The following is a 72,089-nucleotide window of genomic DNA, read 5'->3' on the forward strand; positions in this document are numbered from 1 at the left end:
ACTTTGTAAGGCCTGCTACATTCTCTCTAGACACTGGTTTCTTTCCTGTAAGATTATCCTGGGTTTTACCTCTTACATTTTATGTAGATGGCCAAGTGGGTGGACGTTCCCCAGAGAAAGTCCTGGACTCCCTCCCAAGTTGAAGTTGCCCGGGCAATCCTCTGATGGGCAATGATCGTGTCATCTCCTAGCCCTCTGCCAATTCCACCTTGGCAGGTCCCATGTTTTCCTTCCTTCTTCCTTTGGGGAAGTGTACCAGATGCGTTCATGGATTGTAAAAGCCTCACGGTTCTTTTTCTTGTGCGTATTGATAAGGTGACCTCACCATTGCTACTTATTTTATGATCCCTGTCTGCAGTGTACCATGAAATCTATATTTCCTAACACTGCTAATGTGATCTGCACCCGTGATGTGAAACAGTGAGGCCCGGGGCCCAAGGGGAACGTGGGCACTTACCCGATCCACCACAGGGCCGGCCCTGAATTGTTCTTTTGGACCAACCTTTTGCCTGAACTTCGGAAGTCGTTGGCCTGTTTGGATTATTCATGAAGGTGATTACTAGTAACATCATGGACGGTAACATTTTCCCTTGGTTCATGGTTTTAGGACTGATCATGTTCTCTTGGTAGTATTCCTCTTCAACTGTTTTGAATGATCTACCTTTCTGTAGCATCAGTAAGCATTTTGAGGTGATTTTCCATCCTTGGAAGTTCTCCTTCTGTAATCTCTTCAGCCTCCAAAGCTTTATGCTGTCATTCTGGACCTCTTTTTGGATTTTTGATTTTAGGTGAGTTTATTGCCATAACCCTGCATTAGAACATCCTATATCTTTCGGATTTGCATCCTCATCTATTTAGACTTCTGTGTAGGTTACATCATCTTCAGCGGCATAAGCCTAATGGCAGGCCCTAACTGCACTCTTGTCCCTAATCATCTCTTTCACCCTCCCACACCACCGCGCTTTGTCTCTGGGAATGTCCAATCAAATGTCCCTTGTCACCTCTTGGTTACTGCTTGCTTTTTCTTCTCCTTGTAAATGAGATCCTATGGTATCTGACATTCTCCCTGGGGCTTCTTTCGCTTCCCCGAAAACCCTCACAGCTATACAGGTGATCACAAATGGCTGGATTGCATCTTTTGTTGTGGTTGAGTGGTATGCCATTGTGTGGCTATAACCCGTCTTCCATCTGCCTTCATCCCTTGCTGGGCACCAGGGCGGCTACCTAGTCTTGGATAGCGGGAGTCAGGCTAGGCTGAACCCAGCGGTGCACATGTCTTTATGTTGTAGTGTTTCCGAGTTCTTAGGATAAACAGGCCGCAGAGGAATAACTGGATCATATGTCACATCTATTCTTAAACTTCTGAGGCAGCACGACACCTCTTGGCGTAGTGGTTGCAGCGGATTACACTCCCACCAGCAGTACAGGGGGCTTCCCTTCTGCCATCTCCCCTATGACACGTACTGTTTTCCGTCTGGTTCCTTTTAACCATTCTCAGCACAGTGAGCTGCTTTGTCATTCCAGTTTGGATTTGCATGGCCTGAGATTTAATGATGGTGAACAAGTTTTCATGCACCTCCTGGCACTCTTTCGATCTTCTTGGGAGAAATCTCTGTTTCCATCTTTTGCCCAGGTTTTCATTGGCTTCTTGTTTTTTTATAGTGGAGACATGCGAGTTGATTGCATCTTTGGGGTTTCCACCCTGTGTCTGATGTGTGGTTTGCAAACATCCTCTCCCAGTTGTTGTGTTGTCTTCGCATTGAGTGGAAGGTTTCCTTGAGTGGGCAGAAGCGTGTGCATTTGATGTGGTCCCGTTTGTTTCGTGATTCCTTTGTTGCCCTTGCCCAGTCAGACATGCTTCTTCCATATAGGCGGCTCAGACTGATGGCAAAGAGCTCTCTGCCTAGGTCTTCTCCTACAAGGTTCACGGTTTCAAGTCTGCCATTCAGGGCTTTAATCTATTTCGAGGTGGTGTGTGTGCCAGGTGTAACATCATGGTCTACTCTCGTTGTGTTCCATGTGGCTGTGCAGGCTCCCCAGCACCATTTATTGTAGAGACTCTCCTCTCTCCTCTGTCTCTTCTTGGCTCCCTGCTCGAAAATGGGCTGTCCATGCACGTTTGAGTTGGGCTCTGGGTTCTCGATTCTGTTGCATGGGTCTGTGTGCGTGTTTTTGGGCCCAGACTGTGCCGTTTCATTACCTAGCGCTTCGTCCTATATGTTGAAATCAGAAAGTGTGATACGTCCTGCTTTTCGTTTTCCTGAGGATTCCTTTGCCTATTCAGGGTCTCTTGTTGTTGGCTAGAAACATTAGGATTCTCTCTTCTATCTCTGTGGCAAGTATTGCTGCAACTTTGACTGGGATTGCATGCAACCCAGAGATTCCTTTACTCAGGTATGGGCGTTTCAACTGTGTTAATTCTTGCATTCCTAGATCCTGGAATATCCTTCTTTCTCCTTGTGTCTTCTTGAATTTCTTTCCCCAAACGTTTGCTAGTTTTTGAATTAACATAGCTTTCACCTGTTTTGCTAAGGTTCTTCATAGAGATGTTATTCTTAGTACTGGCAAGCTGTATTTTTTTCTTTTTTTTATCTTGAGTTTTTCTATTCTTTGCAACTTTGAATTGGTTTTGTTTCAGCAGAAGTACAGTGCTATGCCCACATCTGCTGGCAATGCTACAGTATTTGCTGTGGAAGTCTGGCCCTGTCTAACGTCCCTTCCCATCTGCCTCTACAATACCTCGGGCTCCTGCCCTACAATGACTGAAGCAGTGGTGAGGGGGCTCACCCACATGCTTCCAACCGGCTCACCAGGTGACCCCGACCCAGAAGGTGCAGACCTCACAGCTACACCACCGGCCGGCCCCTTTCTTGTTCCGTTGGCCACCGGCAGTTGAGTGCAATGGGACTTGAATGTGCTGCTTGAGCCCAACTGTGGTTCTGTATAGATGAGCCCAGGTTGTTTATCTGGTCCACTGTGATGTCAGAGGATTTGTCATAATTGTGTCTCTGCTGTCCCAGCAAGCTCCATGGACACAGGGTTTCAGAGCCGGCTTGGAGCAGTCTCATGACTCATGCTTGCCAGTTGGCCCAGGTTTGACATTCACTGCCGTTTTTTGGCTTGTGAATTTCTCTAACTTTCAAACGTTCAAGCACAGTTTGTCTAAAGACGCACATCTTTCATTGTGGATTATTCAGGTGTGATTTCTGTTCGTCTTCCATTTTCTGGGACCTTTCTTTCTTTTCCATAGTATAATCGTCATGGTCTTTCTCAGCTATCTCCCTTAGACATGCTTATCAGTGGGTTCTCCTTCATTCCAAGTCTTTAATTTTGCATTTCTGTAGTCATCTTATGTTCTCTAGGGCGAGGTGTGAGTCCTTTCGTGATTCTTGGTTGTTGTCTTTGTATTTGCACTGGTCACTCGTAGGAATCTTTGCTATTCTAGCCTTGGTCAAACTAAGCCCGGAAACAAGTGGTCATCTGGGTTTTTTTGACATCCTGAGATCAGAAACTCCAAATTTCACGGGGGTCCTGCCAACACCCTTCATGAACATAATGTTTCCCAGACAAATTAGACAAATATGATGAATTCCTCTCTCCAGAAAAGATATTTTTCTCTCATTTTCTGGATTTGGGAAGTTTCAAACTTGACCCCTGATCCTTGAACGTTCCCCTAGATTCCGTCTAGATACGGGCTTACTTTATTTCTATAGGGAGTGAACTTTGTTTGCCTTACATCCTCAGCCCTGGCTTCTTTATTTTTCTTGAAACAGAATTGTAATGTTCTAATTTTCAGCCAACGTCCTTACATATGGTGTCAAAACACATAATCAATAATCCTTCTACAGCAAGAGGTGAAGGGAGAGAATGTCATTGGAGCCAAACTGAGGATTCCAGCCTGGGAGGACAGCCTTCACAAAAAACAAAGCCCTCTGGAAAATGCTGATTTTTAGCACCCTTGTGGAGCACTTCCAAACAAACAGACATACCCTAAGCATGACAGGGCTCCATTCCTTCAAGGCTTCCAAGACATCTCTTGGGACACATTAGCATGTACCCAGTGGGCCCACGTGACACAAGAGCTATGGAAAGTGAGACTGATCTTTGAAGCAGGCTAGGGGCCTAGGAAAGGAGGCATCAATTCTTCTCTTCAATGTCCTCAAGACATCATTCTTCACTTTGGATTATGCTTAAGGCAGAAGGACACTGTAGGTCTCAAAAGGCCCAGTCTGGCCTCTTGTTTCCAATCATGTTGCAAGCTTGAATCAGCATTGCCTCCCCATAGACTTGAATAGATGACAATGTTTTACTCTCAGAGCTTGTCCCTTTATTCTCGCTTCTTGCCAAGGATTCCTTTCTTATCCCTTGAATCAGAGTCTGTTTTCTCTGTTCCAGTTTCTGTGCCCGCTTTCTGTTTTTCAAAGCTGTTTCAGGGTATCTCTCTCTTTAATGGCCTAGCCTAGGCCAATCCTCAGACTGTAACCATGCGGCCGTCTTGGGGGACATGTGTACCATGATGTCATAAACAACATCAAAATTCTAAGTTGTCCTGACAACCTGCATGCACACAGAGTTTCAGAGCCATCTCAGACCAGTCTGACTCCTCACCCTTTCCAGGTAGGATAGTTTTCCTTTTTCTGAATTTCTTGTCAGTTTCTCACTTTCTCCTTGAACTTTGAAAGGCCTGCTACATTCTCTCTAGACACTGGTTTCTTTCCTGTAAGATTATCCTGGGTTGTATGTCTTATATCTTGTGTAGATTGCCAAGTGGGAGGACCTTCCCCAGAGAAACTCCTGGACTCCCTCCCAAGTTGAAGTTGCCCAGGCAATCCTCTGATGCGCAATGATCATGTCATCTAGCACTCTGGCAATTCCTCCTTAGCATGTCACATGTTTTCCTCCCTTCTTCCTTTGGGGAAGTGTACCAGATGCGTTCATAGATTGTAATATTCTCATGGTTCTTTTTCTGGTGTGTATTGATAACATATCCTCACAATTGTTACTTATATATGATCCCTGTCTGCACCGTACCATGAAATCTATATTTCCTAAAACTGCTCATGTGATCGGCACCCGTGATGTGAAGGAGTGAGGCCCAGGCCACACAAGCGGAACATGGGCACTTACACACTCCACCACAGGGCCGGCCATGAATTGTCCTGTTGGACCAAGCTTTTGCCTGAATGGGGGAAGACGTGGGCCTGTTTGGATTAGTCATGAAGGTGATTAGTTGTAACATCCTGGACGGTAACTTTTTCCCTTGGTTCATGGGATTAGGACTGATCATCTTCTCGTGGTAGTATTCCTCTTCATCTATTTGGAATGGTCTACCCTTCAGTAGCATCAGTAAGCATTTGGAGGTGATTTTCCATGCTTGGAAGTTCACCTTCTCCTATCTCTTTCAGTCCCCAGGGCTTTATGCCATCATTCTGGAAACGTTTTTGGATTTGTGATTTTAGGTGAATTTATTGCCGTAACACTGCATTAGAACATCCTATATCTTTCAGATTTACATCCTCATCGATTTAGACTTCTGTGTAGGTTAAATCATCTTCACCATCGTAAGCCGAATCGCAGGCCCTCACCACATACTTGTGCCTAATCATATCTTTCACCCTTCTCCACCGCACTGCTTTGCCTCTGGGAAGGCACAAATATCCCGTGCCACATGTTGGTTATTGCTTTCTTTTTCTTCTACTTGTAAGTGAGATGTTACGGTATTTGACATTGTCCCTGGAGCTTGTTTCACTTCCACTAAAACCCTCACAGCCATTCTGGTGGTCAAAAATGGCTGGTTTGCATCCTTTGCTCCGGTTGAGTGGTATGCCATTGTGTGGCTAGAGCCCATCTTCCTTCTGCATTCGTCCCTTGCTGGGCACCAGTGCGGCTTACAAGTCTTGGATAGTGGGAGTAAGGCTGTGGTGAAATCAGCCATGCACATGTCTTTATGTGGTAGTGTTTCCGAATTCTTTGGATAAACACGCCTCAGAGGAATAGCTGGATCATATGGGACATGGATTCTTAAATTTCAGAGGCAGTTACACACCACTTGACATACTGGCTGCACTGTTTTACACTCCCAGCAGGAGTGCAGGAGGCTTCCGTACTCTCCACCTCCTCTATGACACTTGTTATTTCCTGTCTGCTTCCTTATAGCCATTCTGACCACAGTGAGCTGCTATGTCCTTGCAGTTTGGATTTTCATTTTCCTGAGACTTAATGATGGTGAACAAGTTTTCATGCACCTGTTACCCCTCTTTCCATCTTCTTGGGAGAAATTTCTGTTTCCACCTTTTGACCAGGTTTTCATAGGCTTGTTGTTTTTTTTCTTGTGGAGACGTGCGAGTTCATTGTATCTTTGGGCTTTTAACCCCTTCTCCGATTTGTGGTTTGCAAACTTCCTCTCCCAGGTGTTGTGCTGTCTTTGCATTGAGTCGATGGTTTCCTTGAGTGGGCAGAAGCGTGTGCATTTGATGTGGTCCCGTTTGTTTCTTGTTTCCGTTGTTGCCCTTGCCCAGTCAGACATGCTTCTTCCAAATAGGTGGCTCAGACAGATGGAATAGAGCATTCTGCCTAGGTCTTCTGCTACAAGTTTCACAGTTTCAAGTCTACCATTAAGGGCTTCAATCCATTTCACATGGTGTGTGTGCCAGGTGTAACATCATGGTCTTCTCTCGTTGTGTTCCCTGTGGATGTGCAGGCTTCCCAGCACCGTTTATTGTACAGACTCTCCCTTCTCAACTGTCTTCTCTTGGCTCCCTGGTAGAAAATGGGCTGTCCATGTACGTTTGAGTTGGGCTCTGGGTTCTCGCTCCTGTTGCATGGGTATGTGTGCCTGTTTTTGGGCCCAGGTTATGCCGTTTTGGTACCTAGAGTTTCGCCCTCTATATTGAAATCAGAAAGTGTGCCACGTCCTGCTTTTTTCATTTCCTGAGGATTCCTTTGCCTATTCAGGGTCTGTTGTTGCTGCCTAGAAACGTTAAGATTCTCTCTTCTATCTCTGTGGCAAATATTGCTGCAACTTTGACTGGGATTGCATGGAATCCAGAGATTCCTTTCTCTGGTATGGACGTTTCAAATGTGCTAATTCTTCCTTTCCCAGATCCTGGAATCTCCTTCTTTCTCTTTGTGTCTTTTTGAACATCTTTCACCAAACGACGGCTAGTTTTCGATTAACATAGCTTCACCTGTTTTGCTAAGGTTCTTCATAGAGATCTTGTTCGCCTAACTGGCAAGCTGTTGTTTTTTCTTCCAGTTTCAGGTTTTCTATACTTTGCAAATTTTGACTGATTTTGCTTTGGCAGAAGTGCATCACTAAGCTCACATCTGCTGGCAATGTTCCTGTATTTGCTGTTTAAGTCTGGCACTGTCTAACGTGCCCTCCCATCTCCCTCTACATTACCTCTGACGTCTGCCCCAGAATAACTGAAGCAGTGGTGAGCAGGCTCACCCCCAGGATTCCACCCTGCCCAAACCCGGCCACTGACCCAAAAGGTGCGGACCTCACTGCTGCACCACCGGCCGGCCCCTTTCATGTTCCAGTGGCAACCTGCAGTTGAGTGCAGTGGGACTTGAATATGGTACTTGAGCCCATCTATGGCACTGTGTAGATGAGGCCAGGTGTTTTTTGTTTCCACTGTGATGTCAGAGGATTTGTCATAATTGTGTCTCTGCTATCCCAACAATATTCATGGACACAGGGTTCCAGAGCCTGCTTGGAGCAGTCTTATAACTCGCCCTTCCCAGTTAGCAAAGGTTTGACCTTCGCTGCTTTTTGGCTTGTGAATTACTGTGACTTTCAAACGTTCCAGCAGAGTCTGTCTAAAGACTGACATCATCTTTCATTGTGGATTATCCAGGTGTGATTTCTGTTCACCTTCCATTTTCTGGGACCTTTTTTTCTTTTCTATAATATACTCGTCATGGTCTTTCTCAGCTATGTCCCTTAGACATGCTTATCAGTTCGTTCTCCTTCATTCCAAGTGATTAATTTTATACTTCTTTAATCACCATATGTTCTCTAGTCCGAGGTGTGAGTGCTTTCGTGACTCTTGGTTGTTGTCTTTGAATTTACATTGGTCATTGTAGGAATCTTTGCTATCCTAGCCTAGGTCAAACTAAGCACTGAGAACACGTGGTCATCTGTTTTGGTTTGACATCCTGAGATCAGAAACTCCAAATTCGAGGAGGTCCTGGCAACCCCCTTCACGGACATAGTGTCCTTCTGCCTTAAGCATAATGCAAAGTCAAGAATTATCTGTTCCGAACATTGCTGAAAAGAATCGATGCCTCCTTTCCTAGGCCCCTAGCATTCTTTGAAGATAAGTCTCACTTTCCATAGCTCTGGCGTCACGGGTTCCCACTGGGTACATGCTTATGTGTCTCAAGAGATGTTTTGGAAGCCTTGAAGGAATGGATCCCTGTCACTGTGGGTATGTCTCCTTGTCTGGAAGCACTCTACAAGTGTGTTGAAAAGCACCCTTTTCCAGAGGGCTTCATTCCTTTGTGAAGGCTGACCTCCCAGGCTAGAGTGCTCACTTTGCTTCTAATGAAATTGTCTCCCCTTAACTCTTTCTGTACAAGGATTATTGATTATGTGTTTTGATACCATATGTGAGGAATTTGGCTCAAAATTAGAACATTACAAGTCTGTATCAAGAAAAATAAACATTCCAGGGCTGAGGATGTAAGGCAAAGAAATGGCACACTCTAGAGAATTAAAGTAAGCCCCTATCAAGACACATTCTAAGGGAAAGTCCAAGGATCAGGGGTCAAGTTCAAAACTTCCAAAATCCAGAAATGAGAAGAAAAAATTTCTTTCCTGAGAGAGGAATTTATCAGATTTCTCTAATTTGTCTTAGAAACAGTATGTCCCTGAATGGGGTTGCCAGGACCAGCTCGAATTTGGAGTTTCTGATCTCAGGATGTCAACCAACCCAGATGACCACGTGGTCTCAGTGCTTAGTGTGACCTAGGCTAGGTTAGCAAAGAGTCCTGGCAGTGACTGGTGCAAATTCAAAGACAACAACCAAGAATCACGAAAGCACTCACACCTCGTCCTAGAGAACATACGGTGATTAAAGATATACAAAATTAATCACTTGGACTGAAGGAGAATGGACTGATAAGCATATCTAAGGGAGATAGTTGAGAAGGACCATGACGATTATACTGTCGAAAAGAAAAAAAGGTGACAGAAAATGGAAGGCGAACAGAAGTCACACCTGAATAATTCACAATGAAGGATGTAAGGCTTTACACAGACTCTGCTTGAACGTTGTAAAGTCAGAGAAATTCATAAGCCAAAAAAGCGACAGCGAAGGTCAAACCTGGGCTAATTGGGAAGGGAGAGATATGAGACTGCTCCAAGCGGGCTCTGAAACCCTGTGTCCATGAAGATTGCCGGGACAGCAGAGACACAATTACGACAAATCCTCTGACATCACAGTGGGCCTGAATAACTTCGTGGCCTCATCTATACAGTGCCAAAGTTGGGCTCAAGTAGCACATTCAAGTTCCACTGCCCTCAACTGCAGGTTTCCAATAAACATGAAAGGGGCCGGCCGGTGGTGCAGTGGCGAGGTCAGCACCTTCAGGTTTGGTGGCCCAGGGTGGGCCGGGTGGAATGAAGTGGGTGATCGTCCTAACCACTGCTTCAGTCATTCTGGGGCAGTCGTCCGAGGTAGTGTAGAGGCAGATGGGAAGGGACGTTAGACAGGGCCAGACTTTCACAGCAAATACAGGAGCATTGCCAGCAGATGTGAGCTCAGCGATGCACTTCTGCCAGAACAAAACCGATTCAAAGTTGCAAAGAATAGAGAAACTGAAGCTGAAAAGAAAAAGTGAAAAACTGCATGCCAGTGAGAAGGATGAGATCTCTATGAAGAACCTTAGCAAAACAGGTGAAAGCCATGTCAATCGAAAACTAACAAACGTTGGGGGAAAGAATTTCAAGAAGACACAAGGAGAAAGAAGAAGATTCCAGGATCTAGGAATGGAAGCATTAACACACTTGAAACGTCCATACCAGAGAAAGGAATCTCTGGATTCCCTGCAATCCCAGTCAAAGTTGCAGCAGTATTTGCCACAGAGAAGAAGAGAGAATCCTAAAGTTTCTAGCCAGCAACAAGAGACCCTGACTAGGCAAAGGAATCCTCAGGAAAACGAACAAAGCAGCACGTGTCACAATTTCTGATTTCAACATAGAGGACGAAGCGCTAGGTACCGAAACGGCACAGTCTGGGCACAAAAACAGGCATGAAGACCCATGCAAAAGAATTGAGAGCCCAGAGCCCAACTCAAACTTACATGGACAGCCCATTTTGGACCAGGGAGCCAAGTGGAGACAGCGCAGAAAGGAGAGTCTCTACAATAAACGGTGCTGGGAAGCCTGCACAGCCACATGGAACACAACGAGAGTACACCATGCTGTTACACCTGGCACACACACCACCTGAAATGGATTAAAGCCTTGAATGGCAGACTTGAAACCGTGAACCTTGTAGCAGAAGACCTAGGCAGAGTGCTCTTTGCCATCTGTCTGAGCCGCCTATTTGGAAGAAGCATGTCTGACTGGGCAAGGGCAACAAAGGAAACAAGAAACAAACGGGACCACATCAAATGCACACACTTCTGCCAGTCAAGGAAACCATCAACTGAATACTAAGACACCACAACAATTGGGAGAGGATGTTTGCAAACCACACATCGGACAAGGGGTGAAAAGCCCAAAGATACAATCAACTCGCACGTCTCCACAAGAAAAACAACAAGCCAATGAAAACCTGGTCAAAAGATGGAAGCAGAGATTTCTCCGAAGAAGATAGAAAGAGGGCCAGTAGGTGCATGAAAACTTGTTCACCATCATTAAGTCTCAGGAAAATGCAAATCCAAACTGCAAGGACATGGCAGCTCACTGTGGTCAGAATGGCCAGAAGGAAGCAGACAGGAAATAACAAGTGTCAGAGAGGAGGTGGAGAGAAGGGAAGCCTCCTGCACTGCTGGTGGGAGTGCAACCCGGTGCAGCCACGATGCCAAAGGTGTGGAACTGCCTCAGAAATTTAAGTATCCATGTCCCATATGACCCAGCTATTAATCTGCCGCTTGTTTATCCAAAAAAGTCAGAAAGACTACCGCATAAAGACATGTGCATGGCTGTGTTCACCACAGTCTTACTCCTGATATCCAAGACTTGGAAAGCACCCTGGTGTCCAGCAAGGGATGATTGGAGAAGGAAGATGGGCTATAGCCACACAATGGCATACCACTCAGCCGGAACAAATGACGCAAGCCAGCCATTTGTGACCACCAGAATGGCTGTGAGGGTTTTAGGGGAAGTGTAACAAGCCCCAGTGAGAAATTCAAATACCATAGAATCTCACTTACAAGGAGAAGAAAAAGCAAGCACTAACCAACAGGTGGCACTGAACATTTGTATGCGGGCTCCCAGAGGCAAAGAGGGGCGGTGACGGAGGGTGAAAGAGAAGATTAGGCACAAGTGTGTGGTGAGGGCCTGTGATTAGTCTTACACTGGTGAAGATGATGTAAGCTACACAGAAGTCTAAAGCAATGAGGATGTGAATCTGGAAGTTATAGTACGTTCTAATGCAGGGTCATGGCTATAAATTCACCTAAAATCAAAAATCCAAAAAGGGGTCCAGAATGATGTCATAAAGCTTTGGGGGCGGAAAGAGTTTACAGAAGGTGAACTTCCAAGGATGGAAAATCACCTCAAAATGCTTACAGATGCTACAGATGTGTAGATGAGACCAGGTAGTTTTTCGGGTCCACTGTGATGTCAGAGGATTTGTCATAATTGTGTCTCTGCTGTGCCGGCAAGGGTCATGGACACAGGGTTTCAGAGCCCGCTTGGAGCAGTCTCATAACTCGCCCTTTCCAGTTAGCCCAGGTTTGACCTTCGCTGCCATTTTGTGGCTTGTGAATTTCTCTGACATTCAAACGTTCAAGCAGACTCTGTTTAAAGACTGACGTCTTTCATTGTGGATTATTCAGGTATGATTTCTGTTCGCCTTCCATTTTCTGGGACCTTTTTAATTTTCCATAGTATACTCGTAATGGTCTTTCTCAGCTATCTCTCTTAGATATTCTTATCGATCCGATCTCCTTCAGTCCAAGTGATTAATTTTGTATTTCTCTAATAACCGTATGTTCTCTAGGCCGAGCTGTGAGTGCTTTCGTGCCTCGTGGTTGTTGTCTATGAATTTGCACCGGTCACTTGTAGGACTCTTGGCTATCCTGGACCAGGTCAAACTAAGCACTGAGAACACGTGGTCATCTGGGTTGGTTTGACATCCTGAGATCAGAAACTCCAAATTCTAGTTGGTCCTGGCAACCCCCTTCAGGGACACAATGTTTCCGAGGCAAATTAGACAAATCGGATGAATTCCACTCTCCAGGAAAGATATTTTTGTGTCCCTTTACTGGATTTGGGAAGTTTCGAACTTGACCCCTGATTGTCTAACTTTACCCTAGATTCCGTGTAGATACGGGCTTACTTTACTTCTATAGGCTGTGCCATTTGTTTGCCTTACATCCTCAGCCCTGGCCTGTTTATTTTTCTTGAAACAGAATTGTAATGTTCTAATTTTCAGCCAACTTCCTTACATATGGTGTCAAAACACATAATCAATGATCCGTCTCCGGCAAGAGGTGGGGGAGAGAATTGCATTGGAGGCAAACTGAGCACTCTAGACTGGGAGGGCAGCCTTCACAAGGGAACCAAGCCCTGTGGAAAAGGGTGCTTTTCAGCACACTTGTAGAGCTCTTCTAAACAAGGAGACATACCCCAAGCATAACAGAGCTCCATTCCTTCAAGGCTTCAAAGACATCCCTTGGGACACATTAGCATGTACCCAGTGGGCCCCTGTGACGCCAGAGCTATGGAAAAAGAGACTGATCTTCAAAACGTGCTAGGGGCCTAGGAAAGGATGCATTGATTCTTCTATTCAATGTCCTCAAGTCATCACTCTTGACTTTGGATTATGCTTAAGGCAGAAGGACAACATAGGTCTGATAAGGCCCAAGTCCGGCCTCTTGCTTCCAATCAACTTGCAAGATTGAATCAGCATGGCCTCCCCATAGACTTGAATAGATGACAACGTTCTCCTCTCAGTGCTTGTCCCTGTATTCTCGCTTCTTGCCAAGGATTCCTTTCTTACCCCTTGAATCAGCGTCTGTTTTATCTTTTCCAGTTTCTGTGCCCGCTTTGCATCCTTTGTTCCAGTTGTGTGGTATGCCGTTGTGTGGCTATAGCATTTCTTCCTTCTGCATTCTTCCCGTGCGGGGCACCAGGGCAGCTTCCAAGTCTTGGATAGCGGGAGTAAGGCTGTGCTGAATTCCGAGGTGCACATGTCCCCATTCAGTACTGTTTCCGAGTTCTTTGGATAAACACGTCGCAGAGGAATAGCTGGATCATATCAGAAATGGTTTCTTAAATTTCTGAGACAGTTCCACATGGCTTGGCGTGGTGGCTGCACCAGTTTATGCTCCCACCAGCAGTGCAGGAGGCTTCCTTCTCTCCACCTCCTCTCTGACACTTGTTGTTTCCTCTCTGGTTCCTGAAAGCCATTCTGACCACAGTGAGCTGCCATGCAGTTTGGATTTGCATTGGCCTTAGACTGAATGATGGTGAACAAGTTTTCATGGACCTGTTGGCCCTCTTTTGATCTTCTTGGGAGCAATCTCTGTTTCCATCTTTTGCCCAGGTTTTCATTGGCTTCTTGTTTTTTTCTTGTGGAGACGTGCGAGTTGATTGTATCTTTGGGCTTTTCACCCCTTGTCCGATGTGTGGTTTGCAAACATCCTCTCCCAGTTGTTGTGCTGTCTTGGCATTGAGTCGATGGTTTCCTTGACTGGGCAGAAGTGTGTGCATTTGATGTGGTCCCGTTTGTTTCTTGTTTCCCTTGTTGCCCTTGCCCAGTCCGACATGCTTCTTCCAAATAGGCTTCTCACTCAGATGACAAAGAGCAGTGTGCCTAGGTCTTCTTCTACAAGGTTCACGGTTTCAAGTTTGCCATTCAAGGCTTTAATCCATTTCGAGGTGGTATGTGTGCCAGCTGTAACATCATGATCTTTTCTCGTTGTATTCCATGTGACTATGCAGGCTTCCCAGCACCGTTTATTGAAGAGATTCTCCTTTCTCCACTGTCTCCTCTTGTTTCCCTGGTCGAAAATGGGCTGTCTATGTACGTTTGAGTTGGGCTCTTGGCTCTCGATTCTGTTGCATGGGTTTGTGTGCCTGTTTCTGGACCAAGACTGCCGTTTCGGTACCTAGCGCTTCGTCCTCTATGTTGAAATCAGAAAGTGTGACACGTGCTGCTTTGTTCATTTCCCTGAGGATTCCTTTGTCTATTCAGTATCTCTTGTTGCTGGGTAGAAAGTTTAGGATTCTCTCTTCTATCTCTGTCGCAAATACTGCTGCAACTTTGACTGGGATTGCATGGAATCCAGAGATTCCTTTCTCCGGTATGGACGTTTCAAGTGTTTTAATTCTTCCATTCCTAGATCCTGGAATATCCTTCTTTCTCCTTGTGTCTTCTTGAATTTCTTTCCCCAAATGTTTGCTAGATTTCGATTGACACAGCTTACTAATGTTTTGCTAATGTTCTTCTTACAGATCTTATTCTTCTCACTGGAAAGCTGTACTTTTTTTTTTTAGCTGCAGTTTTTCTATTCTGTGCCACTTTTAATTGGTTCTGTTTTGGCAGAAGTGCATCGCTGAGCTCACATCTGCTGGCAATGCTCCTGTATTTGCTGTGGAAGTCTGGCCCTGTCTAACGTCCCTTCCCATCTGCCTCTACACCACCTGGGATGCCAGCCCCAGAATGACTGAAGCCGTGGAGTGCAGGATGACCCCAAGGATACCACCCGGTCCACCCTTGGGCCACTTACCCAGAAGGTGCAGAACTCACTGCTGCACCACCGGCCGGCCTCTTTCATGTTCCATTGCCAACCTGCAGTTGAGGGCAATGGGACATCAATATGCTACTTGAGCCCAACTCTGGCACTGTGTAGATGAGGCCAGGTTGTTTTTCGGGTCCACTGTGATGTCAGAGGATTTGTCATAATTGTGTCTCTGCTGTCCCAGCAAGTTTCATGGACACAGGGTTTCAGAGCCCACTTGGAGCCGTCTCATAAGTCACCCCTCCCAGTTAGCTAGGTTTGACCTTTGCTGCCGTTTTTTGGCTTGTGAATTTCTGTGACTTTCAAACGTTCAAGCAGAGTCTGTCTAAAGACTGACATCTTTCATTGTGGATTATCCAGGTGTGATTTCCGTTCATCGTCCTTTTTCTGGGACTTTTTTTCTTTTCTATAGTATAATCATAATGGTCTTTCTCAGCTATCTCCCTTAGACATGCTTATCAGTCCGTTCTCCTTCATTCCAAGTGATTAATCTTGTATTTCTTTAATAACCGTATGTTATCTACACCAAGGTGTGAGTGCTTGCGTGACTCTTGGTTGTTGTCTTTGAATTTGCACCGGTCACTTGTAGGAATCTTTGCTATCCTAGCCTAGGTCAAACTAAGCACTGAGAACACATGGTCATCTGGGTTGGTTTGACATCCTAATCAGAAACTCCAAATTCTAGTTGGTCCTGGCAACCCCCTTCACGGACACAATGTTCCCGAGACAAATTAGACAAATCTGATGAATTCCTCTCTCCAGGAAAGATAGCTTTCTGTCTCTTTTCTGGATTTGGGAAGTTTCAAACTTGACCCCTGATCCTAGAACATTCCCCTAGATTTCCTCTAGATACAGGCCTACTTTATTTCTATAGGCTGTGCCATTTGTTTGCCTTACATCCTCAGCCCTGGCCTGTTTATTTTACTTGAAACAGGATTGTAATATTCTACTTTTCAGCCAACTCCCTTACATATGGTGTCAAAACACACACTCTATAATTCTTCCACGGCACGAAGTAGGGTCAGAGAATTTCATTGGTGCAAAACTGACCACTCTAGCCTGGGAGGGCAACCTTCACAAAGGAATGAAGCTCTCTGGAAAAGGGTGATTTTCAGCACACTTGTAGAGCCCTTCCACTCAAAGAGACATACCCCAAGCGTGACAGGGCTCCATTCCTTCAAGGCTTCCAAGACATCTCTTGGGACACATTAGCATGTACACAGTGGGCCCCCATGATGCCAGAGCTATGGAAAGTGAGACTGATCTGCAAAGAATGCCAGGGGCCTAGGAAAGGAGGCATCGATTCTTCTCTTCAATGTCCTCAAGACGTCATTGTTGACTTTGCATTATGCTTAAGGCAGAAGCACACTGTAGTTCTGATGAGCCCCAAGTCTGGCCTCTTGTTTCCAATCAAGTTGCAAGCTTGAGTCAGCATGGCCTGCCCATAGACTTGAATAGATGACAATGTTCTCCTCTCGGTGCTTGTCCCTCTATTCTCGCTTCTGGCCAAGGATTCCTCTCTTATCCCTTGATTCAGACTCTGTTTTATCTCTTCCAGTTTCTGAGCCCACTTTCTGTTTTTCAAAGCTGTTTCTGGGTATCTGTCCCTTTAATAGCCTAGCCTAGGCCAATGCTCAGACTGTAACCATGCGGCCATATTGGGGGACAGGGTCACCGTGATGTCATAAACAACCTCAAAATTCTAAGTTGTCCTGACAACCTCCATGCACACAGATCTTCAGAGCCATCTCAGACCAGTCTGACTCGTCACCATTTCCAGGTAGGATAGTTGTCTTTTTTCTGGATTTCTTGTCAGTTTCTGACATTCTCCTCGAACTTCAAAAAGGCTGCTACATCCTCTCTCGACACTGTTTTCTTTCCTGTAAGATTATCCTGGATTGTATCTCTTATATCTTTTGTAGATGGCCAAGTGTGTGGACCTTCCCCAGAGAAAGTCCTGGACTCCCTCCCAAGTTGAAGTTGCCCAGGCTATCTGATGCACAATGATCGTGTCATCTCCTAGCACTCTGCCAATTCCACGTTGGTAGGTCACATGTTTTCCTTCCCACTTCCTTTGGGGAATTGTACCAGATGCCTTCATCGATTGTAATATTCTCAGCGTTCTTTTTCTGGTGCATATTATTAACGTATCCTCACAATTGCTACTTATTTATCATCCCTGTCCACACCGTACTATGAAATCTATATTTCCTAACACTGCTAATGTGATCTACACCCGTGATGTGTAACAGTGATACTCGGGCTGCCCAAGCGGAACGTGGGCACCTACCCTCCCCACCAATGACCGGACCTTAATTGTACTTTTGGATCAACCTTTTGCCTGAGCTTGGGAACACGTGGGCCTGTTTGTATTATTGTTGGAGGTGATTAGTAGTAACATCATGGACGGTAACATTTTCCCTTGGTTCATGGGTTTAGCATGCATCATGTTCTGTGGGTAGTATTCCTCTTCATCTATTTGGAATGGTCTACCTTTCTGTAGAAACAGTAAGAATTTTGAGGTGATTTTCCATCCTTGGAAATTCACCTTCTCTAAATGCTTTCAGCCCCAAAAGCATTATGCCGTCATTCTGGACCCCATTTTGGATTTTTAATTTTAGGTGAATTTATTGCCATAACCCTGCATTAGAACATCCTATATCTTTCAGATTTGCATCCTCATTGGTTTAGACTTCTGTGTAGGTTACATCATCTTCACCAGCTAAAGCTGAATCACAACCCCTCACCACACACTGGTGCCTCATCATCTCTTTTACCCTCCCCCACCACCCCGCTCTGCATCTGGGAACTCCCAATAAAATGTCCTGTGCCACCTGTTGGTTAGTGCTTGCTTTTTCTTCTCCTTGTAAGTGAGATCCTATGGTATTTGACGTTCGCCCTGGGGCTTCTTTCACTTCCCCTAAAACCCTCACAGCTATACAGGTGGTCACAAATGGCTGGATTGCATCCTTTGTTCCGGCTGAGTGGTATGCCATGGTGTGGTTATAGCCCATATTCCTTCTGCATTCATCCCTTGCTGCGCACCAGGGTGGCTACCAAGTCTTGGATAGCGAGATTAAGGCTGTGGTGAACTCAGCTGTGCACATGTCTTTATGCTGTAGTGTTTTCCAGTTCTTTGGATAAACGTGCTGCAGAGGAATAGCTGGATCGTATGGAACATGGATTCTTAAACTTCTGATGCAGCTACACACGTCTTGGCTTAGTGGATGCACCAGTTTACACTCCCACCAGCAGTACAGGAGGCTTCCCTTCTCTCCACCTCCCCTCTAACAGTTGTGGTTTCCTGTCTGCTTCCTTATAGCCATTCTGACCACAGTGAGATGCTATGTCCTTGCAGTTTGGATTTGCCATGGCCTGAGACTTAATGATGCTGAACAAGTTTTCATGCACTTGTTGGCCCTCTTTAGTTCTTCTTGGGAGAAATCTCTGTTTCCATCTTTTGCCCAGGCTTTCATTGGGTTCTTGTTTTTTTTCTTGGGGAGACGTGTGAGTTGGTTGTATCTTTGGGCTTTTCATCCCGTGTCTGATTTGTGGTTTGCAAACATCCTCTCCCAGTTGTTGTGCTATCTTTGCATTCAGTCGATGGTTTCCTTCACTGGGCAGAAGCGTCCGCATTTGATGTGGTCCCGTTTGTTTCTTGTTTCCTTTGTTGCCCTTTCCCAGTCAGACATGCTTCTTCCAAATAGGTTTCTCACTCAGATGGCAAAGAGCAGTGTGCCTATGTCTTCTCCTACAAGGTTCATAGTTTGAAGTCTGCCATTCAAGGCTATAATCCATTTTGAGGTGGTGTGTGTGCCACGTGTAAGATCATGGTGTACTCTCGTTGTGTTCCATGTGGCTGTGCAGGCTTCCCAGCACCATTTATTGTAGAGACTCTCCTTTCTTCGCTGTCTCCTCTTGGCTCCCTGGCCGAAAATGGGCTGTCCATGTACGTTTGAGTTGGGCTCTGGGCTCTCGATTCTGTTGCATGGGTCTTGTGCATGTTTTTGGGCCAAGATTGTGCCATTTCGGTAAATAGCGCTTCATCCTCTATGTTGAAATCAGAAAGTGTAACACGTCCTGCTTTGTTCGTTTTCCTGAGGATTCCTTTGCCTAGTCAGGGTCTCTTGTTGCTGCCTAGAAATTTTAGGATTCTCTCTTCGATCTCTGTGGCAAGTATGGCTGCAACTTTGACTGGGATTGCATGGAATCCAGAGATTCCTTTTTCCGGTATGGACGTTTCAAGTGTGTTAATTCTTCCATTCCTAGATCCTGGAATATCCTTCTTTCTCCTTGTGTCTTCTTGAATTTCTTTACCGAAACGTTTGCTAGTTTTCGATTGACATAGCTAACACCTGTTTTGCTACGATTCTTCATAGAGATCTTATTCTTCTAACTGGCAAGCTGGTTTTTTCTTTTTCAGAGTCAGTTTTTCTATTCTGTGCAAGTTTTAATTGGTTTTATTTTGGCAGAAGTGCATCGCTGTGCTCACATCTTCTGGCAATGCTCCTGTATTTGCTGTGGAAGTCTGGCCCTGTCTAACGTCCCTTCCCATCTGCCTCTACACTACCTCGAACGCCTGCCCCCCAGTGACTGAAGCAGTGGTGAGCAGGCTCACGCCCAGGATTCCACCCGGCCCACCCCAGGCAATCGTCGCAGTAGGTGCGGGCCTCACTTCTGCACCTCTGGCCATCCGCTTTCCTGTTCCATTGGCCACCTGCAGTTGACTGCAATGGGACTTGTATATGCTACTTGAGCCCAACTCTGGCACTGTGTAGATGAGGCCAGTTTGTTTTTCGCGTACATTGTGATGTCAGAGGATTTGTCATAATTGTGTGTCTTCTGTCCCACCAAGCTTCATGGACACAGGGTTTCAGAGCCCGCTTATAGCAGTCTCATAACTCACCCTTCCCAGTTAGCCCAGGTTTGACCTTTGCTGCCATTTTTTGGCTAGTAAATTTCTCTGACTTTCAAAGGTTCAAGCAGAGTCTGTCTAAAGAGTGACATCATTCATTGTGGATTATTCAGGTGTGATTTCTGTTCGCCTTCCATTTTATGGGAGCATTTTTTCTTTTCTATAGTATACTTGTCATGGTCATTCTCAGCTATCTCCCTTAGACATGCTTATCAGTCCATTCTCCTTCAGTCTAAGTGATTAGTTTTGTATTTCCTTAATCACTGTATGTTCTCTTGGCCGAGGTATGACTGCTTTCACGATTCTTGGTGGTTCCCTTTGAATTTTCACCAGTCACTAGTAGCCATCTTTGCTACCCTAGCATAGGTCAAACTAAGCACTGAGAACACATGGTCATCTGGGTTGGTTTGACATCCTAATCAGAAACTCCAAATTCGTGGGGGTCCTGGCAACACCCTTCACGGACACAATGTTTCCAAGACAAATTAGACAAATCTGATGAATTCATCTCTCCAGGAAAGATATTTTTCTGTCTTTTTCCGGATTTGGAAAGTTTCGAACTTGACACCTGATCCTTGAATGTTCTCCTAGATTTCCTCTAGATACAGGCTTACTTTATTTCTATAGGCTGTGCCATTTGTTTGCCTTACATCCTCAGCCCTGGCTTCTTTATTTTTCTTGAAACAGAATTGTAATGTCCAAATTTTCAGCCCACTTCCTTACATATGGTGTCAAAACACATAGTCAATAATCCTTATGTGGCAAGAGGTAGGGGGAGAGAATTTGATTGGAGCCACACTGAGCACACTAGGCTGCTAGGGCAGCCTTCATGAAGGAACGAAGCCCTCTGGAAAAGGGTGCTTCTCAGCACACTTGTAGAGCCCTTCCAAACAAAGAGACATAGCCCAAGCATGACAGGGGTCCATTCCTTCAATGCTTCCAAGACATCTCTTGGGACACATTAGCATGTACCCAATGGTCCACCGTGATGCCTGAGCTATGGAAAGTGAGACAGATCTTCAAAGAATGCTACAGGCCTGGGAAAGGAGGCATCGATTCTTCTCTTCAATGTCCTCAAGACATTCAGTCATTGTGGGGCCGGCGTCCAAGGTAGTGCAGAGGCAGAAGGGAAGGGACGTTAGACAGGGCGAGACATCTTGCCAGTGAGAAGAATTAGATCTCTACGAAGAACCTTAGCAAAACAGGTGAGAGCCATATCAATCGAAAACTAGCAAACGTTTTGGGAAAGAAATTCAAGAAGACACAAGGAAAAAGAAGGATATTCCGGGATCTAGGAATGGAAGAATTAACACACTTGAAAGGTCCATACCACAGAAAGGAATCTCTGGATTCCATGCAATCCCAGTCAAAGTTGCAGCAATATTTCCCAAAGAGATAGAAGAGAGAATCCTAAAGTTTCTAGGCAGCACCAAGAGACCCTGAATAGGCAAAGCAATCCGCAGGAAAATGAACAAAGCAGGACATGCTACACTTTCTGATTTCAACATAGAGGACGAAGCGCTAGGTACCAAAAGGGCACAGTTTGCACCCAAAAACAGGCACAGAGACCCATGCAACAGAATCGAGAGCCCAGAGCCCAACTCAAACGTACGTGGACAGCACCTTTCCAACGAGGGAGGCAATAGGAGACAGTGGAGAAAGGAGAGTCTCTACAATAAATGGTGCTGGGAAGCCTGCACAGCCACATGGAACACAACGAGAGTACACCATGATGTTACACATGGCACACACACCACCTCGAAATGGATTGAAGCCTTGAATGGCAGACTTGAAACCGTGAACCTTGTAGGAGAAGACCTACGCAGAGTGCTCTTTGCCATCTGTCTGAGCCGCCTATTTGGAAGAAGCATGTCAGACTGGGCAAGGGCAACAAAGGAAACAAGAAACAAACGGGACCACATCAAATGCACACGCTTCTGCCCAGTCAAGGAAACCATTGACTCAATGCCAAGATAGCACAACAACTGGGAGAGGATGTTTGCAAACCACACATCGGAGAAGGGGTGAAAAGCCCAAAGATACAATCAACTCGCACAGCTCCACGAGAAAAACAACAAGAAACCAATGAAAACCTGGGCAAAAGATGGAAACAGAGATTTCTCCCAAGAAGATTGAAAGAGGGCCAAAAGGTGCATGAAAACTTGTTCCCATCATCAAGTCTCAGGCCAATGCAAATGCAAACTGCAAGGACACAGCAGCTCACTGTGGTCAGAATGGCTATAAGGAAGCAGACAGGAAACAAGTGGCAGAGAGGATGTGGAGAGAAGGGAAATCTCCTGCACTGCAAGTGGGAGTGGAAACCGGTGCAGCCAATATGGCAAGCGGTGTGGAACTGCCTCAGAAATTTAACAATCCATGTCCCATATGATCCAGCTGTTCCTCTGAGGTGTGTTTGTCCAAAGAGCTCAGAAACACTACCTTATAATAAGATGTGCACCGCTGATTTCACAACAGCCTTACTCCCGCTATCCAAGACTTGAAATCTGCCCTGGTGCCCAGCAAGGGAAGAATGCATAAGGAAGATGGGCTATACCCACACAATGGCATACCACTCAGCTGAAAGTTTATCGGAAGCCTGTCGTTTAGAACCTTTGTGTCAGAACCCTTTCGTGGAATTTCTCTGAAGATGAAGCATATTTGCAAAAGAAAAAAGCATCAGAGTAAAACAACAACTACCTGGAAATGGACAAAGGACTCAAAAGGGCAATTGAGAAAGAAACTTGGCTACTTCTGTGACATATTAAACTTCCAGATAATAAGTGGACTTATGACTGATAACGAGGAGAGATCAGAATTTTAGGAATGCTATATAATTTTAAGACATCTATATTAATAACATTTACCCATCTAATAACACCTAAGAAAGTCCATCATTACTTATTTTACAATGATTCCCGTGCAATGTAATAGACCAAATAAGTCTAATTAGTTTAGTATTTTCCTCCTTTTGGAAGAGAGAGCAAATGTCTTTGAGAAGTCTCAAGGGCCCTCTGAAAAGCCTCAGATTAATTTTTCTTTTGTCTACCAGGTCAAAAGACAGCCTTCATTTAGGATTTGAATATTTTTGAGGGAGAATCTTGTGAAAACATATCAAAAGCTTTTCAAATGCTTGTTCAAATGTGAAACAACACTCACTGTGAAATATGCTCAGGTATCTATTCAAGGTGATAACAGAAAGAGTCAATAATCTTAATAGTGACCTAAGTCATTATATTCACAAAACAGGTTTGTCTCTTAGGTAGAGTTACTCGAAGTAATAGCTTTTATAACCTCTTTATCAAGAGCAGATCAAAAGTTCAAGAAAATGTATCCTTTTAGAGAAAACCAAATTTGAATTTCTGCACCTACTTATTTTTAACATTCAAACTCATTCACTTAATTGAACTTACTTTAGTCTTCTTGACCAGGCATAAAACTCCTTTCAGACTTTCTTCTTCACAAACCTTCTAAAACTTTCTTTTATGTTTTCAGAATTTCTCCCAAAGTCTTTGTTTTTTTCTTTCTAGTACATCAGGACGAATTTATCTTCCTTAACCAATCAAAAAAAATATTTCCATTATTTATACCTTTTTTACTGAAAACGTACATTTTAACTTCCTTGAATACAGAGCTCTTTTTCTTAGTAATTTCCTCTGGCTTTAATTACGTAGGTTAATTAGAACTTTTAACCCTTAACAGACCTACTAAACACTAAAAAGGAAAACAATTATGAATTGTCTTTTACATCAGTATTCTGAACACTTCATAAATTTAGAAACACGCCACTTTACAACAAAACACAAGGCATGGCTTTTAATACACCCACACGCTTTTAGCCTCTTCAAAAAGAAGCCAAAAGTAGATAACTTAGATGTGCTTATTAATAATGTTTCAGTCTTTCGTCCTATCCAGAAATGACCCAGATATTCAGATTTTTATCATTTAACTTAACTTGGCAAAACTCAAGATGGTTACCAAAAAGCATTTCGAAGCTGTTTTTCTTTCCCAAACTATACAGACCATAAAAGTTTTTGTACTCACTTTAATGAGTATTATCTATTTAAACCATTTGTTTCCATCAATTATGTTCAGATTACCTACTGAAACCTCATGAGGCCCTAGACAAAACTGGTCATCATTTAAAGCTATTACTTTGCTGACAAATTTTGCAGACAACGTGAACTTATATGACTAGTAAACCCAGGCTGAAGGCCTGCATCCCTATGCAAATACCGACATCCCTCACAACAAGACTATTTTGAATCAGACCAACAAACTTAAACAGTCTTTCATTTACCAAAGGTTAATTCATATGACATTAACTTTGAAAGGCACTGAGTTAATTTCTACTGCATTTAGCATTTATGTAAACACTTACTATAAGCCAACTAAACAGAGATCTTAATTTTGGTCATACCACCCAAGGCTGAAAATATCACATGTATAACCTACACATAGACACGCATACACAGAGACTGTACAACTACTGTTTTAAAAGCTACTGCCATGAATCAGGTACAATAATATAAAGCTCACCAGTTATGAAGGTAAACTTTGTTTTGAGCCTTTTTACAAATACTTATGGAGAAGACCCTCGAGATGCTAGACTCTTTCAATGGCACATTTATGGCCATTTCTCCTTTCCCCTCCTTTCTTTTTTTCAGTCTTAAGAGTGAGTGATGGGCTAGATAGTAGTTCCTGGAGAGGGGGGATGATAATCCTTTTCATGATAAAGGAACTAGGTGGAATCTGAACTGCCTCTAGTGCTGTCTCTCCAGTCTTGCAAGGATTTTCTAAGGACAGTTGCTCTTGATTTCTCAGAAACTGGACTGTAACTTGAAGGACGTTCTAGGTTGATCTACCTGTCCAACTGCACCATAAAGGCACAGAGAAACCTCGCAAATTTTCTCCCAGCTGGAGTCTCTGGGGCATAACCCATGCAATTGAAAGTGTTTCTAATTAGTTAGAATGACCCTGAGTGGTGAGTCTCTGGGGATGCTTATGCCATTCCCCATGGCAGTAAAGCCAGTGTGCGACTGGCAGTGGACTGGAGAAGGGTGCAGTGGCTACAAACACCTGGAACTGGCTGCAGGCCTGGGCTCCCAGTACCGGGGTTGAGAGTTAAGGTCCTTGCCAAATATTTTCAAGTTGTTCGATTTTACAGAAGGTCCATGTTCTGGTCAGGTCCAGCCAGAACTTAACCTCGACTTGGTGACAACAGATGACATGATGAGCAAAACAGAGAAAGGAAAAGAAGACACCAGACCTCACCCTCATGGTTGCTCTCACAGGGTTCTCAAGATAAGAGTCACACAACAGTTCCTGTGTTGTGGCACACTACCGTAGCATGGCAGTTCTCAGAATAAATCACAGGTCTCCTACCCTCATAGCCAACTCAGTAGGTGACTAAAATACTCAATGAGTCAACCGCCAAGAGAGGGCACCCTACTTAGGGTCGTTGGGGTGATCAGGCCCAGAAAGCCAAAGTTGGGGCTCCAGTGGTGGAGGCCTTGATCCATGAGAGATTCCTTCGTTTCCCCAGTTGCAAAGTTCAAAAGGAGATGAAAATGGCCATTGTAACTCTAACAAAGATGAAAGAGACATGTCCATTACCTTGAAGATCACCCCTGACCCTACGGCAGCATCCTACATGTGGTTCCTACTGTGGGGTTCCTATAGCAAGGGGTGATGGGCGTGGCCCCCAGCATTGCATCCCTTGTGTACCTTCCGTGGTATGTCTGGCAGTAACAGCTGCCTGGTGAACATCTTTCCTATTCTGCCTGGCAGTAATAGGAGCCTTTTGAATGGTCCCCAAGAGAAAAGGAGAAGTTTAAGAGAGAAGAGGATGGGGAAAAATAGTGTAGAATTTTCCACTGAGCTGGGGGACATTCTACCCAATTGCGTGTTGGAGCCATTCTTTGAAGAAGGGTTTCCCATATGCAACCAAAGGTTAGACTGTGGTACTTCCCTTGAACTGTAGTCCCGATTGAGACATTCACACAGTTCAGAGCATGGTCAGGTGCCATGGGAGGTATCCCAATCCAGCCTTAGGAAAAGAAACCTTCCAGGGGAGTCTTGCAGATTGCCGGCCATCCTAAGGACTTAAGTGGCTGACCCGTGCTCACCTAAAATTTGTATATTAGAGATAGAGTCAGGAAGGAATGGAGTAATTCACTCTACATCGCCCTTAGGCTTAAGGTACTGATTCTCTTCAAGCTGAATGCCATGATTTGCCCTATAGAGTAGCCATGGGCAGCAAACGTGGATTCAAGCAGCTATCCAAGAAAGTTCCTGATGGAGAGGTGAATTTAGATCCATCCTTGAAAAAGAGAGATGCACAACGAAGAAAAGGGCACTTACCAGAAGTCGAGCTCACAAACCTATGAAGCAAGTTTTTGATATGGGCCACAAGATATGATATGGGCTTGGTGAGCTGAAGAGTCAAAAGAAAGATTTCTTGGACTCTCAAATTCTGGAAGTGGTGCTCTTTTACTTATAGAATGGTACAGGACAACATGGCAACAGGACCCATGGGCAGTAAATAGTTGCTGCATGGGGACAGGACATATGGGCAGTGAAGAGCTGCTGCTGCTGCTGCATTGGGAAAGGTTCCATGGGAAGTCAGAGGTCCTGCTGCTGCCCTGAGTTGAAGGTAAGGGCTAATTTTATAATGCATTGGTACGTGACATTTTTACTGGAAAAAGAAAAGATGATGTTAAAAGTCATTAAATGATTTCAGTTCAGATGGGGTCTGGTTATTGTGTGGTCATATAGCATTAAATACCAATCTGGCCATATAGATAGGCATGTAGGTGAGCATGAAATGGGCTTCTATCACTGGGACACCTCTAATTCATACCAAAAAAAACACAAAAAAACTCACCGGGTCATGTAGTTTGGTATGTAGGCCAGGTAACCTTGGGCTTTTCGAGCTGGGGCAGCCTTAATCCACATCATTCATCATGGTCTTTCACAGCTATCTCCCATAGATATTCTTATCAGTCTTTTCTCCTCCATTCCAAGTTATGAATGTTGTATTTCCTTATTCACCATACGTTCTGTAGGGGTCCAGATTTACGGCCTAAAACTTTGGAGGCTGAAAGAGATTAGAGAAGATGAACTTTCAAGGATTGGTAAACACCTCAAAATGCTTAATGATGCTACAGAAAGGAAGACCATTACAAAGAGTTGAAGAAGATCATTACCAAGAGAACACGTTCCATGCTAAACTCAGGAGCCAAAAGAAAAGGTTACACTCCACAATGTTACTACTAATTACCGTTACAAATAACCAAAGCAGGCCAACATCATCCCTAGTTCAGGCAAAAGTTTGATCCAAAAGTCCATTTCAGTGCCGGCCCTGCGGTGTACTGGTTATGTGCCCACGTTCCGCCTGGGCGGCCAGGTCTTCATTGGTTAGCACCACGGGTGTGGATCAGATTAGTAGCTTTAGCAAATATAGATTTCACGGTATGGTGCGGACAGACATCCTAAAGAAATCGAAATTTTGAAGAGATGTTATGAGTACACACCAGAAAAAGAACCATGGGAATGTTACAATCTATGAATGCATCAGGAACACTTCCCCAAATAATGAAGGAAGGAAAACATGTGACCTGCCAAAGTGGAATTGTCAGACTGCTAGGAGATGACACGATCATTGTGCATCAGAAGATTGCCTGGGAAAAGTCATCTTGGGAGAGCCTCCGGGACTTTCTCTTGGGAAAGTCCACCCATTTGGCCTCATCCACAAAAGATAAGAGAGAAAACCCAGATTAATCCGAAAGGAAAGAAACCAGTGTCTAGAGGGAAGGTAGCAGACCTTTTCAAGTTTGAGGAAAAAGTTAGAAACCGACAAGAAATACATAAGGGCGAAAACTATCCTACCTGGAAAGGTGGAGTAATCAGACTGGGATGAGATGGTTCTGAAGAACTGTGTGCATGGAGGTCTTCAGGACTACTTTGAATTCTGAGGGTGTTTATGACATCACGGTGAATATGTCACCCAAGATGGCCACAGGTTTCCAGCCCGAGGATTGGCATAGGCTAGGATATTCAAGTGAGGGATACTCAGAAACAGCTTTTGCCCACAGAAACAGGGCACAGAAAGTTGAAGAGATCAAAGATATGCTAATTCAAGGGATAAGACAGGAATCATTGGGAAGAAGCCATAATAGAGGGACAAGCACTGAGTGGAGAACATTGCCATCTCCTCACGTCGAAGAGGCGGCTGTTCTGATTCAAGCTTCAAGCTTGATTTGAAACAAGAGGCTGGAACTATGAGACCTATGTTGTCCTGCCTCACTCATAATCCAAAGTCAAGAATGATCTCTTGAGGTCATTGTAGAGAAGAATCAAGGCTGCCGTCCTAGGCCACTAGCATTTTTTAAAGAGAAGTCTCACTTTCCATAGCTCTGGCATCATGGGTGCCCACTGGCTACATGCTAATGTGTCACAAGACACCTCTTTGAAGCCTGGAAGGAATGGACAACTGTCATGCTTGGGGTATGTCTCTTGGTTTGGAAGGACTCTAGAAGTCCCTTAAAAGCACTCTTTTGCAGAGGGGGTCATTCCTTGGTGAATGCTGCACTCCAAGGCTAGAGTCCTAAGTTGGGATCAATGAGATTCTCTCCCCCTTCTCTTGCCGTAGAAGGAGTATTGATTATGTGTTTCAACACCACATGTAACGATGTTGGCTGAAAATTAGAACATTATCATTATATTTAAAGAAAAATAAACACGCCACAGTTGAGGATGTAAATCAAACAAATAACAAACCCTGTGGAAACAAAGTAAGCCAGTATCTAGACATAATCTAGCAGAGCATTCAAGGATCAGGGGTGAAGTTCGAACTTTCCAAATCCAGAAATAGAAGGATCTCTCACCTGGAAAGAGAAATTCATCAGATTCGTCTAATTTGTTGCGGAACCATTGTGTCCGTGAAGATGGTTGCCAGGACAACCTCAAATCTGGAGTTTCTGATCTCAGAATCTCTAACCAAGGAAGATGCCCACATGTTCTCAGTGCTCAGTGTCACCTCGGCCAGGATAGCAGAGATTCCTTCAAGTGACCGATGGAAATTCAAAGACAACACCCACCAATCACAAAAGCACTCGCACAACAGCCAACAGAACATATCGTGATCAAAGAAATGCAAAATTTATAACTTGGAATGAAAAGGGAACACACTGATAAGCATATCGAAGGGAGATAGCTTAGCAATACCATGATGATTAGCCTATGGAAAAGAAAGAAAGGTCCCAGAAAATGTAAGGCAAACAGAAATCACAACTGAATAATCCACAGTGAAAGACGGCCATGTTTAGACAGATTCTGCTTAAACGTTTGAAAGTCAGAAAAGTCACAACCCCAAAACCTGCAGTGAAGGTCAAACCTGGGCTAAATGGAATGGGTGAGTTCTGAGACTGCTCCAAGCGGGCTCTGAAACCTTGTTTCCATGAAGCTTGCTGGCACAGCACAGACACAATTCTCAGAAATCCTATGACATCACAGTGGACCAGGAAAACAACATGGCTTCATCTACACAGGGCCAGAGCTGGGCTCCAGTAGCATATTGAAGTCACATTCCAAAACAGCAGGTTGCCAATGGAACATGAAAGGGGCTGGCCACTGCTGAAGCTGTGAAGTCCGTGCCTTCTGGGTCTGCAGCCCGTGGTCGTCCATTTGTGCTCTTGGGGTTGAGCCTCCTCACCGCTGGTACAGCCATCCTGGGAGAGTCCTGGGAGGTAGTGTAGAGGCAGATGGGAAGTGACGTTAGACAGTGCCACTCTTGCTCAGCAAATACAGCAGCACGACCAGCAGATGTGAGCACTGCCATAAACTTCTGCCAAAACAGAACCAATTGAAAGTTGCAAAGAATAGAAAAACTGAGCCTCAAAAAAAGAAGCATGTCACTAAGAATAATAAGATATCTAGGACTAACCTTCACTAAACAGGTGGAAGCATTGTAAACCGATACTAGCAAAGCTTTGGCTAAAGAAATTCCAGAAGACACAACGAAACGGAAGACTATTCCATGCTGTTGGAATGGAGAACTAACACACTTGAAACGTCCATAGCGGATAGAGGAATCTGTGGATTCCAAGCAGTCCCAGTCAAAGTTGCAGTGATCTTTCCCACAGAAATAGAAGAGAGAATAATAAAGTCTCTATCCAGAAGGAAAGGACCCTGAATACCCAAAGGATTCCTGAAGAAAATGAACAAAGCAGGACGTATCACACTTTCTGATTTCCACATATAGGACGAAGTGCTAGGAACCGAAACGGCACAGTCTGGGCCCAAAAACAGGCACACAATTCCATGGAACAGAATCGAGAGCCCAGAGGTCAACTCATGCATATATGCACATGCATACATGCACAACACAATTTCAACCAGGGAACCAAGAGTACACAGTGGAGAAAGGAGAGTCTCGACAAGAAACGGTGCTGGGAAGACTGCACAGACAAATGTAACACAATGAGAGTAGAGCATGATGTTACACTAGTCACACACACCACCTCGAAACTGATTAAAGACTTGAATGGAAGACTTGAAACCGTGAGACTTCTAGGAGAAAACCTAGGCAGCATGCTCGTTGCCATCTGTCTTAGCAGCCTATTTGGAAGAAGCGTGTGTGACAGGAATGGGCAACAAAGGAAACAGGCAGATGGGAAGCGACGTTAGACTGGGCCAGTCTTCCTCAGCAAATACAGCAGCATTGCCAGCAGATGTGAGCACAGCAGTAAACATCTGCCTAAATAAAACTAATCAAAAGTTGCAAAGGATAGAAAAACTGAACCTCAAAAAAAAAAAAAAGCATGCTAGTAGGAAGAACAAAGTATCTAGGAATAAGCTGTGCCAAACAGGTGAAAGCTATGTAAACCGAGAAGTAGCAAAGCTTTGGGGAAAGAAATTCCACAAGATACAAGGAAACGGAAGGGCATCAGTGCGCATGGAATGGAAGAAAACGAAGGAAGAATGAAGTATCATCACAATGATACCTTTCTTATCCCTGGAATCAGCATCTCTTTGATCTCTTCAAGTTTCTGTGCCTGGTTTCTGTTTGGAAAAGCTGTTTCTGGTTATCTCTCACTTGAGTATCCCAGCCTAAGCCAATCCTGGTACTGTAAACATGCAGCCATCTGGGGTGACACGTTCACTGTAATGTCATAAACACTCTCAGAATTCAAAGTTGTCCTGACAACCTCCATGCACGCAGTGTTTCAGAGCCGTCTCCTCCCAGCCTGACTATTCCCCCTTTCCAGGAAGGATAGTTTTCCTTGTTCTGGATGTGTTGTCGTTTTTCAACTTTGTCCTCTAACTTGCAAAGGTCTACTACATTCCCACAGACACCGGTTTCTTTCCTTTAAGATTATCCTGGGTTTTACCGCATATCTTTTGTGGATATGGCCAAATGGGTGGACTTTCCCCAGAGAAAGTCCTGGACTCCCTCCCAAGTTGACGTTGCCCAGGAAATCCTGTGATGCACAATGATCGTGTGATCTCATGGCAGTCTGACAACTCCACCTTGGTGGGTCACATATTTTCCTTCCTTCATGATTTGGGAAAGCGTACCAGATGCGTTCATAGACTCTAATATTCTCATGGTTCTTTTTCTGGTGAGTATTGATAAGGCCTCCTCACAATTACTACTTCTTTATGATCTCTGTGCCAACCATACCTTGAAATCGGGATTTCCTAATGCTAGAAATCTGATCTGTACCCATGATGCTAGCCCCTGAAGCCCGGGCCACGCAAGAGGAAGTTGGGCACTTACCTGCTGCACCACAGGGCCGGCAATGAATTAGACTTCTGCACCAACCTTTGGCCTGAACTTGGGAAGATGTTGGCCTGCTTCAAACATTCGTGAAGGGAATCAGTAGTAACATCATGGAAGGTATTATTTTCCATTGGTTCATGAGTTTAGCACGGAACATGTTCTCTTGCTAGTATTCCGCTTCATCACTTTGCAAAGGTCTACCTTTCTGTAGCATCATTAAGCACTTTGAGGTGATTACCAATCCTTGGAAGTTCATCCTCTCTGATCTCTTTCAGCCTATAAAGCTTTAGGCCGTAAGTCTGCACCCCTTTTTGGAGTTTTGATTTTATGTGGATTGATTGCCGTAACCCTGCATTCTAACATGCTATAGCTTTCAGATCTACATCCTCATAGATTTAGACTTCTGCGTAGGTTACATCATCTTCACCACCGTAAGGCTAATTACAGGCTCTGACGATACTTGTGCCTAATCAACTCTTTCTCCCTCTGGCCCTCGCCTACTTTTCCTCTGGGAACTACCAATCCCATGTCACATGCTACCTGTTTGTTGGTCCGTTTTTCCTCTTCTCCTGTACGTGAGATCCTGTGGTATTTGACCTTACCCCGGCGATTGTTTCAGTTCCTCTAGTACCCTCAGGAGCCATTCTGGTGGTCACAAATGGCTGGACTGCATCCATTCCGACAGCTGAATGCTATGCCACTGTGTGGCTATAGCCTACCTTCCTTCTCCATTCGTCCCTTGATGGGCATCAGGGAGGCTTCCAAGTCTTGGATATCGGGAGTAAGGCTGTGGTGCACACAGCAGTGCACGGATCTCTGTGCATTACTGTTTCCATGATCTTTGGATATATACGTCACAGAGGAATAGCTGGATCATATGCTAGGTGGATTCTGAAACATTCTGAATTTTCACTCCTTTGTGTAGTGGCTGCATCAGCTCAAACTCCCACCTGCAGTGCAGGAGGCTTCCCTTCTCTCCACCTCCTCTCTGAAACTTGTTGTTTCGTGTCTTCACCCTTATAGCCATTCTGACCACTGTGAGCTGCTATCTCATTGCACTTCGGATTTGCATTGGCCTCAGACTTAATGATGAGGAACATGTTTTCATACAGCCTGTTGGCCATCTTTCTATCTTCCTGGGAGAAATGTGTGTTTCCATCTTTTGCCCAGGTGTTGTTGGGCTCATTGTTTTTTTTCCTGTGGAGATGTATGAGTTCACTGGATCTTATGGCTGTTCACCCCTTCTCCGATGTCTGTTCTGCAAACATCCTGTCGCAGTTGTGCTGTCTTTGCATTGAGTCGATGGAGTCGTTGGCCGGGTAGAAGCTTCTGCGTTGGATGGAGTCACGCTTGTTTCTTGTTTCTTTTGTTGCCCTTACCCAGTCACACATGCTTCTTCCAAGTAGGCGGCTATGCCAGATGGCAAAGAGCAAGCTGCCTGCATTTTCCCACAGCAGTTTCATGGTTTCAAGTCTTCCATTCAAAGCTTTAATCCATTTCAATGTGGTATGTGTGCCTGGTGTAACATCATGGTCTAGTCTCATTGTGCCACTTGTGGCTCTGAAGTCTTCCCAGCACTGTTTCTTTTCGAGACTCTCCTTTCTCTGCTGTCTCCTCTTGGCTCCCGTGTCGAAAATGGGCTGCCCATATATGTGGCAGTTGACTGCTGGGCTCAATTCTGTTCCATGGGTCTGTGTGCCTATTTTGGGGGAAAGGCTGTGCTGTACCGGTACCTAGCGCTTTGTCCTATATTTGGCAATCAGAAAGTGTGATACATGCTGCTTTGTTCGTTTTCCTCAGGATTCCTCTTCCTATTCAGGGTCCTTTGTTGCCACATAGAAACTTTAGTATTCTCTCTTCTATTTCTGTGGGAAAGTTTGCTGCAACTTTGACTGGGACGACATGGAATGCAGACATTGCTTTTTGCGGTATGGATGCTTAAAGTGTGTTCGTTCTTCCATTCAAAGAACATGGAATAGACTTCCGTTTCCTTGTGTCTTGTGGAATTTCTTTGCCCACAGCTTTGCTAGATTTCGGTAGACATAGCTTTCTCCTGTTTGGCCAATGTTATTCCTAGCTGTTTTTTTCTTTTTACTGGCATGCTTTCTTTTTCGCTGTTCCTTTTTTCTATTCTTAGCAACATTTAATTGGTGTGTTTTGGCAGAAGTTTATGGCTGTGCTCACATCTGCTGGCCATGCTGCTGTAGTTGCTGAGCAAGAGTAGCGTGGTATAACGTTGCTTCCCATATGCCTCTACACTGGGTCGCACGCCTGGCCCAGAACAGCTGAATGAGCGGTGAGGAGGCTCACCCCCAGGATTCCATGTGGCCGACCCTGGGTTGCCGACTCAGAACGCAGGGACTTCATGGCTGCCCCACTGGCTGGCCCCTTTCGTGTTCCATTGGCAACCTGCAGTTGAGTGGAATGTACTTTAACATGTTACTTGAGCCCAACCTTGGCCCTGTGTAGATGAGGCCAGCTTCTTTTTCTGCACCACTGTGATGTCGGAGTATTTGTCAGAATCGTGTCTCTTTTCCAATCAGGCTTCGGGGACACAGGGTTTCAGAGCCCGCGTGGAGCAGTCTCAGAACTCACCCTTCCCAGTTAGCACAGGTTTGACCTTCAATGCAAGTTTTGGGGTTGTGACTTTCTCGGACTTTCAAACGTTCAAGCAGACCCTAACTAAACACTGAAGTCATTCACTGTGGATTATTGAGGTGTGATTTCTGTTTGCCTTCCATTTTCTGGGTGCTTGCTTTCTTTTCCATAGTCTAATCATCATGGTTCTGAGCTATGTCCCTTCGATATGCTTATCAGTGTGTTCTCCTTCATTTCAAGTTAGGAGTTTGGTATTTCTTTAATCACCATAGGTTCTGTAGGCTGATGTGTGAGTGCTTTCGTTACTGTTGGGTGTTGTCTTTGAATTTCCATCGGTCATTTGAAGGAATCTTTGCCATCCTAGCCTAGATCCACCTGAGCACTGAGTAAACGTGGTCATCTTGGTTGGTTCGATATTGTGAGATCAGAAAAGCCATGTTTGAGGTTGTCCTGGAAACCACCTTCCCAGACACAATGGTTCTGAGACAAATTAGATGAATCTGATGGATTCCTCTCTCCAGGTGAGAGATCCTTTGGAAAGTTCAGAAGTTCACACCTGATCCTTGAACGCTCCACTAGATTACGTCTAGATACTGGCTTACTTTATTTCCACAGGTTTTTTTATTTGTTTAATTTACCTCCTCAGCTGTGGCATGTTTATATTCCTTTAAATAGAATGGTAATGTTCTAAGTTTCAGCAAACATCGTTATGTGTGGTGTCAAACACCTAATCAATACTCCTTCTACAGCAAGAGATGGGGGAGGGAATCTCATTGATCTCAACTGAGCACTCTAGCCTGGGAGGACAGCCTTCACACAGTAACGAAGCTTTCTGCAAAAGGGTGCTTTTGCACACTCTTCCTGAGTCCTTCCAAACCAAGAGACATACCCCAAGCATGACAGGGGCCCATTCCTTCCAGGCTTCAAAGAGATGCCTAGTGACACATTACCATGTAGCCAGTGGGTGCCTATGACGCCAGAGCTATGGAAAGTGAGACTTCTCTTCACCGAATACTAGGGACCTAGGACCGAGGCCTCTATTCTTCTCTTCAATGTCTTCAAGAGATCATTCTTGACTTTGGATTATGAGTAAGGCAGAAGGCCAACATAGGTCTGATAAGCTCAAGGTCCGGCCTCTTGTTTCAAGTCAAGTTTCAAGCTTGAATCAGCATGGCCTCCCCATCGACTTGAGGAGATGGCAATGTTCTCCTCTCAGTGCTTGTCCCTCTGTTATCACTTCTTCCCTATGATTCCTTTCTTATCCATTGAATTAGCGTCTCTTGCATCTCTTCACGTTTCTGCGCCCAGATTCTGTTTGCAAAAGCTGTATCTGGGTATCTGTCACTTGAGTATCCAAGCCTAGGCCAATCCTCGGGCTGGAGACCTGCGGCCATCTTGGGTGACATGTTTACCGTGATGTCATAAACACCCTCAGAATTCTAAGCTGTCCTGAAAACCTCCATGCACACAGTTCTTCACGACCATCTCATACCAGTCTGACTACTTCCCCTTTCCAGGTAGGATAGTTTTCCTTGTTCTGGATTCCGTGTCTGTTTATAACTTTATCCTCGAACTTTGAAAGGTCTACTACAATCCCGCTGGACACCAGTATCTTTCCTTTCAGATTATCCTGGGTTTTATCTCTTATCTTTTGTGGATGAGTCCAAATGGGTGGACTTTCCCCAGAGAAAGCCCTGGAGTCCCTCCCGAGATTGACTTTCCTGGTCAATCCTCTGATGCGTAATGATCGTGTCATCTCCATTTCCACCTGGCAGGTCACATGTTTTCCTTCCTTCATCACTTGGCGAGGTGTTCCTGATGCCATCATAGATTGTAATATTCTCATGGTTCTTACTCTGATGTGTATTCATAACGTCTCTTCACAATTTCGACTTCTTTAGGATGTCTGTCTGCACCATACCGTGAAATCTATATTTGCTAATGCTACTAATCTGATCTGCACCTGTGATGCTCGCCAATGAAGCCTGTACCACCCAAGTGGAATGTGGGAACTTACCCAGTACACCACAGGGCCGGCACTGAATTGGATTCTTGGACCAACATTTTGCCTGAACTGGGGAAGATGTTGGCCTGCTTTGATTATTTGTAAAGGTAATTAGTAGTAACATCATGGACGGTAACCTTTTCCTTTGGATCCTGAGTTTAGCACGGAACATGTTCTCTTGGTAGAGTTGTTCTTCATCTCTTTGCCACTGTCTACCTTTCTGTAGCATTATTAAGCACTTGGAGGTGATTATCAATGCTTGGAAGTTCATCTTCTCTAATCTCTTTCAGCCTCCAAAGCTTTAGGCCATAAACCTGCTTGCCTTTTTGTAGTTTTGATTTTACATGAATTGATTGCCATAACCCTGCATTATAACACCCTATTGTTTTCAGATTTACAACCTCCTAGATTTAGACTTCCTTGTATGATACATCATCTTCACCACCGTAAGCCTAATGACATGCCCATACCACACACTGGTGCCTAATCAACTCTTTCTTCCACTGTCTTCTGCCACCGATTCCCTCTGGGAACCACCAATCCCTTGTCATGTGCTACCGGTTTGTTTCTCCTTATTTTACTCTTCTCCTTGTAAGTGAGATCCTACGGTATTTGACTTTCTCCCTGGGGCTTCTTTCAGTTCCCCTCATACCCTCAGGAGCCATTCTGGTGTCACAAACGGCTGGACTGCACCCTTTCTTGCAGCTGAGTGCTATCCCATTGTGCGGCTATAGCCAATCTTCCTTCTCCATTCGTCCCTTGAAGGGCCCCAGGGCGATATCCAAGTCCTGGACATCAGGATTAAGGCTGTGGTGAACACAGCGGTGCAGGGATTCCTATGCGTTGGTGTTTCCAAGTTCTTCGGATAAATACGACGCAGAGGAATAGCTGGATCATATGGTAGATGGATTCTGAAATGTCTGCGGAAATTCCACACCGCTTTTCATAGTTCCCGCACCGGCTTACACTCCCACCAACGGTGCAGGAGGCTTCCCTTCTCTCCACCTCCTCTCCGACACTTGTTGTTTCCTGTCTTGTTCCTTATGGGCATTCTGACCACAATGTGCTGTTATCTCATTGCCATTTGGATTTGCACTGGCCTTAGACGTAATGATTATGAACATGTGTTCATAAAGCTGTTGGCCATCTTTCTATCTTATTTGGTAAAACTCTGTTTCCATCTTTTGCCCAGGTTTTAATGGGCTTGTTTTTTCTCTTGTGTTGACATGTGTGGTCGTTGGCTCTTTTGGCTATTCAGTCCTTCTCCGATGTGTGGTTTGAAACATCCACTCGCAGTTGTTGTACTGTCTTTGCATTGAGTGGATGGTTTCCTCGGCTGGGCAGAAGCTTCTGCGTTGGATGCAATCCCATTTGTTTCTTGTTTCGTGTGTTGCCCTTGCCCAGTCACACATGCTTCTTCCAAATAGGCGGCTATGCCACATGGCCATGAGCAAGGTGCCTGGTTTTCTACTAGAAGTTTCAGGGTTTCAAGTCTTCCGTTCAAGGCTTTAATCCATTTCGAGGTGGTGTGTGTGCCTGATGTAACATCATGGTCTACTCTCATTGCGTCACATATGGCTGTGCCGTTTTCCAGCACCTTTTCTTCTTGAGACTCTCCTTTCTCCACTGATCCTCTTGCCTTCCTCATGGCAAATGGGCTGTCCGTATATGTGTGAGTTGACCTCTGGGCTCTCGATTCTTTTCCGTTGATCTCTGTGTCTGTTTTTGAGACCAGACTGTGCCGTTTCGGTACGTAGCACTTCGTCCTACATGTTGAAATCAGTACATGTGATATGTCCTGCTTTGTTCATTTTCCTCAGGATTCCTTTGGGTATTCAGGGTCCCTTGTTGCTGGATAGAGACCTAAGGATACTCTCTTATATTTCTGTGGCAAAGATTCTGCAACTTTGACTGGGATTGCATGGAATCCAGAGATTGCTTTATCCGTTATGGAGGTTTCAAGTATTTTAGATCCTACATTCCTATAGCACGGAATACCCTTCCATTTGCTTGTGTCTTCTGGAATTTCTTTCCCCAAAGTTTTGCTAGTTTTCGATTTCCATAGCTTGCACCTGTTTGGCTAAGCTTATTTCTAGAGATCTTATTCTTTTTTTCCTGAGGTTCGGTTTTTCTGTTCTTTTCAAGTTTTCATTAGTTTTGTTTCGGCTGATGTTTATGGCTGTGCTCAGATCTGCTGTCGATGTTGCTGTATTTGCTGAGGAATACTGACGCTGTGTGACGTTGCTTCCCAGCTGCCTCTACACTACCTCCCATGCCTCCCCGAGAATGGCTGGACCAGCTGTGATGCAGTTCACCCCCAGGATTCCGCATGGCCAGCCCCGGGATGCCGACCCAGAATGTGCAGACTTCACCACTGCACCGCGGGCCGGCTCCTTTCATGTCCCATTGGCAACCTGCAGTTGAGTGGAATGGGACTTGAATATGCTACTTCAGCCCAACTCGGGCACTGTGTAGATGAGGCCAGTTTGTTTTTCTTCTCCACTGTGATGTCAGAGGATTTGTCAGAATTGTGTCTCTGCTGTCCCTGCAAACTTCATAGACACAGGCTTACAGAGCCTGATTTTAGCAGTCTCATAACTCACCCTTACCAGTTAGCCTAGGTTTGACCTTCGCTTGGGTTTTTGGGATTGTGACTTACTCCGACTTTCAAACGTTCAGAGTATGTCTAAAACTGACATCTTTCTTTATGTATTATTCATGTGTGATTTCTGTGTGCCTTCCATTTTCTGGGACCGTTTTTTATTTTCCGTGGTAGAATCGTTGATATGGGCTCAGCGAGCTGAAGACTCGAATGAAAGGTTGCTTGGACTCTCAAGATCCTGCATTGGTGTTCTTTTATTGAGAGAACAGTACACGATAGCATGGGGACAGGACACATTAGCAGTGAAGAGCTACTGCTGCTGCTGCCTGGGGACAGGACCCATGGGTAGTCAGAGCTATTGCTGCTGCCCTGACTAGAGGGTTAGGGCTAATTTCATAAGGCATGGGTATATGACTTATTTTTACTCGAAAAAGAAATAATGATGTAAAATGTCTTTAAATGATTTCAGTACAGATGGAGTCTGGACATTGTGTTGTCATATTTTTAGATACGAATCTGGCCATATAGATCAGCATGTAGGTGAGAATGCCCTGGGCTTCTCGCCCTGGGGCAGCCCTAATTCATACCATAAAAAACCCTCTGGGTCATATAGTTTGGCATGTAGTCCAGGTCACCTTCAGCTTCCCTAGCTGGGGCAGCCCTGATCCACATCATAAAACCTCCCTGAACCTATTTGGACTGGAAATCTTTGGGGATATGGATGATGGTCAGTCTTCTGTGACTACTTCTGGCTGTACAGGGTCGTAGAGCTGTCCCTAAATGGGGCCATAGGTACACTTAGGCAGTTTAGTGGACCAGAAGGCTTACCCCATTGAGTTCAAGCCTGACAAGTTATACAGATCCTCTGGAGATGAGAGAGTCATTGACAAGAGGTGGTCCAGGAAGTGAAATATTTTTGACATGCATAAGACAAACAATGAAACAGACAACAAAATATCATAATACAAGCAGTATGTTTAACCCAATGAATAAGGTTTTGAAGTAGTGCAGAAACCTTGTCCTGAGTAGGAGTTCAACCAATCATTTAGATTTAGGGTTGGTCAGACATGGATTTAATTTGGTGGCTGGGATACCCAGCCAGAAATATTTTGACGGTAGTCAGGAATAGGGATGCAACATTCAGTTTTTATAATGGCACAGGTGCCCCCTTGTGCTGCTGTCAAGACATCCAGAGCCATTTGGATTTGGAGGACTGCCTTACACACTTGGGATACTTCTAAATTGAGCAGTGAAATGCTATGTTGTGTATCATTTAATGCCTTCATAGTAAATTTGTCTAGGACTTCCATGTGCAAGACTTGAATATGCTACAACAGTCGATTCCTAATTGGTGAAAGAAAATTGCGGAAAGATGGTCATACCAGTGGAAGACAGGGCTGGTCAAGTGCTGTTGCAAGTTGGGTAGGTTAGCAGGAGGAGATATAGTAAATGTAGTTCCACCTTGCATCCAGACAAAGCCTAGAGTGCATCGTCCAATCCATGCAGGTGGTAGCCAAGGTCATAAATTGGAGCCACATATCCACTGAGCACCGTTAGGGGCTAACCAACGCATGTTGAGCCATGTATCCCAGTCAGTCTGAAACCAATCAGTATTTTTTTTAAGGCTATGATATGAGAACACATATAACAGGGATTTTTTCGCATAGGTCGAGTGCTATAAGGTCATGTATCACAGGGGTGATTCTTTTTCCCCAAAAGAAAGTGGCCTTTGACTGAGTTGCCCACTAGTAGGAGTGAACCAAATATATTCATCCCAAATTTTGTATTGTCCATCCTGTGTGTATTAATAAGTTGGGGACATTACCTTTGGAACTTGTTCTGTATGATCCAAGTGTAACAAGGCAAATCTAGTTAGTATTTGGACAGTAGTATTGAAGGAAAATGTTTGATTGTGGCCAGGGAACTTCCAGGTGTCAGAGGTAGATGGCCACAAGGAGACATTACTATTAATAATACATGAATATTGCAGAAGAAAAGAACTAGAATCTAATATCCATGAATGCCTACTATAGCTTCTACAGAAACATATTTTTTTCCTCTCTTAAATCACTCTCATTTTTACAAAAGATAGCCAAATCAGGATTAACGGGTTTGCAAATCAAGTGTAGTTTCAATACAACTTGCTCCAATTATTTACGTAAGAGCAGCAAGAATAGTAATTGTTCATACAGGCTTTTTAAAATGTGCTTCGCTGGATCTTTTCCTGCGGAATCTCACATTGAACTGTGAAGGCCTCTAGAGGCCAGAAAAGCCAAGCCAAGGACTTGCCATCAGATTTGGCCTGAAGTACCTACAGATTTGAGTGGTGTTCTCTTTGAGGTCTCCCCAAATATTTGGAGGTTCCTTGCACCTGCCAGATAAGGAAGCTTCCTTACTTACCGGGTAAGATTGCCAAAATCTCAGTAAACAAGGTACCAGGACTGTGTTTCCGAGTGGCTGTATTCCAGAAAGTCCAATCTTTGTTCCTGAAATGCTGTCTTGTCATAGCTGAGCCTGTATGTTTCAAATATGACATTCCAGTCAAAGCCTTGGTAATATAACCAATGTGTCCTGTTATAAGGAGAACAGATTCTTATGGAACTTATGCAAATATTGCCACGAAATGACCATACTCAGTCACAAAGGGTTTCCAAATTCAGGAGGGATAAGGTAGGCAGAAAAAGATAAATGTTTCAGTTTTGCTCATAAAGGTATAATTTCACCAAATGGCTGTAAGTTATAGTTAGCATAAGAGAAAAGAGAAAAAGATTTCCTTCATTATGAGAAAACAAAACAACACATCAAAACTCAACAATATTTCAAACAGAAGTCCTAAAAATTTATAATCGTCCTAATCAGTGCACACAGTCCTGTATAATCAATTCTTGAGCTGAATGTTCTGTTAGCAGATCGATGAGCATAGTTTCTGTTAGAATTCTGTCATTTCTTATTCCGTTCAGTTTTACAATCTGAAGGTTTATCAGAAACCTGTCGTTTAGACTCTTTGTGTCAGAATCCTTTCCAGGAATTTCTCAGAAGTTGAAACATATTTGCAAAAGGAAAAAGCATCAGAGTAAAACAACAACTATCTGCAAATGGACAAAGAACTCAAAAGGGCAATTGGCAAAGAAACTTGACTACTTCTTTGACATATAACACTGCCAGATAATAAGTGAACTTATCACTGACAACCAGGGTAGATCAGAATTTTAGGAATGCTATCTAATTTTGAGACGTCTATATTAATAACATTTACCCATCAAATACCAGCTAAGAAAGTCTATTGTCGCTTATTTCACAATGTTTCCCATTTGATTTAATAGACCAAATAAGCCAAATTACTTTAGCATTTTCCTCCTTGTAGGAAGAGAGAGCAAATTTCTTTGAGAAGTCTCAGGGACCCTCTGAAAATCCTCAGAGTAATCATTCTTCTGTCTACCAGGTCTAAAGAACGCCTTCATTCAGGATTTGAATATTTTTGAGGAGAAGCTTGTCACAACATATCAAAAGTTTTTAAAATGTTGTTCAAATAGCAAACAACACTCACTGTGAAACAATGCTCAGGTATCCATTCAAAGTGATAACAGAAAGAGTCAAAAATATTAAGAGTAACCTCAGCCATTATTTTCACAAAACAGATTTGTCTCTTAGGTAGACGTACTCAAAGGAACAGCTCTTACATCCTCTTTACCAAGAGCAGATCAAAAGTTCAAAAAAATGTATCCTTTTAAAGAAAACCAAATTTGAATTTTTGCACCTACTTATGTTTCACATTCAAACTCATTCACTTAATTGAACTTACTTTAGTCTACTTGAGCAGGCATAAAACTCATTTCAGAATTCCTCCTTCACAAACCTTCTACATCTTTCTTTTTCATTTTCAGTACTTGTCCCAAAGTCTTTCTGTTTTCCTTTCTAGTACATCAGGAGCAATTTATCTGTCTTAACCCATCAAACAAAAATATTTCCATTCTTTATACCTTTTTTACTGAAAACATACATTTTAACTTCCTTGAATACAGAGCTCTTTTGCTTAGTAATTTCCAGTAGCTTTAATTCCATAGGCTAGTTAGAACCTTTAACGCTTAACGGACCTAGTAAACACTAAAAAGGTAAACAATTATGAAATGTCTTTTATATCAGCATTCTAAACACTTCACAACTTAAGAAACATGCTACTTCACAATAAAACACAAGACATGCTTTTTGATACACCCAAACGCTTTTAGCCTCTTCAATAAGAAGCCAAAAGTAGATAACTTAGATATGTTTAACAATAATGTGTGAGTGTTCCGTTCTATCCAAAAGTGACCCGCATATTCATCTTTTTATCATTTAACTTAACTTGGCAAAACTCAAGATTGTTACCAAAAAGGATTTCGAAGGTGTTGTTTTTCCCCAAATATACAGACCATAAAAGTTATTGTACTCACTTTTATGAGTTTTATGTATTTAAACCATTTGTTTCCAACAATTATGTTCAGATTACTAGGGATACCTCATGAGGCCTTAGACAAAACTGGTCATCATTTAAAGCTATTATTTTGCTGACAAATTTAACAGACAACGTGAACTTATATGACTAGTAAACCGAGTCTGAATGCCTGCATCCTATGCAAATACTGACAACTCTGACAAGAAGACAATTTTCAATGAAATCAACAAACTTAAAGAAGCTTTCATTTACCAAAGGTTAATTCACATCACGTTAACTTTGAAAGTCACTCTGTTAATTTCGACTACATTTAGAATTTAAGAAAGCACTTACTTTAAGCCAATTAAACAGAGATCTTAATTTTGGCCAGACTATCCAGTGGTTAAAATATCACAGGTATGATGTACACATAGAAACATATACACAGAGACTGTACAACTATTGTTTTAAAAACTACTGCCATGAATCAGGTACAATAATATAAAGCTCACCAGTTACAAATCAAAACTTTGTTTTGAGCCTTTTTACTAATACTTATGGAGCAGACCCTCAAGATGCTAGACTTTTTGCAAGGGCACACTTATGGCCATTTATCCTTTCCCCTTCTTTTTTTTTTTTCAGTCTTAAGAATGAGTGATATGCTACATAGTAGTTCCTGGAGAGTGGGGAAGATAATCCTTTTCATGGTAAAGGAACAATGTGGAATCTGAACTGCCTCTAGAACTGTATTTCCAGTCTTGCAAGGATTTTCTAAGGACGGTTGCTCTTGATTTCTCAGAAACTGGACTGTAACTTGAAGGACGTTCTAGGTTGATCTACCTGTCCAACTGCACCAGAAAGGCAGAGAGAAACATCACACATTTTCTACCAGCTGGAGTTTCTGGGGCATAACCCATACAATTGAAAGTGTTTCTAATTAGTTAGAATGACCCTGAGTGATGAGTCTTAAGGGATGCTTATCTCATTCCCCATGGCAGTAAAGCCAGTGTCCGACTGACAGTGAAGTGGAGAAGGGTGGAGTGCATACAAAGGACTTCAACTGGCTGGAGGCCAGGGCTCCCAGTACCCGAGTTGAGAATGAAGTTCCTTGCAAAAGGTTTTCAAGTTTTCCGATTTTACAGAAGTTCCAGGTTCTGGTCAAGTCCAGCCTGAACTTAACCAAGACTTGGTGACAACAGAGGACATGATGAGCAAAACAAAGAAAGGAAATGAAGACATCAGACCTCACCCTCATGGCCACTCAAAGAGGGTTATCAAGAGAAGACTCACTCAACAGTTCCCATGCTGGGGCGCACTACTGTAGCATGACAGTTCACAGAATAAATCACAGGTCTGCTACCCTCATAGCCAACTCAGTAGGTGACTAAAACACTCAATGAGTCACCCCCCAAGAGAGAGCACCCTACTTGGGCTTTCTGGGGTGATCAGGCCCAGAAATGCCAAGTTTGGGGTCCCAGGGGTGGAGGCCATGACTGTTGACAGATTTCTTTGCTTCCCTGTTGCAAAGCTCAAAAGGAGACGCAAAACGCCATTGCAACTCTAAGAAAGATGAAAGAGACAGGTCCATTACCTTGAAAATCCCCCCTGAACCTGGGGCAGCATCCTACCTGTCATTCCTACTGTGGGGTTCCTATAACAAGGGGTGATGGGGGTGTCCCCCAGCATTGCATCCATTGCATATCTTCCCTGGTATGCCTGGAAGTTACAGGTGCCTGGTGAACATCCTTCCTATTCTACCTGGCAGTAATAGGTGCCTGATGAATGGTCCCCAAGACAAAGGGAGAAGTTCAAGAGAGAACAGGATGGAGAAAATTAGTGAGGCATTTTCTGCCGCTCTGGGGGACATTCTACCAAATTGCGTGTTGGAGGCATTCTCCGAGAAGGGCTTCCCATACGCAACCAAAGGTTAGACTTTGGTACTTTCCTTGAACTGGAGTCCCAATTGGGACATTCACACAGTTCAGAGCATGGTTAGGTGCCATGGGAGGTATCCTAATCCAACCTTAGGAAAAGAAACCTTACAGGGGAGTCTTGCAGATTGCTGACCATCCTAATGACTTAAGTGGCCGACCCGTGCCCACCTAAAATTTGTTTATTAGAGATAGGGTCAGGAAGGAATGGAGTAATTCACTCTACATCGCCCTTAGGCTTAAGGTACTGATTCTCTTCAAGCTGAATGCCATGATTTGCCCCATAGAGTAGCCATGGGCAGCAAACGTGGATTCTTACAGCTATCCAAGACAGTTCCTGATGGAGAAGTGAATTGTGATTCATCCTCGAAACAGAGAGAGGCACAAGGAAGAAAAGGGCACTTACCAGAAGTTGAGCTCAGAAACCGATGAAGCAAGTTCCCGGTAGGGGGGCCACAATATATGATGGTGGGTCAGCGAGCTGATGAGTCGGAAGAAAGATTTCTTGGTCTCTCAAGGCCTTCCAGAGGTGCTCTTTTATTTAGAGAATGGTACAGGATAACATAGGGACAGGACCCATGGGGAGTAAAGAGTTGCTTCCTGGGGACAGGACCTATGGGTAGTGAAGAGCTGCAGGCATGGGAACTGGACGCACGGGCAGTGAATAGCTGCTGCTGCTGCATGGGGAAAGGAGCCATGGGCAGTCAGATGTCCTGCCGCTGCCCTGAGTTGAGGGTAAGGGCAAATTTTACAAGGCATGGGTACGTGACATTTTTACTGGAAAAAGAAAAGATGATGTAAAAAGCCATTAAATGACTTCAGTACAGAATGGGGTCTTGTTATTGTGTGGTCGTATAACATTAGATATGAATTTGGCCATATAGATAGGCATGTAGGTGAGCATCGCCTTGGCTTCTCTCACTGGGGCACCTTTAATTCATACCAAAAAAAATTCACCGGGTCATATCCTTTGACATGTAGGCCAGGTAACCTTGGGCTTTTCGAGCTGGGGCAGCCTTAATCCACATCAATCATCATTGTCTTTCTCAGCTATCTCCCATAGATACGCTTATCAGTCCGTTCTCCTTCATTCCAAGTTATGAATTTTGTGATTCTTTAATCACCATATGTTCTCTAGGCTGATGTGTGAGTGTTTTCATGATTGTTGGGCATTGCCTTTGAATTTCCATCGTTCACTTGAAGGAATCTTTGCTATCTTAGCCTACGTCCAACTGAGCACTGAGAACACGAGGTCACCTTGGTTGGTCTGACATTCTGAGATCAGAAACTCCAAATTCTAGGTTGTCCAGGCAACCACCTTATTGACATAATGTTTCTGAGACAAATTAGAGAAATCTGATGAATTCCTGTCTCCAGGTAAGATATTTTTATGTCTCTTTTCTAAATTTGGGAAGACTGGAACTTGACCCTGGATCCATGGTCCTCGTAGTAGATTACGTCTAGATACTGCTTTACTTTATTTCTGTAGGGTTTGTAAGTTGTTTGATTTACACCCTAAGCTCTGGCATGTTTATTTTTCATTAAATATAAGTGTAATGTTCTAATTTTCAGCCAACTTCCTCACATATGCTGTCAAAACACATAGTCAATAATCTTCTACGGCCAGAGATGGGAGAGAATTTCGCTGGTGCCAAACTGAGCATTCTAGCTTTGGATGTCAGTCTTCACTTGGGATTGGTGATTCCCAGAGGGAATGAAAAAATCCAAAAAGGCGTGCTGATTTGGGGCATAAAGGATTTGAGACTGAAAGAGATTAGAGAAGATGAACTTCCAAGGACTGTGAATCTCCTCCAAATGCTTAATGATGCTACAGAAAGTAGACCATTGCAAATAGATTATGGGGAATACTATGAAGAGAATGTGTTCCGTGCTAAACAGATGAACCAAGGAAAAATGTTACCGTCTATGATGTTACGAGTAATTACATTCACGAATAATCACAGCAGGCCATCTTCTTCCCAAGTTCAGGAAAAATATTGGTCCACAAGTAAAATTCAGGGCCAGCCATGTGTTCAGGAGTGTAAGTGCCCACATTCCTATTGGGTGGCCTGGGATTCATGGATTCGCATCACTGGTGCTGATCAGATTAGTAACGTTGGGAAAGATAGATTTCATGGTATGGTGTGTACAGAGATCACAAAGAAGTCGAAATTGTGAGCATACGTTAGAGATAGGCAATAGGAAAAAAACATGAAAAAATATTGCAATCTATCACACATCTGGTACACTTCCCTAAATACAGACTGAAGGAAGTGATGTGACCTGCATAGTTAGAATTGGCGGACTGCATGAGATGACACGATCATTGCACATCAGAGGCTTGAGTGGGCAACTTCAACTTTGGATGGACTCCAGGACTTTCACTTGGGAAAGTCTACACATTCGGCCATATTCAAAAAATGTAACAGATAAAACCCAGGATAAACTTAAAGTAAAGAAACCATGTCTAGAGAGAATGTAGTAGACATTTAAAAGTTCAAGGATAAAGTTAGAAACCCACAAGAAATCCAGGAAATGGAAAACTATTCAAGCTGGAAAGGGAGAGTAGTCATGTGCATAGAAGATGCTGGGACAACTTAGAAGTTTGAGGGAGTTTATGACATCACAGTGAACATGTCACCCAAGATGGCCTCATGGTTATAGTCTGAGGATTGTCCTAGGCTACGATACTCAAGTTAGAGATACCCAGAAGAGAATTTAAAAACAGAAACCAGGCACTGAAACTTGAAGAGAGAGAATACACGCTGATTAAAGGGGTAAGAAAGAAGTCATTGTGAGGAAGCAATAATAGGGGGACAAGCGCTGAGTGGAGAACATTGTAATCTACTCAAGTGTATGGGGAGGCCATGCTGATGCAAGCTTGAAACTTGATTTGAAACCAGAGGCTGGACTTGGGGCTTATCAGACCTACATTGTCCTTCTGCCTTAATCATAATCCAAAATTAAGAATGATCTCCTGAGGACACGGTAGACAATGATTGATGCTTCCTTTCCTATGCCCCTAGCATTCATTGAAGAGAAGTCTCACTTTCCATAGCTCTGGCATTACAGAGGCCCATTGGGTACATGCTAATGTGTCACAAGTTATCTCTGTGAACCCTTGAAGGAATGGACCCCCGTCATGCTTTGTGTATGTCCCATTGTTTGACAGGGCTCCAGAATTGAGCTGAGAAGCACCCTATTCCAGACGGCTTCATTGTTTTGTGAGGGCTGCCCTACCAGGCTAGTATGCTTGGTTTGGCTTCAATGAAATTCTCTCCCCGTATCTCTTGAAGTAGAATGATTATTAATATCGTGTATTGACAGCATATGTAAGGAGGTTGGCTCAAAATTAGAACATTACAATTATGTTTATAGAAAAATAAACATGCCAGAGCTGAGGATGTAAATCGAACAAGTAAAACACTCTATAGAAATATAGTAAGCCAGTATCTAGACGTAATCTAGTGGAACACTCAAGGATCGGGAGTAAAGTTCGAAACTTCCCAAATCCAGAAATGAGACAGAAAAGTATCTTACCTGGAGCGGAGTTCATCAGATTTCTCTAATATGTCTCGGAAACATAATGTCCGTGAAGGAGGTTGCCAGCACAACCTCGAATCTGGAGTTTCTCATCTCAGAATGTCAAAGCAACCAAGACGACCACGTGTTCTCAGGGCTCAGTGTCACCTCGGCCAGGATAACAGTTATCTACAGGTGACCAATGGAAATTCCAAGACAGCATGCAACAATCACGAAAAGACTCAGACCTCGGCATACAGAACATATGGTGATTACAGAAATACAAAAGTCATAGCTTGCAATGAAGGAGAACAGACTGATAAGCATATCGAAGAGAGATAGGTCAGAAAGACCATAACGATTAGACTTTGGAAAAGAGAAAAAAATCCCTGAAAATGGAAGGCCAATAGAAATCACATCTGAATAATCCACAGTGAAAGACTTCAGTCATTAGACAGACTCTGACTGGACGTTTGAAAGTCCGAGAAAGTCACAAAGCCAAAAACTGCAGCGAAGGTCAAACCTGGACTAACTGGAAGGGTGAGTTATGGGACTGCTCCACGCGGGCTCTGAAAGCCTGCATCCAGGAAGCTAGACAGGACAGCAGACACACGATTCTGACAAATCCTCCGACATCACAGAGGGCCAGAAAAAGAAGCTGGCCTCATCTACACAGGGCCAGAGGTGGGCTCAAGTAGCATATTCAAGTCACATCCCACTCAACTGCAGGTTGCCAATGGAAGACAAAAGGGGCTGGCCAGTGGGGAAGTGGTGAAGTCCGCGCATTCTGGTTTGGGAGCCCTGCTTCGGCCACATGGAATCCTGCGGGTGAGCATCCTCACGGCTCGTCCAGCCATTCTGGGGCAGATGTGTGAGGTAGTGTAGAGGTAGATGGGAAGCGACATTAGACAGCTCCACTCTTCCACAGCAAATACAGCAGCATGGCCCGCAGATGTGAGCGCAGCCGTAAACTTCTGCCAAAACAAAGCCAATTGAAAGTTTCAAAGAATTGAAAAATTGAACCTCAAAAAAGAAAGCATGCCAGTAAGAAGTAAAAGATATCTAGCAATAACCTTGGCCAAACAGGAGAAAGCTATGGAAACCGAAATCCAGCAAAGATTCTGGGGAAGAAACTCCAGAAGACACAAGGAGACGGAAGCCTATTCCGTGTTCTTCGAATGGAAGAACTAACACACTTGAAGCGTCCATACCGCATAAAGCCATCTCTGGATTCCATGCAGTCCCAGTCAAAGTCGCAGCACTATTTCCCACAGAAATGGAAGAGAGAATCCTAGAGTTTCTATCCCGCAACAAAAGACACTGAATAGCCAAAGGAATACTGAGGAAAACGGACAAAGCAGCAGGCATCACACTTTCTGATTTCCAGATATAGGACGAAGTGTTAGGTACGGAAACAGCACAGCCTGGTGCCCAAAAGAGGCGCACAGACCCATGGAACAGAATCGACAGCCCAGAGGTCAACTGACACACATATGGACAGCCCATTTTCGACCAGGGAGCCAAGAGGAGACAGCAGAGACAGGAGAGTCTCGACAAGAAATGGTGCTGGGAAGACAGCACAGCCACAGTGAGAGTAGACCGTGATGTTACACCAGGGACACACACCACCTCGAAATGGATTAAAGCCTTGAACAGAAGACTTGAAAACGTGCAGCTTCTAGGAGAAAACGCAGGCAGCTTGCTCTTTGCCATCTGGCTTAGCCACCTGTTTGGAAGAAGCATGTGTGACCGGGCAAGGGAAACAAAGGAAACAAGAAACAAGCGGGACTCCATCCAACGCAGAAGCTTCTGCCCAGCCAACGACACCATCGACTGACTGTGAAGACTGTGCAACAACTGACAGCAGATGTTTGCAAACCGCACATCGGAGAAGGGGTGAACAGCCATAAGATCCAATGAACTCATACGTCTTCACAGGAAAAGAAACAGTGAGCCCAATAAAACTAGGGCAAAAGATGGAAACAGACAGCTCTCCCAGGAAGATAGAAAGATGGCCAACAGGCTGTATGAAAACATGCTCATCAACATTAAGTCTCTGCTCAATGCAAATATGAACGGCACTGAGATAGCAGCTCACAGTGGTCAGAATGGCTATAAGGATGAAGAGAGGAACCAACAAGTTTCAGAGAGGAGGTGGAGAGAAGGGAAGCCTCCTGCACTGCTGGTGGGAGTGTAAACCGGTGCAGCCACTACGCGAAGTGGTGTGGAATTGCCTCAGAATTTTCAGAATCCATCTACCACATGATCCAGGTATTCCTCTGTAGCATATATATCCAAAGATCTTGGAAACACTAATGCACAGAGATCCGTGCATCGCTGTATTCCCCACAGCCTTACTCCCAATATGCAACATTTGGAAGCCTCCCTGATGCCCATCAAGGGACGAATGGAGAAGGAAGATGGGCTATAGCCACACAATGGCATAGCATTCAGCTGTAGGAACAGATGCAGTGCAGCCATTTGTGACCACCTGAATGGCTCCTGAGGGTATCAGGGGAACTGAAACAAGCCCTGGGGTAAGGTCAAATACCACAGGATCTCACGTGCAAGGAGAAGAGGAAAAATGGACCCACAAACAGGTAGCACGTGACATAGGATTGGCAGTTCCCAGAGGGAAAGGGGGGCGGGGGACGGAGGGACAAAGAGTTGATTAGGCACAAGTGTGTGGTGTGGGCCTGTAATTAGGCTTACGCTTGTGAAGATGATGTAGCCTACACAGAAGTCTAAATCTATGAGGATGTAGATTTGAAAGCTATAGGATGTTAGAATGCAGGGTTACGGAAATCAATTCACATAAAATCAAAACTCCAAAAAGGGGTGCAGATTTACGGCCTAAAGCTTTGGAGGCTGAAAGAGATTAGAGAAGATGAACATCCAAGGATTAGCAATCGCCTCCAAATGCTTAATGATGATACAGAAAGGTAGACCTTTGCAAAGAGATGAAGAGGAATACTACCAAGAGAACATGGTCCGAGCCAAATCATGAATCAACGGCAAATGTTACCGACACTAATGTTACTACCGCTTCCCTTCACGAATGATCAAAGCAGGCCAACATCTTCCCAAATTCAGGCCAAAGGTTGGTCCAAAAGCCCAATTTGGGGCTGGGCTGTGGTGTAGCAGGTAAGTGCCCACATCCGCTTGGGTGGCCCGGGCTTCACCAGCTAGCATCACGCTTGGGGATCAGATTACTAGCATTAGGAAATACAGATTTCAATGTCTGGTGGTCACAGAGATCATAAAGAAGTAGAAATGGTGAGGAGACCTTATCAGTACGAACCAGAAAAGGATCCACGAGAATATTACAATCTATGAATGCATAAGGAACACTTCCCCAAATGATGAAGGAAGGAAAACATGTGACCTGCCAAGGAAGAATTGTCAGACTGCTAGGAGATCACACGATCAGTGTGCATCAGGGGAATGCCTGGGCAACTTCAACATGAGAGGGCCTCCCGGACGTTCTCTGGGGAAAGTCCACCCATTTGGCCATATCCACAAAAGATAAGAGATAAAACCCGGGATAAGCTTAAAGGAAAGAAACCGGTGTCTAGAGGGAACTTAGTAGACCCTTCAAGTCCTTGGAGAAAGTTAGAAACCGACAAGAAATCCAGAGCAAGGAACACTATCCTACCTGGAAAGGGGGACTAGTCAGATCGGGATGAGACGGCTCTGAAACACTGTGTGCATTGAGGTTGTCAGGACAACTTAGAATCTGAGGGTGTTTATGACATCACGGTGAACATGTCACCCAAGATGGCCGCATGTTTACAGTCCGAGGATTGGCCTAGTCTAGGACACTCAAGTGAGAGATACCCAGAAACAGCTTTTCCAAACAAAAACTTGAAAGGATCAAACAGACTCTGATTCAAGGGAGAAGAAAGGAATCATTGGGAACAAGCGATAATAGATGGGCAAGCACAGAGAGGAGAACATTGTCACCTACTCAAGTAGATGGTGAGGTCGTGCAGATTCAATCTTGGAACTTGATTTGAAACAAGATGCCAGACTTGGGGCTTATCAGACCTACATTGTCCTTCTGCCTTACTCATAATCCAAAGTACAGAATGATCTCTTGGGGACGTTGAAGAGAAGAATCGAGGACTCCTTTCGTAGGCCCCTAACATCCTTTGAAGAGAACTCTACCTTTGCATAGCTCTGGCCTCACGGGGGCCCACTGGCTACATGCTAATTTTTCCCAAGAGATCTCTTTGAATCCTTTAAGGCATGGACGCCTGTCATGCTTGGGGCATGTAGCTTGGTTTGGAAGGGCTCTAGAAGTGTGCTGAAAAGCACCCTTTTCCAGAGGGCTTCATTCCTGTGTGAAGGCTGCCCTCCCAGGCTACAGTGCTCAGTTGGGCTCCAATGAAATTAACTCCCCCATCTCTTGCCGTAGAAGGAGTACTGATTCTGTGTTTTGACACCATATGGAAGGAGGTTGACTGAAAACTAGAACATTACCATGATATTTAAAGAAAAATACACATGCCAGAGCTGAGGATGTCAATCAAACAGTAACAGACTCTGTAGAAATAAAGTAAGCCAGTATCTAGATGTAATCTAGGGGAGCGTTCAAGGTTCAGGGCTGAACGTCGAAACTTCTCAAATCCAGGGAAAGAGACGGAAGGATTTCTCACCTGGAGAGAGGAATTCATCAGACTCATCGAATTTGTCTTGGAACCATTGTGTCCGTGAAGGTGGTTGCCAGGACAACGTCTAACCTGGAGTTTCTCATCTCATAATGTCAAATGAAGCAAGATGGACACGTGTCCTCAGTTCTCAGTTGGACGTAAGCTAGGATAGCAAATATTCCTTCAACTGACAGTGGAAATTCGAAGACAACATCCAACAATCACCAAAGCACCCACACGTCGGCCTACAGAACATATGGTGATTAAAAAAATACAGAATTCCTAACCTAGAATGAAGGAGAACCCACTGATAAGCATATCGAAGGGAGAGAGATCAGAAAGACCACTACGATTAGGCTAAGGAAAGAAAACAAGCTCCCAGAAAATGGAAGACAAACAGAAATCACACCTGAATAATCCACAGTGAATGAAGACAGTGTTTACAAAGAGTCTGCTTGAACGTTTGAAAGTCCGAGAAAGTCACAACCCCAAAATTTGCGGTGAATGTCAAACCTGGGCTAACTGGGAAGGGTGAGTTCTCAGACTGCTCCAAGCTGGCTCTGAAACCCTGTGTCCATGATGCTTGCTGGGACAGCAGAGACCCAATTCTGACAAATCCCAGTGGACCGGAAAAACAACCTGGCCTCGTCTACACTGGACCAGATTTGGGCTCAAGTAGCATATTCAAGTCACATTCCACTCAACTGCAGGTTGCCAATGGAACACGAAAGGGGCTGGCCAGTGTTGCATAGGTGACGTCCGCGTGTTCTGTGTCGGCAGCGTGTGGTTGGCCGCGTGGAATTCTGGGGGTGAGCCTCCTCACCGCTCGTGCAGCCTTTCTGTGGCAGGCGTCCGAGGTAGTGTAGAGGCAGATGGGAAGCGACGTTAGACAGGGCCAGTCTTCATCAGCAAATACGGCAGCGTTGCCAGCAGATATGAGCACAGCAGTAAACATCTGCCTAAACAAAACCAATTAAAAGTTGCAAATGATGGAAAAACTGAACCTCAAAAAAAAAAAGCATGCTAGAAAGAAAAACAAGTAATCTAGGGATAACCTGCACAAAACAGGTGAAAGCTACGTAAACCGAGAAATAGCAAACCTTTGGGAAAGAAATTCCAGAGGACACAAGGAAACGGAAGGGAATTCAGTGCTCTTGGAATGGAAGAAAACGAAGAAAGCATGAAGTATCATCACAATGATTCCTTTCTCATGCCTTGGATCAGCGTCTCATTGGTCTCTTCAAGTTTCTGTGCCCGGTTTCTGTTTGGAAAAGCTGTTTCTGGGTATCTCTCACTTGATTCTGCTAGCCTAGGCGAACCCTTGGACTGTAAACATGTGGCCATCTTGGGTGACATGTTCACCGTGATATCATAAACACCCTCAGAATTCTAAGTTGTACTGACAACCTCCATGCACACAGTGTTTCAGAGCCATCTCATACCAGTCTGACTACTCCCATTTTCCAAGTAGGATAGTTTTGCCAGTTTTGGATTTCTTGTCGGGTTCTAACTTTCTCCTCGAACTTTGAAAGGTCTACAACATTCCCTCTAGACACGGGTTTCTTTCCATGAAGTGTATCCCCGGTTTTCTCCCTTATCTTTTGTGGATGTGGTCAAAGGAGTGGACCTTCCCCAGAGAAATTCCTGGAGCTCCTCCCAAGTTGAATTTACCCAGGCAATTCTCTGATGCGCAATGAGCGTGTCATCTCCTAGGAGTCTGACAATTCCACCTGGGCAGGTCACATGTTTTCCTTCCTTCATCATTTGGGAAATTGTACTTTATGCATTCATAGGTTGTAATATTCTCAGGCTTCATTTTCCGGTGTGTATTGAAAATGTCTCCTCAGAATTTCTACTTCTTTATGATCTCTGTGCCCACCATACTGTGAAATCTGTATTTCCTAATGCTAGTAATCTGATCTGCAACCCTGATGATAGCAGGTGAAGCCTGAGCCGCCCAATCAGAACTTGGGCACTTACCTGCTACACCACAGGGCCGACCCTGAATTAGGATTTTGGACAAACATTTGGCCTGTTCTTGGGAAGATGTTGGCCTGCTTCGATCATTCGTGAAGGCAGTTAGTAACATCATGGACGGTAGCATTTTCCACTGGTTCATGAGTTTAGCATGGAACACGTTCTCTTGGTAGTGTTCCTCTTCATCTCCTTGCAATGGTCTACCTTTCTGTAGCGTCCTTAAGCATTTTGAGGTGATTACCAATCCTTCGAAGTTCATCTTCTCTAATTTCTTACAGACTCCAAAGCTTTAAGCCGTGAACCTTAACGTCTTTTGGGAGTTTTGATTTTACGTGAATTGTTTGCCATAACCCAGCATTATAACATCCTATACGTTTCAGATCTACATCCTCATAGATTTAGACTTCTGTGTATGTTACATCATCTTCACCACCGTAAGCCTAATTACAGGCCCTCACCACACACTTGTGTCAAATCAACTATTTCTCCCTCTGGGCCCCGCCACCTTTCCCTCTGGGAACCAGAAATCCCATGTCATGTGCTACCTGTTTCTTGGTCCTTTTTTTCCTCTTCTCCTTGTAAGTGAGACCCTATGGTATTTGACCTTCCCTCTGGGGCTTGTTTCCATTCCCCTAAAACCCTCAGGAGCCATTCTGTTGGTCAGAAATGGCTGGAAGGCATCTGTTCCTGCAGCTGAGTGCTATGCCGTTGTGTGGCTATAGCCCATCTTTCTTGTCCCTTGATGGGCACCAGGGAGGCTTCCCTGTCTTCGATATCGGGAGTAAGGCTGTGGTGAGCACAGCGGTGCACGGATCTCTGTGCATTAGCGTTTGCAAGTTCTTTGGATATATATGCCACATAGGAGTACCTGGATCATGCGGTAGATGGATTCTGAAAATTCTGAGGCAATTCCACACCACTTTGCGTAGTGGCTGCACCAGTTTACACTCCCACCAGCAGTGCAGGAGGCTTGCCTTCTCTCCACCTCCTCTCTGAAACTTGTTGGTTCCTGTCTTCATCCTTATAGCCATTCTGACCACTGTGAGCTGCTATCTCAGTGCCGTTCATATTTGCATTGAGCAGAGACTTAATGATGATGAGCATCTTTTCATACAGCCTGTTGTCCATCTTTCTATCTTCCTGGGAGAGCTGTCTGTTTCCATCTTTTGCCCAGGATTCATTTGACTCGTTGACTTTTCTCCTGTGGAGATGTATGACTTCATTGGATCTTTTGGCTATTCACCCCTTCTCCGATGTGTGGTTTGCAAACCTGCTGTCGCAGTTGTTGTGACATCTTTGCACTGAGTCGATGGTGTCATTGGCTGGGCAGAAGCTTCTGCGTTGGATGGAGTCCCGCTTGTTTCTTGTTCCCTTTGTTGCCCTTGCCCAGTCACACATGCTTCTTCCAAATAGGCGGCCAAGCCAGCTGGCAAAGAGCAAGCTGCCTGCGTTTTCTCCTCGAAGTGTCACGGTTTCAAGTCTTCCATTCAAGGCTTTAATCCATTTCAAGGTGGTGTGTGTGCCTGGTGTAACATCACGGTCTACTCTCATTGTGTTACATCTGGCTGTGCAGTCTTTCCAGCACCATTTCCTGTCTAGAGTCTCTTTTCTCTGCTTTCTCCTCTTGGCTCCCTGGTCGAAAATGGGCTGTCCATAGGTGTGTGAGTTGATTTCTGGGCTGTCGATTCTGTTCCATGCATCTGTGTGCCTCCTTTGCAGGCCAGGCTGTGCTGTTTTGGTACCTAGCTCTTCGTCCTATATGTGGCAGTAAGAAAGTGTGATAATTGCTGCTTTGTTCGTTTTCCCAAGGATTCCTTTTGCTATTCAGTGTCCTTTGTTGCTGGATAGAAACTTTAGGATTCTCTCTTCTATTTCTGTGGGAAAGATTGCTGCAACTTTGACTGGGACTGCATGGAATCCAGACATTGCTTTGTCGACAAAATAATCCGTAACCAATCTGTAAATGAAAATTTGGGGGAGTTTATTCTGAGCTTCAATCTGAGGATTATAACCCGGGGCCTTTCTACCCAAAGGAAGAAAGAGCATCAGAGAAGTGGGGGTGCACAGACTGGTTGTATTCCCCTCATAGAGGATGTTTCACATAGGATTGAAATGTCCCTTTTACAATAGTCGCGAGACTGCTCTGTTGCCACAGCGATTGATGGAAATAGCAGGTAGGTCTTCTGTCTCAGTGAACACAGTAGGGTGGCAGTCTGTTGTCTCCAGCTGACTGGTCACAGGTGAGCTGGGTGGTCAAGGGTGAGTGCAGCAATCAGTTCCTAGCCTAGAGAGAAATGCTTATCCCTAAAGAAATGCTAATGTGGGGGAAGTTGCACCTTTATCTCAAGGGCCATAGGAAATGTCTAAGCAGATATGCAATGCGTGCTAAATAGCCATAGTCAGGCCCTTTTGGAAAAAACAAAATCAGGCCGAATTAGGTTTATACCAAATGGCTTCCTCATATAGTCCAATATATCCAATTGCTTCCCATTTTTATTTGAGCTTTATTCCGTATGGACGTTTCAAGTCTGTCCGTTTTTCCATTCGAAGGGAACGGAATAGCCTTGCATTTCCTTGTGTCTTGTGGAATTTCTTTCCCCAAAACTTTGCTAGTTTTTGTTTCCCATCGCTTTCTCCTGTTTGTCCAAGATTATTCGCAGGTATCATTTTCTTCTCACTGGCATGGGTTTTTTTTGAGGTTCAGCTTTTCTATTCTTTGCAACTTTTAATTGGTTTTGTTTGGCAGAAGTTTATGGCTGTGCTCAAATCTGCTGGCCGTGCTGCTCTCTTTGCTGAGGAAGAGTGGCGCTGTCTAACATCGCTTCCCCTCTTCCTCTACACTAGCTCGCACGCCTGTCCCAGAATGGCTGGACGAGCGTTGAGGAGGCTCACCCCCAGGATTCCACGCGGCTGACCCTGGCCTGCTGACCCAGAACACGTGGACTTCACCGCTGGCCCACTGGCTGGACCGTTTCATGCTGCATTGGCAACCTGCGGTTGAGTGGAATGTGACCTGAATATGCTACTTGAACCCAACTCTGGCCCTGTGTAGATGAGGCCAGGTTGTTTCTGTGGCCCACTGTGATGTTGGAGGATTTTTCAGAATCGTGTCTCTGCTCTCCAGTCTAGCTTGGTGGACACAGGGTTTCAGAGCACGCGTGGAGCAGTCTCATAACTCACCCTTCCCAGTTAGGCCAGGTTAGACCTTCCCTGCAGTTTTTGGGGTTGTGACTTTCCCGGAATTTCAATCGTTCAAGCAGAGTCTGTCTAAAGACTGACATCTTTCACTGTGGATTATTGAGGTGTGATTTCTGTTGGCCTTCCATTTTATGGGACCCTGTTTTCTTTTCCATGGTCTAATCGTCATGTTCTTTATGAGCTTGTCCTTTGACATGCTTATCAGTGCGTTCTCCTTCACTCCATTTTAGGAATTTTGTATTTCTTTAATCACCATATGTTCTGTAGGCCAAGGTGTGAGTCCTTTCGTGATTGTTGGGTGTTATCCTGGAATTTTCATCGTTCACTTGAGGGAATCTCTGCTATCCTAGCCTAGATCCAACTGAGCACTGACTACACGTGGTCATCTTGGTTCGTTTGACATTGTGAGATGATAAACTCCAGGTTCGAGGTTATCCTGGCAACCACTTTCATGGGCCCAATGGTTCCGACACAAATTAGATGAATCTGATGAATTCCTCTCTGCAGGTGAGAGACCTTCTGTCCCTTTTCTGGATTTGGGAAGTCTCGTGCTTGACCACCGATCCTTGAACTTTCCACTAGATTACGTCTAGATAATGGCTTACTTTATTTCCACAGGGTTTGTTATTTGTTTGATTTACATCCTCAGCTGTGGCATGTTTATTTTTCTTTAAGTATAATGGTAATGTTCTAATTTTCTGCCATCCTTTCTACGTGTGGTTTCGAAACACATAATCAATACTCCTTCTACGGTAAGAGATATGAGGAGAGAATCTCACTGATCCCACTGAGCCCTGTAACCTGGGAGGCCAGCCTTCACAAAGGATGGAAGCCCTCTGCAAAAGGGTACTTTTCAGCACACTTCTAGAGCCCTTCCAAACCAAGAGACATACCCAAGCATGGCAGGGGTGCATTCCTTCAAGGCATCAATGAGCTCTCTTGTGACATATTGGCATATACCCAGTGGGCCCCCAAGACTTGAGAGCTGTGGAAAGTGAGAATTCTCTTCAAGAATGCTAGGGGCCTAGGAAAGGAGGCCTCGATTCTTCTCTTCAATGTCTTCAATTGATCATTCTTGACTTTGTCTTATGGGTAAGGCAGAAGGACAACGTAGGTCTGATAAGCCCCGGGTCCGGCCTCGTTTTTCAGAACACATTTCCAGCTTGAATCAGCATGGCCTCCCCAGACTTCCGTAGATGACAATGTTGTCCTCTGAGTACTTGACCCTCTATTGTCTCTTCTTCCCAATGATTCCTTTCTCATCCCTTGAATTAGCGTCTCTTTGATGTCTTCAAGTTTCTGTGCCCGGTTTGTGTTTGGAAAAGCTGTTTCTGTGTACCTCTCACTTGAATATCCTAGCCCAGGCCAATCCTAGAGCTGGAAACCTATGGCCAACTTTGGTGACATGGTCACCGTGATGTCATAAACATGCTCAGAATTCTAAGTTGTCCTGACAACCTCCATGCACAGTGTTTCAGAGCCATCTCATACCAGTCTGACGACTCCCCCTTTCCAGGTGTGATAGTTTTCCTTTTTCTGGACTTCTTGTCGGTTTCTAACTTTATCCTCGAACCTTGAAAGTTCTACTACATTCCTTCTAGACAATGGTTTCTTTCCTTTAAGATAGTCCAGGGATTTATCTCTTATCTTCTGTGGATGTGGCCAAATGTGTGGACTTCCCCACAGAAAGTCCTGGAGTCCCTGCAAAGCTGAAGTTACCCAAGCAATCCTCTGATGAGCAATGATCATGTCAACTCATAGCAGTCTGGTGTTTCCACCTTGGCAGGTCAGATGTTTTCCTTCCTTCATCATTTGGGGAAGTGTACCTGATGTGTTCATAGATTGTAATATTGTCATGGTTCATTTCCTGGTGTATATTCATAAGGTATCCTCACAATTTCTACTTCTTCATGATCTCAGTCGGCACCATACCTTGAAATCTATATTTCCTAATGCTCCTAATCGGATCTGCACCTGAGATGCCAGCCTGCCAGTCCCAGGCCGCCCAAGTGGAACATGGACACTTACCCACTACACCAGAGGGCTGGCCCTGAATTGGACTTTTGGACCAACCTTTGGCTTGAACTTGGGAAGATGTTGGTCTTCATAGATTATTCAAAAAGTAATTACCAGTAACATCGTGGACAGCAACATTTCCAGTTGGCTTAGGGGTTTAGCACGGGTCATGTTCTGTTGGTAGTGTTCCTCTTCATCTCTTTGCAATGGTCTACCTTTATGTTGCATCATTAAGCATTTCGAGGTAATTGTCAATCCTTTGAAGTTCATAATCTCTAAAGTCTTTCAGCCTGCAAACTTTATCCCTTAAACCTGCTTGCCTTTATGGAGTTTTGATTTTAGGTGAATTGATTTCCATAACCTAGCATTAGAGAATCCTATAGCTTTCAGATTTACATCCTCATAGATTTAGACTTCTGTGTATGCTACATCTTCTTCCCCACAGTAAACCTAATTACAGGCGCACACCCCACACTTGTGCCTAATCAACTCTTTCTCCCGCCGTCCACTGCCACCCGTTCCCTCTGGGAACCACCAATCCCATATCACGTTCTACCTGTTTGTTGGTCCTTATTTTAATCTTCTGCTTGTAAGTGAGATGCGATGGTATTTGATTTCTCCCTTGGGCTTGTTTCAGTTCCCCTCCCACCCTCAGGAGTGATTCTGCTGTCACAAATCGCTGGACTGCACTCCTTCTTACAGCTGAGTGTTTTGCCTTTGTGTGGATATAGCCCAACTTCCTTCTCCATTGGTCCTTTGATGGGCACCAGGGCGTCTTCCAAGTCTTGGATATCGGGAGTAAGGCTGTGGTGAACACAGCGGGGCACGGATCTGTGTGCATTAGTGTTTCGCAGTTCTTTGGATAAACACGCTGGAGAGGAATAGCTGGATCATATGGTAGATGGACTTGGAAATTTCTGAGGCAATTTCACATGGCTATGCCTAGTGCCCTCACCGGTTTGCACTCCCACCAGAGGTGCAGGACTCTTCCCTTCTCTCCACCTTCTCTCTGACACTTGTTGTTTCCTGTCTTGTTCCTTATAGCCATTCTGAACACAGGGAGCTGTCATCTCATTGCCGTGAGGATTTGCATTGGCCTTATACTTAATGGTGTTGAACATGTGTTCATACAGCTGTTGGCCACCTTTCTGTCTTCTTGGGGTAAATCTCTGTTTCCATCTTCTGTCCAGGTTTTAATGGGCTTGTTTTTTCTCTTGTGGAGACGTCTGTGGTCATTGGGTCTTTTGGCTATTCAGCCCTTCTCAGATGTGTGGTTGAAACATCCTCTCCCTGTTGTTGTGCTGTCTTTGCATTGAGTGGACGGTTTCCCCGGCTGGACAGAAGCTTCTACGTTGGATGGAGTCCTGCTTCTTTCTTCTTTTCTTTGTTGCCCTTGCCTAGTCACACATGCTTCTTCCAAACAGGCGGCTACCCCAGATGGCAAAGAGCAAGCTGCCTGTGTTTTCTCCTAGAAGTTTCACTGTTTCAAGACTTCCATTGAAGGCTTTAATCCATTTCGAGGTGGTGTGTGTGCCTGGTGTAACATCATGATCTACTCTTATTGTGTTGCATGTGGCTGTGCAGTCTACCCAGCACCATTTATTTTAGAGACTCTCCTTTCTCCACTGTCTCCTCTTGCCTTCTTCATTGCAAATGTGCTGTCCATATATGTGTGAGTTGACCTTTGGGTTCTGCATCCTGTTCCATTGGTCTTTGTGCCTGTTTTTGGGACCAGGCTGTGCTGGTTCGGTACCAAGCACTTCATCCTACATGTTGAAATCAAAGTGTGATACGTCCTGCTTTGTTTATTCTCCTCAGAATTCCTTTGGGTATTCAGGGTCCCTTGTTGCTGGATAGAGACTTTAGGATTTTCTCTTCTATTTCTGTGGGAAAGATTGCTGTAAATTTGACTGGGATTGCAAGCAATACAGAGATTGCTTTATCCATTACGGACGTTTCAGGTATTTTAGATCTTACATTCCTAGAGCACGAATACCCTTCTGTTTCCTTGTGTTTTCTGGAATTTCTTTCCCTAAAGCTTTGCTAGTTTTCGGTTTCCATAGCTTGCACCTGTCTGTCTAAGCTTATTCCTAGAAATCTTATTCTTCTTACTTGCATTTTATTCCCAGAGGTTCAGTTTTCTATTCTTTGAAACTTTTCATTGGTTTTGTTTTGGCAGCTGTTTATGGCTGTACGCACATCTGGTGGTGATGCTGCTGAATTAGCTGGGCAAGAATGACACTGCCTGACGTTGCTTCCCATCTGCCTCTACACTACCTTGGACGCCTGCCCCAGAATATCTGGACCATCGGTGAGGAAGTTCACCTCCAGGATTCTGCATGGTCTGCCCTGGGTGCCGACCCAGAATTTGTGGACTTCACCACTGCACCACTGGCCAGCACCTTTCATGTTCCATTGGAAACCTGCATTTGATGTGGAATGTGAGTTGAATATGCTATTTGGGACAAATCTTGCACTGTGTAGACGAGGCCAGTTTGTTTTTCTTCTCCACTGTGATGTCAGAGGATTTCTCAGAATTGTGTCTCTGCCATCACGGCAAACTTCATTGACACAGGTTTTCAGAGCCCCATTTTAGCAGTCTCATAACTCACCCTTACCATTTAGCCTAGGTTTGACATTTGCTGCATTTTTTGGTTTTGTGACTTTCTCTGTCTTTTGAACGTTCAGGGTATTTCTGAAACGGACATCTTTCATTGTGGATTATTCAGCTGTGATTTCTGTGTGCCTTCCATTTTCTGGGACGGTTTTTTGTTTTCCATGTTATAATTGTTAATATGGGCTCGGTGAGCTGAAGACTCGAATGAAAGATTTCTCGGACATTCAAGGTGTGGCACTGGTGTTATTTTATTTAGAGAATAGTACGGGATAGCATGGGGACAGGACCCATGGGTAGTGAAGAGTTGCTGCTGCTCCCTGGGGATGGGACCCATGAGCAGTCAAAGCTCCTGCTGCTGCCCTGAGTTGAGGGTTAGGGCTAGTTTTATAAGTCATGGGTACATGATTTATTTTTACTGGAAAAAGAAATGATGTGGTAAAATGTCTTTAAATGATTTCAGTGCAGATGGGGTCTGGTTATTGTCCAGTCATGTAACTTTAGATACGGATCTGGCAATATAGATCAGCATGTACACGATGATGCCCTGGGCTTCTCTCCCTGAGTCAGCTCTAATTCCACCGGCTCATATAGTTTGGCATGTAGGCCAGATCACCCTGGGCTTCCCTAGCTGGGGCAGCTTTAATCCACATCATAAACACCCCCTGAACCCATTTGGACTGGAGAGGTTTGGGGATATGGACGATGGTCAGTCTTCTGTAACTACTTATGGCTGTACAAGGTCACAGAGCTGTCCCTAAATGGGGTCATAGGTACAAGTAGGAAGTTCAGTGGACTGGAAGGCTTCACCTGTGGAGTTCAAGGCTGACAAGGTATACAGAGCCTCTGGAGACGAGAGAATCATTTGACGAGAGGTGGTCCAGGAGGTGAAACTTTTTTCACATGCGGAAGACAAACAATGAAACAGACAACAAAATATCATAAGAAATACAAGCAGTATGTTTAACCCAATGTATAACGTATTGAAGTAGTGCAGAAACCTGGTCCTGACTTGGAGTTCAACCAATCGTTTAGAGTTAGGGTTGATAACACATGGATTTAATTTGGTGGTTGGGATAGGAAGCCAGAAATATTTTGACAGTAGTCAGGAATATAGACACAACATTCAGTTTTTATAATGGCATAGGTGCCCCCTTGTGCTGCTGTCAAGACATCCAGTGCCATTTGGATTTGGAGGACTGCCTTTCACACTTGGGATACTTCTAAATTGAGCAGCGAAATGCTATGTTGTGTGTCATTTAATGCCTTCATAATAAATTTGTTTAGGACTTCCATGTGCAAGACGACACTTTCGATACCTAATTGGGGAAGGAAAATTGCGGAAAGATGGTCATACCAGTGGAAGACAGAGCTGGTCCAGGGCTGCTGCAGTTGGGTAGGTTAGCAGGAGTAGATGTAGTAAATGTAGATCTACCCTGCATCCAGCCAAAGCCTAGTGTGCATCGTGCAATCCATTTACGAGGCAGCAAAGGCCATAAATTGGAGCCGCATAGCCACTGAGCACCATTAGGGACTAACCAAAGTGTGCTGGGCTGTCTATCCCAGTGAGTCCCAAACCAATCAGTACTTTTTTAAGCCTATGATATGAGAACACATATAACAGCGAATTTTTCCCATAGGTCGGCTGTTATTAGGCCATGTATCACAGGTTTGATTGGTTTGTTCCCAACAGAGAGTGACCTTTTATTGAGTTGACCACTAGTAGGAGTGAACCAAATACATGCATCCCAAATTTCATATCGTCCACCCTGTGTGTATCGATAAGTTAGGTAATTTACCTTTGGAACTTGTTGTTTCTAATCCACCTGTGACAAGGCAAATCTAGTTAGTATTTGGGGAGTAGTTTTAAAAGAAAATGTTTGAATGTGTCCAGGGAACTCGCAGGTGTCAGACATAGATGAGCACAAGGAGACATTACGATTAGTAATAGATGAATCTTGCGGAAGAAAGAGCTAGAATCTAATATCCATGAATGCCTACTATAGCTTCTACAGAAACATAATTTTTTCCTCTCTTAAATCACCCTCATTTTTACAAAAGATAGCCAAATCAGGATTAACAGGTTTGCAAGTAAAGTGTAGTTTCAATACAACATGCTCCAATTATTTACATAACAGCTACAAGAATAGCAATTGTTTATACAGGCTTTTTTAAGTATGCCTTGCTGGAAATTTTTATGAGGAATCTCGGATTTAACTGTGAAGGCCTCTAGAGGCCAGAAAAGCCAAGCCAAGGATTTGCCATCAGATTTGGCCTGCAGTACTTACAGATTTGAGTGGAGTTCTCTTTCAGGTCCCCCAAAGTATTTGGAGGTTACTTGCACCTGCCAAATAAGCACATTTCCTTACTTAACGGGTAAGATTGCAGGAATCTCTGTAAACATGGTACCAGGCCCGTGTTTCCGAGTGGCTGTATTCCAGAAAGTCCAATCTTTGTTCCTGAAATGCTGTCTTGTCATAGCTGAGCCTGTATGTTTCAAATATGACATTCCAGTCAAAGCCTTGGTAATATAACCAATGTGTCCTGTTATAAGGAGAACAGATTCTTATGGAACTTATGCAAATATTGCCACGAAATGACCATATTCAGTCACAAAGGGTTTCCAAATTCTCAAGGGATAAGGTACAGAGAAAAAGATGAATGATTCAGTTTTGCTCATAAAGGTATAATTTCACCAAATGGCTGTAAGTCAAAGTTAGCATAAGAGAAAAGAGAAAAAGATTTCCTTCATTATGAGAAAACAAAACAACACATCAAAAATCAACAATATTTCAAAATAGAAGTCCTAAAAAATTATAATCGTCATCATCAGTTCACACAGTCCTGTATAATCAATTCTTGAGCTAAATCTGTCCTTAGCAGATCGAGGAGCTTAGTTTCTGTTACAATTCTGTAGTTTCTTACTCAGCTCAGTTTTACAATCTGAAAGTTTATCAGTAACCTGTAGTTTAGATCCTCTGTGTCAGAATCCTTTCCAGGAATATCTCGGAAGATGAAACATATTTGCAAAATAAAAAAGCATCAGAGTAAAACAACAACAATCTGCAAATGGACAAAGGACTCAAAAGGGCAATTGACAAAGAAACTTGGATACTTCTGTGACATATGACCCTTCCAGATAATAAGTGGACTTATGACTGATAACCAGGAAAGATCAGAATCTTAGGAATGCTATATAATTGGAAGACATCTATATTAATATCATTTACCCATCTAATACCACCTAAGAATATCTATCATCACTTGTTTCACAGTTTTCCATGTAATTTAATAGAAAAAATAAGCCTAATTAATGTTTTCCTCCTTACAGGAACAGAGAGCAAATTTCTTTGAGAAGTCTCAGGGGCCCTCTGAAAATCCTCAGAGTAATTTCTCTTCTGTCTACCAGGTCAAAAGAAAGACGTCATTCAGGATTTGAATATTTTTGAGGGAGAAGCTTGTCAAAACATAGCCAAAGTTTTTAAAATGCTTCTTCAAATAGGAAACAACACTCACTGTGAAACAATGCTCAGGTATCTATTCAAAGTGATGACAGAAAGAGTCAAAAATCTTAAGAGTGACCTCAGTCATTATTTTCACAAAACACATTTCTCTCTTAGGTAGACTTACTCAAAGGAAGAGCTTTTATAACCTCTTTATCAAGAGCAGCTCCAAAGTTCAAGAAAATGTATCCTTTTAGAGAAAACCAAATTTGAATTTCTGCACCTACTTATGTTTCACATTCAAACTCATTCACTTAATTGAACTTACTTTAGTCTACTTGAGTAGGCATAAAACTCCTTTCAGAATTTCTACTTCACAAACCTTCTTCAACTTTCTTTTTCGTTTTCAGAATTTGTCAACAACTCTTTCTTTTTTCCTTTCTAGTACATTAGGACAAATTTATTTTTCTTCCCCCATCAAACAAAAATATTTCCATTCTTTATACTTTTTTACTGAAAGCATACATTTTAACTTCCCTGAATACAGAGCTCTTTTCCCTATTAATTTCCTGTAGCTTTAATTCCATAAGTTAATTAGAACTTTTAAGCCTTAACAGATCTACTAAACGCTAAAAAAGTAAATAATTATGAATTGTCTTTTATATCAGCATTCTAAACACTTCATAACTTTAGAAACATTCCGCCTTACCCTAAAACACAAGGCATGCTTTTTAATACACCCAAACGCTTTTAGCCTCTTCAAGAAGAAGCCAAAAGTAGATAACTTAGATATGTTTATTAATAATGATTCAGTGTTTCAGCCTATCCAAAAATGACCCACATATTCATCTTTTTATCATTTAACTTAACTTTGCAAAACTCAAGATTGTTACACAGAAAAATTTCGAAGTTGTTGGTTTTTCAACAAGTATACAGAGCATAAAAGTTGTACTCACTTTTATGAGTTTTATGTATTTAAACCATTTTTTCCAACAATTATGTCCAGATCACCTACAGAAACCTCATGAGGCATTAGACAAAGCTGGTCATCATATAAAGCTATTATTTTGCTGACAAATTTAAGAAAGTGAGCTTATATGACTAGAAAACCCATGCTGAATGCCTACATCCTATGCAAATACCGACAAATCTGACAACAAGATAATTTTCAATCAAACCAACAAACTTTAACAAGCTTTCATTTACCAAAGGTTAATTCACATCACGTTAACTTTGAAAGGCACTGAGTTAATTTCTACTACATTAGAATTTATGTAAGCACTTACTTTAAGCCAACTAAACAGAGATCTTAATTTTGGCCATACCATCCATGGGTAAAAATATCACACGTATAATGTACACATAGACACACATAGACAGAGACTGTACCACCATTGTTTTAAAAACTACTCCAGTGAATCAGGTACAATAATATAAAGCTCACTGTTATGAGTCCACACTTTGTTTTGAGCCTTTCTACTAATACTTATGGAGAAGACCCTCGAGATGGTAGACTTTCTGCAAGGGTGCACTTATGACCATTTATCCTTTCCCCTCCTTTTTTTTTCAGTCTTAAGAATGAGTGATGGGCTACATAGTAATTCCTGGAGAGGGGGGATGAGAATCCTTTTCATGGTAAAGGAACAAGGTGGAATCTGAACTGCCTCTAGAGCTGTCTTTCCAGTCTTGCAAGGATTTTGTAAGGACAGTTGCTCTTGATTTCTCAGAAACTGGACTGTAACTTGAAGGACATTCTAGGTTGATCTACCTGTCCAACTGCACCAGAAAGGCACAGAGATACCTCTCAAATTTTCCCCCAGATGGAGTTTCTGGGGCATACCCATACAATTGAAAGTGTTTCTAATTAGTTAGAATGACCCTGAGTGGTGAGTCTCTTGGGATGCTTACGTCATTCCCCATGGCAGTAAAGCCAGTGTCAGACTGACAGTGAACTGGACGAAGGTGCAGTGCCTCCAGAGGCCTGGAACATGCTGGGGGCCGGGGCTCCCAGTACCAGGGTTGAGAGTTAAGTCCCTTTCAAAATATTTTCAAGTTTTTCGATTTTACAGAAGGTCCAGGTTCTGGTCAAGTCCAGCCTGAACTTAAGCTCGACTTGGTGACAACAGAGGACATGATGAGCAAAACACAGAAATTAAAAGAAGACACCAGACCTCACCCTCATGGCCATTCCCAGAGGGTTATCATGATAAAAGTCACACAACAGTTCCAATGCTGGGGCATACTACCCTAGCATGACAGTTCACAGAATAAATCACAGGTCTCCTAACATCATAGCCAACTCAGTAGGTGACTAAAATACTCAATGAATCAACCGCCAACAGAGGGCACCTTACTTGGGGTCGCTGGGGTGATCAGGCCCAGAAAGCCAAAGTTGGGGCTCCCAGTGTTGTAGGACTTGACTGTTGAAAGATTTCTTTGTTTTCCGGTTGCAAAGCTCAAAAGGGGACGAAATTGGCCATTGTAACTCTAAGAAAGATGAAAGAGACAGGTCCATTACCTTAAAAATCCACCCTGAACCTAGGGAAGCATCCTACCTGTTGTTCCTACTGTGGGGTGCCTATAGCAAGGGGTGATGGGGGTGTCCCCCAGAATTGCATCCCTTGGATATCTTCCCTGGTATGCCTGGCAGTAACAGGTGCCTGGTGAACATCTTTCCTATTCTGCCTGGAAGTAATAGGTGCCTGGTGAGTGGTCCCCAAGAGAATAGGAGAAGTTTAAGAGAGAACATGATGTAGAGAAATAGTGAAGAAGTTTCCGCCACGCTGGGGGACATTCTACCCAATTGTGTATTGGAGCCATTCTCTGAAGAAGGGTTTCCAATACTCAACCAAAGGTTAGAGTTTGGTACTTTCCCTGAACTGCAGTCCCGATTGGGACATTCACACAGTTCAGATGGTCAAGTGCCATGGGAGGTATCTCAATCCAGTTTTAAGAATAGAAATCTTGCACGGGAGTCTTGGAGATTGCCAACCATCCTAATGACTTAAATGGCTCACCTGTTCCCACGTAAAATTTATATATTAGAGATAGGGTCAGGAAGGAATGGATTAATTCATTCTACATCACTCTTAGGCTTAAGGTACTGATTCTCTTCAAGCTGAATGCCAGATTTGCATCATAGAGTAGCCATGGGCAGCAAACATGAATTCATGCAGCTATTCAAGACAGTTCCTGATGGAGAAGTGAATTTAGATCCATCCTCGAATAAGAGAGAGGCACAAGGAAGGAAAGGGCACTTACCAGAATTCGAGCTCACAAACCGATGAAGCATGTTCCCCATACGGGCCACAAGATATGATGCATGGTCGGCAAGCTCAAGACTTGAAAGAAAGATTTCTTGGACCGTCAAGGTCTGGCAGTGGTGCTCTTTTATTTAGACAATGGTACAGGATAGCATGGGGACAGGACCTATGGGCAGTGAAGAGCTGCTGCTGCTGCATTGGGAAAGGACCCATGGGTAGTCACAGCTCCTGCTGCTTTCCGGAGTTGAGGTTAAGGACTAATTTTATAAGGCATGGGTACGTGACTTATTTTTCCTGGAAAAAGAAAAGATGATGTAAAAAGTCGTTAAATGATTTCAGTTCAGATAGGTTCTTGTTATTGTGTGGTCATATAACACTAGATACAAAACTGGCCCCATAGATAGGCATGTAGGTGAGCATGACCTGGGCTTCTTTCACTGGGGCACCTCTAATTCATACCAAAAGAAATTCAACGGGTCATATAGTTCTGCATGTTCACCAGCTAACCTTGGGCTTTCGAGTGGGGGCAGCCTTAATCCACATCAATCCTCATGGTCTTTCACAGCTGTCTCCCATAGATATGCTCATCAGTGTGTTCTCCTTCATTCCAAGTTAGGAATTTTGTATTTCTTTAATCACCATATGTTCTCTAGGCTGATGTGTGAGTGCTTTCATGATTGTTGGGTTTTGTCTTTGAATTTCCATCGTTCACTTGAAGGAATCATGGTTATCCTGGCCTAGGTCCAACTGAGCACTGAGAACATGAGGTCATCTTGGTTGGTTTGACATTCTGAGATCAGAAACGCCAAATTCTAGTTTGTCCTGGCAACCACCTTATGGACATAATGTTTCCGAGACACATTAGAGAAATCTGATGAATTCCTCTCTCCAGGTAAGATATTTTTATGTCTTTTGTTCTGAATTTGGGTAGGCTAGACCTTGACTTCGGATCCTTCATTCTTCCAGTACATTACGTCTAGATGCTTGTTTACTTTATTTCTGTAGGGTTTGCTAGTTGTTTGGTTTACATCCTCAGCTCTGGCATGTTTATTTTTCGTTAAATATAAGTGTAATGTTCTAATTTTCAGCCAACCGCCTCACATACAGTGTCAAAACACATAATCAATACTCTTCTATGACAAGAGATAGGGGGAGAGAATTTCACTGGGGCCAAACGGAGCATTTTAGCTTTGATGGCAGCCTTCACTTTGGATTGGTGGTTCCCAGAGGGAAAGAAAAAATCCAAAAAGCTGTGCAGATTTACGGCATAAAGCTTTTGAGACTGAAAGAGATTAGAGAAGGTAAACTTTCAAGGATTGTGAATCTCCTTCAAATGCTTAATGATGCTACAGAAAAGTAGACCATTGCAAACACATTAAGAAGAATACTACAAAGACAACGTGTTCCATGCTAAACTCATGAACCAAGGGAAAATGTTACCTTCTGTGAGGTTACTACTCATTACCTTCACGAATAATCACAGCAGGCCAGCTTCTTCCCAGGTTCAGGCAAAAGATCGGTCCAAAAGTAAAATTCAGGGCCAGTCATGTGTTCTGGTGTGTAAGAGCCCACGTTCCTAGTCTGTGGCCTGGGACTCATGGATTCGCATCACGGGTGCTGATCAGATTAGTAACATCAGGAGAGATAGATTTCATGGTATGGTGCGGGCGGGGATCAAACATAAGTGGAAATTGTGAGCATACCTTATCCATATGCACCAGGAAAACAACATGAAAATATTGCAATCTATGACACATCTGGTAGACTTCTCAAATACAGAACGGAGGAAGTGATGTGACTTGCATAGGTGGAATTGTCAGACTGCACAAGATGACACGATCATTGAACATCAGAGGATTGGCTGGGCAACTTCAACTTGGGAGGGACTCGTGGACTTTTTCTGGGGAAAGTCTACATATTTGGCCATTTCCACAAAATGTGACAGATAAAACCAAGGATAAACTTAAAGTAAAGAATTCAGTGTCTAGAGAGAATGTAGTAGACATTTAAAAGTCAAAGATAAAGTTATAAACAGACAAGAAATCCAGGAAATGGAAAACTATCAGACTGGTATCAGATGGCTCTGAAATACTGTGTGCATGGAAGACGCCGGGACAACTGAGAAGTTTGAGGGTGTTTATGACATCACAGTGAACATGTCACCCAAGATGGCCTCATCTTTATAGTCTGAGGATTGTCCTAGGCTACGTTACTCAAGTGAGAGATACCCAGAAA

The sequence above is a fragment of the Equus asinus genome, chromosome 28 (assembly GCF_041296235.1).
Source record: "Equus asinus isolate D_3611 breed Donkey chromosome 28, EquAss-T2T_v2, whole genome shotgun sequence".
Lineage (NCBI taxonomy): Eukaryota > Metazoa > Chordata > Mammalia > Perissodactyla > Equidae > Equus > Equus asinus.